This window comes from Euphorbia lathyris, chromosome 4 (genome assembly GCF_963576675.1).
Source record: "Euphorbia lathyris chromosome 4, ddEupLath1.1, whole genome shotgun sequence".
Lineage (NCBI taxonomy): Eukaryota > Viridiplantae > Streptophyta > Magnoliopsida > Malpighiales > Euphorbiaceae > Euphorbia > Euphorbia lathyris.
In genome coordinates, this window is record NC_088913.1 from 29,262,379 (window position 1) to 29,334,467 (window position 72,089).

General features: G+C 39.1%; 1 long non-coding RNA gene across 2 annotated transcripts; it reads left to right on the forward strand.

The window, feature by feature from the left end:
• Nucleotides 1-53,434: 53,434 nt before the first annotated feature.
• On the forward strand, nt 53,435-58,895 carry LOC136226273 (uncharacterized). Of its 2 annotated transcripts, none has more exons than XR_010687666.1 (3): nt 53,435-53,540; nt 53,660-57,078; nt 57,202-58,895. It is a non-coding gene; the product is annotated as an uncharacterized lncRNA (long non-coding RNA). The 2 variants fall into 2 exon arrangements; XR_010687667.1 differs by having other exon boundaries at nt 53,478-53,540; nt 53,682-57,078.
• The last annotated feature ends 13,194 nt before the right edge of the window (nt 58,896-72,089 follow it).

A 72,089-nucleotide genomic window follows, 5' to 3' on the forward strand; every position in this document is an offset into this window, starting at 1 on the left:
CTTTTTTGTTTTCAGACAGCGGTGACAGTTATATATATAGTGTCATATTATGATTATGTGTCTTTTTAGTTAAAATCTAGTTTTTTTTTATGATAAACGTGTGTCATCGTAAAGGCACATGTAATTTAAGGTGATTTGCACTTAAACTTTCAAATGACAGAAATTTAAAATAATGTCGCGAAAAATAATCAGATAATGGAAAAAAATATTTGTTATATATCTTGTGTTGTGTCATCTGAAAAGGAAAATGACATAGAGACTCCCCCACTAACTAAAGACTCTATCCATTTGTCCATAACATTTCGACTACCTATCTCCACTATTAAAAAATAAGGCCACTTCATCACAAAAAAAACAGCTATTTAACCAAATGGAGTTATTCTAATTAAAAGCTCAAATATCTTTACTAAATGATGTTTAATGAGAATAATTGCTCGCATGGTGCCCTTCATTACTGGACCCCTTACTAAAAGTATTAACGAGGGTAAAGTGTTATTCCCGTTATAAACTTATAATGATAATAACTCTATCCCTATTAAAATAATTTTTAATGATATGTAATATATTCTCATGATTTAAAATCTTTTTGTTAAAGTATTTGTAATGATTTAAAATCTTCTTATTAAAATATTTATAATAATAAAAAATTATCTCATTAAAATGTTTAAAATGATTAAAAATCTTCTCATTAAATTTAGAATGAAGAATTTGTTTAATGTTTTGTTAAAAAGGATGGAGGGAAGCAGAAAATTTAAAGGGAATAGATGGGCGGCAAATGGAAATATTTGGAAAAAATTACATAGAGTGATTAATGAGAATAAAAATTCTTATTAATATTAAAAAGTAAAATAATATAACGAGAATAATAAAGGGTGGAATTTAGTAAATTAGTAAAATAGAGGTATTAATGAGAATAAAATATAATAAATAAATAAATAAATTATTTTGCTATTAATATTAAAACATATAATTTATTTTCGTAGAAATTGTTGAGATTATGTTTTTAATGAGAATATTCTCGTTATTTTTTTTATTACTCAATTATCTTGTAGTGCTTAGACCCCGCCTAAGCGACGATGAGCATAAACGTTATTATTATTATTATTTCTTTATTCTAATTCACTTTTAAGCTATGAAGCACGGACTCTTCCCGGGGTCGCCGTGGCCGAGTTGGACTCGCCGGACTCAGGGACACGGCCGGACACGGCGGGGACACGGTCGGAAAATGGGGACACGGGGGGACACGAATGGGGACACAACGGGACACGGGGGGACACGACTGGGGTAAAAAAAATTTAAAAATTAGGATTATTTTTAAATTTTTTTATAAAATTTAAGGATCAATTATGCAATTTGTCAAAAATCCTAAATTATAATCTCTATCGCACGAATTAGAATTAGGTATTCTCTCCTTCCTGCGCAAATCACGATTTCAACCCCTGTGCTGCGTATATCGCAGTTCTCCTAACATCACGATTTCGTTTTTGTTTGGGAATAATCAGAAATAATTTATTCTCTCCTGGGTTCTTCCTTCTCATGCGCTGCGATTCTTCTCCTGGGTTCTTCTCCTAGCATCACGATTCCGATTTGTGATTTAGCATGTTTTTTTATATATTTTTATATCTAATATATATATATAATTAATTATATAAAATTTACCGTGTCTCCGCCGCACCCGTGTCTCATATTTTCTAAAAATGCCGTTTGCCGTGTCCGCACCCGTGTCTGTGCTTCATAGCTTTTAAGCATTGCATTATTATTCGTGAATTACGTTTTCTATTTTCAGATATTTTGGTTTAGTCATGTTCTCTACTTTTTTTCATAATATGGTTTAAGACATTAAGAACATTGTTTCATAGGTTTTAGTAAATTATATTAATTGTGAATATTATATGTAATTTGTTTCAGTATCGTAAAAATTAGACATCACAGCTATGCTAGCATCTCTGAAAATCACATCAAACCTGAACTAGTATTATTAAAAGAGCAAAGAAAAGTTACAAAGAATCAAATACAAAAGCTCAAAACAAAACCATATCAAGAGAAGCGGTAAAAACTGTTAGAGTTGAAGAACTAAAAACTGAAAATTGTCGAGGACTAAATATATATAATTTTGAGGGACTAATTAGTTTATAGAATACAAAATAAAGAGTCAAGGTACAAAATACATGGTATAAAAAACAAGTAAGGACTTGAACTATATTTTTCGGATACACTCACATCTCAAAAAATAAGACCTCTTTATATAAGAAATCTAATACATTATTTCTTGACAAATCCATACATAACCCATACCAAACCCATACATAGACTTTGACACCCATATTTCACATCCATATTTTGACTTTGAAAAACAACTATTTAATTCTTTCTTTTCACATGCTTTTGTTTTCTTTTTATTTTTTTTATTGTTATTATTTTTTAAATCAAAAATTAAGTTTATTACTTATTATTACTATTATTTTAACATGCTCCCTTAAACTTAATTTTTCGTGACTCCCAGTAGAGTTCTCAAATGACTGAACACATCGTATTTCAGCGGCTTCATGAAAATATCTGCAATCTGATCTTGCGTCTTTACGTACTTCAGTGTCACCTCATTTTGCTCGATACACTCCCGAATAAAATGATACCTCGTGTCAATGTGTTTACTCCGATCATGAACAACTGGATTTTTAGCTAATGCCAGTGCAGATTTATTATCGATAAAAATCTCTGTCGGATCACTTTGAGTCATCTGAAATTCTTCTAGCAATTTTCGGAGCCAAATCGAATGACACACACATGAGGTTGCAGCAACATATTCAGCTTCGCAGGATGACAAAGTCACAATCGCCTGCTTCTTCGAACTCCACGTAAATGCAGTATCACCCAGAAAAAATACAAAACCAGTTGTACTTTTTTGGTCATCCTTATCAACGGTCCAATCACTATCACAATATCCAACTAATTTGAAATTGTCAGTTTTTGAATAAAGTAATCCCAAATTAGTTGTACCTTTCACGTAACGGAGAATTCTTTTTGCTGCATTCCAATGTGACACCGTTGGGGCTTCCATGTATCGACTTACTAAGCCGACTGCATAGAGAATATCCGGTCTCGTACATGTCAAGTATCTAAGACTTCCGACCAAGCTTCGGAACAATGTCGGGTTGACTCTGTCTCCACCTTCATCTTTTGTCAACTTGATTCCACATTCGACTGGCGTGCTGACTGAATTACAATTTTCCATCTTGAACTTCTTTAATATCTCCTTTGCAAAACCACTTTGAGAAATAAAAATTCCGTCGTCATTCTGCTTCACTTCAATGCCAAGATAATATGACATTAGACCAATGTCAGTCATCTCGAACTCATGAGCCATTGTCTTCTTGAACTCCTCAAACATCTTAGGATTGTTCCCTGTAAAAATGAGATCATCCACATACAAACAAACAAGTAACATATCTCCGTTTTTCACCTTTGCATACAAGGCATATTCATGTGGGCATTTGACAAAACCATTTTCTTGAAAATATTTGTCAATGCGACTGTTCCAGGCTCGTGGTGCTTGCTTAAGACCATAAAGTGCCTTTTTCAATTTTAGCACTTTATTTTCTTGACGTTTCACAACGTACCCAAGTGGTTGCTGGATATAAATTTCCTCTTCCAAATATCCGTTGAGAAATGCGGATTTCACGTCCATTTGATGGATTCTCCATCCGTGTTGAGCAGCTACAGAAATTACCAGTCTGATACTCTCCATTCTGGCAACAGGAGCAAAAACTTCATTATAGTCAATTCCGGGTCGTTGACTGAACCCTTTCGCCACCAATCTTGCTTTATGTCGGACAATTTCACCGTTTGCATCTTTCTTTGCTTTGAACACCCATTTAACTCCAATGGGTTTTTGACCGGCCGGAAGTGATGTCAGCTCCCGTGTTTTATTTTTCTCGATCGAATGAATCTCCTCTTCCATGGCTTGTCTCCATTTTTCATCCTTCATTGCTTCTTCTGGATCTGTTGGTTCATCATTAACAAAATGACAATAAAGAGTTAATTCATCATCGAGATTTCTTGTTACATCATAGAGATCTTTAATAGGTATGAATTTTTTTGGCTTTCCGGGCGGATGTTCATCTGAACTGTCTCCATCACTCGAGGACGAACTCGAACTGGATGAGCTTGCTGATGTCGAACTGGTTGCTGGTGTTGTGGCTGCAACTGTGGCTGGTTCTTCCTGATCATTGTCTTCATCCATGAAAGGATAAAACTGTAGTTGTTTTCTTTTTCACCGGTCCAGTCCCAAACTGCTTCTTCATCAATGGTCACATCTCTACTGATTACAATTTTCTGAGTCTGCGGATCGAACATTTTGTACCCTTTGGAATGTTCTGAATAGCCCACAAACAAATATTTCTTGCTTTTATCATCTAGCTTCTTGCGTTCTTCATCCGGTACATGGACATGAGCAACACTGCCAAAAACACGCAAATGAGAAATACCGGGTTTTATTCCACTCCATGCTTCTTGTGGAGTTTGATCCCAAACACTGACAGTTGGCGATCTGTTCAACAGGTAGACAGCACAGTCTACTGCTTCGGCCCATAACTCCTTCGGTAAATTTTTGCTTTTTAACATGCTCCTCACCATGTTGAGCACAGTTCTGTTCTTTCTTTCTACTACTCCATTTTGTTGAGGTGATCTCGGGACTGAAAGGAAATGACGGATTCCATGATCTTCACAAAATTGCTTGAAAGAGATGGACATGTATTCACCGCCTCTGTCTGATCTGAGTGCTTTAATAAAATGACCACTTTCTTTCTCCACTTGGACTTTGAATTTTTTAAATGTCTCAAAAACTTCTGTTTTTTCCTTCAAAAAATACACCCAAGTTTTTCTACTATAATCATCAATGAAAAGTAGAAAATATTTATTTTTACCCAGAGACTGTGGAGTGATCGGTCCACACACGTCTGTGTGAACTAGCTCAAGTGGCGCCTTTGCTCTTGACATGGACTCCTTTGGAAAACTGGTTCTGAATTGTTTTCCAACAAGACATCCTTGACACAGTTGATGAGGCTGGTCAATATGAGGCAATCCGTTTACCATCTGCTTCTGTCCCAACTGCTTCAATCCTTCAAAATTGAGATGTCCGTACCGTAAATGCCAAAGCTAGGGGGGACTTTGCACACAAGCTTTCAAACATTTGGCCACATCCGTCTGAATGTTAATTGTGAACATTCTGTTTCTCGCCATGGGTACTCGTGCAATCAGCTCCTTTTTCTCATTCAATAGGAGTAGTTTTCGGTCCACCATATGAACTTCATAATTTTTCTCCAGTAACTGTCCCAAGCTCAAAATATTGCTTTTCATGCTAGGAACATAATAAACATTATCAATAAACTAGTGAGTGCCATTTTTGAGCCGAATAAGAATGGTTCCTTTGCCTGTAATAGGAACCTTAGAGGAATCTCCAAATACAACATTACCGCGAACGGATTCATAGAGCTCCACGAACATCTTCTTGTCACCACACATATGGTTGCTTGCCGCATTGTCAAGATACCATATATTACTTTCGCGATTTTCTTCACCTTCGTAGGTAACACAGTGCCAATTACTTCCCCATCTTGAATATTATTGGCAGTCTCTTCTACCTCCTTAGGCGGACTCTAACATTCTACCGCGTAGTGACCATACTTGGAGCAATTATAACACTGAATATTGGACTTGTCACGTCCTTCATTCGGCCTCCAATTTCCTCTTCCTTGACCGCGTCCTCGGCCTCTTCCTCTGCCTCTGGTGAATTGAGTGCTTCTGTCATTGTTGTTGTTGCCGTTTTCATTTCTGCCTTGACTTCTGCCACGTCCTCGTCCTCTACCATTTCCTCCTCGACCTCTTCCGCGTCCTCTGCCGGACTGACTACTTTCGCCATTTTTAAACACAGCCTTTGTTGCTAAGACTTGTTCTGCGGAATCTTCTCTTCGTTTCTCAAACCGCTCCTCTCGTGCTTGTAGTGACCCTACAACTTCATCAACGGACATTTCGCTGATGTCCCTAGACTCCTCCATAGCCACCACTACGTAATCAAATTTTGGTAGTAGTGATCGCAGAATTTTTTCAACAATTCTGGACTCTTCAATTTTTTCTCCATACTGCCGCATCTGATTTACGACAGATTTTACTCGGGATGAGTAATCACTAATGGCTTCCGTCTCTTTCATCCTCATCATCTCAAATTCTCCTCTCAGCATCTGCAAACGAACTTTTTTAACTTTCTCCTCCCCTTGAAGAGAAACTCGTAGGATTTCCCACGCTTGTTTGGCGGTCGTAGCTTCGGCTACTTTCTCGAACATTAATTCATCCAAACCTTGATGGATGAGAGTAAGCGCCTTTTGATCGCTTTTGCGAATTTTTTGCAGAGTATCTTTTTCTGCCTGTGTCAACGCTGCCTCGTTGCCTGGGACTACGTAGCCTTTTTCGACAATATCCCAGACATCTTGACATCCGAGTAACGCCTTCATTCGAATACACCAACTTGAATAATTGGTTTTGGTGAGCTGAGGGTATTGATAAGGAAGTTTGAGACCGTCTGACATTTTTTATAGGGTCTATTTGGCGGAAGACTGACTCTCGTAATATGGCTTTGGTACCACTTTGTTAGAGTTGAAGAACTAAAAACTGAAAATTATCGAGGACTAAATATATATAATTTTGAGGGACTAATTAGTTTATAGAATACAAAATAAAGAGTCAAGGTACAAAATACATGGTATAAAAAACAACTAAGGACTTGAACTATATTTTTCGGATACACTCACATCTCAAAAAATGAGACCTCTTTATATAAGAAATCTAATACATTATTTCGTGACAAATCCATACATAACCCATACCAAACCCATACATAGACTTTGACATCCATATTTCACATCCATATTTTGACTTTGAAAAACAACTATATAATTCTTTCTTTTCACATGCTTTTGTTTTCTTTTTATTTTTTATTGTTATTATTTTTTAAATCAAAAATTAAGTTTATTACTTATTATTACTATTATTTTAACAAAAACCACGCCCCTCAAGATTAAAATTAGGTTTACATAATAGAGTATTTATAGTACTCAATCTAACCTAATTCGACTTGGAACCCATGATGTCTCCACAATGTCGCTTCCATGTAAAAAATCTAAAGCCAATATTAATCCGAATGGGAGAGCCCGTTACTTCCTGTCGTAGTGTGTTATACTTTTATTCAAGCATTACCACATATATATTATTTGTAACACCTTCTTTCTTCCTCACTAAACCTTAAATGGTCGACTCTCTCCCCTTTTCTTCTTTTCTTTTCGGTAATAGTGACAAAATCGTTTCTCATCACTCTTGTGCTCTCTCTATGTTCATTTTTCGGGGGTTGATTGTAGGGAACGGGGATTTTTGTGGATTTCATCGGTTCCTATTCTTTCTCTGACGGAAAAACAGAGTAATTTTACTCTGATCTACACTCTTCCCTCACCTTTTCGATAGTTTTGCGTGGTTCAAACGACCGGATGGTTACAAATAGTGTCTCTAAAGCCCTTTCAAGGTCCCCAATGACATGATCAATAGATGCAAACATGTTTTTAGGTTCGATTCTAACTCTATTTGCTTGTTGTACATCTTGTGCCACTATTGATTCCACTTTTGATGTTTTGGGAGTCGTTTGGACTCCAAACAGGCCGCATGGACCCTCTTTTTGGCAAATTCTCAAATAATTGTGGTTACCTATGTATCTGATGGATTTTTTGGCATTTTGGGTTTCTTCTGAAGTTAAAAAAACTTGATCTTTTTTTTTTGTTTATCTCAAATAGTGTTGGTTGCCTTTTTTTGTTATGGATTAGATTTGGGATGCTTCTACAACAACAACAAAGCCTTAGTCCCAAAATGATTCGGGATCGGCTAATATGAACCATCATATAAAACCGTGAAATCAAGTCGTGTCAGCGACACAAATTCGCTCCATCCACTCCGTCCTATCCACTACCATATTTTCCTCAATTCCCAGTAAACTCATATCACTCTCGATCACCCTCCTCCAAGTTTGCTTATGTCTTCCCCTACCCCTCACCACTACATCCCTTTGCCACTCTTCGGTTTTCCTAACCGGCGCATCAAACGCTCTATGTCTCACATGGCCAAACCACCTTAGTCTGTTTTCTCTCATTTTATTCTCAATAGATGTGACCCCTACTTTTGTCCTAATTATTTCATTACTCACCCGATCCTTTCTCGTATGACCATACATCCATCTCAACATACGCATCTCTGCCACCGATATCTTATGGATGTGACAGTGTTTCACTGCCCAACACTCCGTACCATATAACAATGTTGGTCTAATTGCCGCCCGGTAGAATTTTCCCTTCAATCTATTAGGCATGCCGGGGTCACAAAGGAAACCCGTAGCACTCTTCCACTTCGACCAACCAGCTTTAATCCTATGAGCAACATCTCCATCTACTTCTCCATCCGTTTGGATAATAGATCCTAAATACCGAAAGTAATCCGAGGCCTGAACAACTCTCCCATCTAGGGTGATTGTCTCTGCCTCCCTACTCCTATGGCCGCTAAACTTACACTCCAAATATTCTGTCTTACTTCGGCTCAACTTAAAGCCTCTAGATTCTAGAGTTTGTCTCCATAGTTCCAACTTCCTCCCCACTCCTTCTTTCATCTCATCAACCAACACAATATCATCTGCAAACAACATGCACCATGGTATACCATCTTGAAGTGAACTTGTTAGTTCATCCATAACGATGGCAAAAAGAAATGGGCTTAGTGCGGAACCTTGATGCACTCCAATCGTAATAGGAAACTCTTCAGTCTTTCCAACACTAGTACGTACACTCGTGCATGCTCCCTCATACATATCCTTTATGATGTCAATATATTTCCGCGAAATGCCTTTCCTTATCAAGGCCCACCAAAGTACTTCCTTTGGTACCTTATCATATGCTTTCTCCAAGTCAATGAAAATCATATGCAAGTCTTTCTTCTTATTTCGATAGTGCTCCATTAATTGTCTCATTAGATGGATGTCTTCCATAGTTGAACTTCCCGGCATAAAGCCAAACTGGCTTTCCGAGATCTTCACCGTCCTCTTTAGCCTTTGTTCGATCACTCGCTCCCAAAGTTTCATAGTGTGACTCATTAATTTGATTCCCCGATAGTTGGCACAATCTTGAACATCGCCTTTGTTCTTATACAAAGGGATTAAGATACTTTTCCTCCATTCTGATGGCATCTTATTGTTTCTTCAAATTTTGTTGAAGAACGTCGTCAACCATTCGATTCCTCTTTCTCCCAAACATCTCCAAATCTCAATAGGGATGCCATCAGGTCCTACTGCTTTCTTCAACTTCATCTTACTTAATGCCATTTTGACTTCAGTCTTTTGAATTCTCCGCATACATTCATGATTTATCATATCATGATGGATACTTATATCTCCAACATCTTGTCTGCGATCTCCATTAAATAAGTCATCCAATAGGACCTCCATCGTTCCTTGATATCCTTATCTCCAACTAGGACTTTTTGGTCCACATCCTTCACACATTTAACTTTTTCGAGATCTCGCGTCTTCCTATCTCTCATCCGAGCAATTCTATATATGTCTCTTTCCCCTTCTTTCGTATCCAATCTTGTATACAGATCCTGATTCACCTTTCCTCTAGCATCTCGTATGACCTTCTTTACTTCCCTTTTAGCCTCTTTGTATTTTTCGTAGTTCTCGTCACTCCTACATTTCCCTTTTAGCCATTTTTGTAGGATTCTCGCTTACTCTTCACTGCTTGTCGTACTTCTCTGTCCACCAAGATCTGTCCTTACCCGGTGGCATACTACTTTTAGATTCCCCTAGAACTTCCTTCGCTACTTCCCTTATACTATGCTCCATCTTAGTCCATATCGAATCTATATCTAAATCCATATTACAAGTCCAAATATTTTTTTTGGTCATCTCATCCACAAATTTTTGTTGATTCTCCCCTTGCAATTTCCACCACTTAATCTTAGTCTCTACTTGTGGTGTTTGTTTTCTTATACATTTCCTACTTCGAAAATCAAGCACCACTACTCTATGTTGGGTTGTTGTACTCTCACCAGGGATTACCTTACAATCAATATAACTCTTTCTCCAAGCACTCCTTACTAAAAAGAAGTCAATTTGGCTCGCATTACCGCCACTCCGATAAGTCACTAAGTGGGATGTTCTCTTCATAAACTATGTGTTCATGATACTCAAGTCATAGGCTGATGCGAATTCCAAAATATCATTTCCTGCTTCATTCTTATCTCCAAAACCATACCCTCCATGAACACTCTCAAACCCATCTCGCCTAGAACCCACGTGTCCATTAAGATCACCCCTAGTACCATTTTTTCATCCCTAGGAACCTGTTGCACCACTTCCTCTAAGTCCTCCCAAAAAGCTTGTCTTATAGAGACATATAATCCTATTTGTGGCGCATATGCACTAATGACATTCGCAACCTCATCCCCTATCACTAGCTTAACACTCATAATTCTATCGCTCTTCCTAGACACCGCTACTACATCATCAATATACTCCCTATCAATAAGAATACCTACTCCATTTCTACCCTTATCCTTTCCTGAGTACCAAAGCTTATAACCCCAAGGAGCTATCTCTCTAGCCTTGGCTCCAACCCACTTGGTTTCTTGTAGGCACATTATATTTATTCTCCTCCTCTTCATAACATCTACAATTTCAGCTAATCTTCCTGTCAAAGAACCTATGTTCCATGTCCCAAAGCGTAACCTACTACCCCTACCCCTACCATTACCGTGGACTAGCTTATTTACCCGCAATCCTTGCATATTTGACACCACCCCCGGGTCCTGGGGTGGCGCGCCGCTTCGGGGCAACGACCTAGCAACCCTTGCACATTTATCACTACACCCGGGTCTAAGAAGTGCAGCGCGTCGCTGAGTAGGGAACGCCCCAACGATATTTATATTATGGTTCATGTCATAAGATGTGGCTAAGTTTTACGCTGGCCGCCACAAACCTACCGCAACCCTCCTCCTTTGTCCGGGCTTGGGACCGGCTGTAAAGGCCACCAAGTGACCCTCACAGACGGAGTTATTTGGGATGCTTCTAAAGTATATAAAAAAAAAAAACTTAATTTGTTTTTTTGTCTATGTTGTTTTAGGGTTTTCGGTTTCACCCTTTCTAGTCCCAAATAGGTACTTCAATCATTTCAAACCCTAAACACGGCATCAATGAGGTAGTGCTGAAAGGTGACCTCCTTTTAAAAATGAAAACTCTAATCTATGTATTCCTGGTGTTACAACTTTCCTTCTTCTCTAATTACTTGAAAGGCACAAATCCTATTTTTCTCACTTTCTGTGTGTCTATCTGTTTTTTTGTTATCTATTTGCCTTTTTTTTACACGTGGGATCTCTGTTCTAATTATAGTAAAAAATAAAGAGAATTCTTCAAGTGTGAACTTTTCTTTTATTATACTTTTTAAACTAATGTTTCATGTGTTACTGTTTAGATTTGTTAATTTTATGCTTAAGTCAGTAGTTTTTAAGAACCATCTTTAAAGAAATTATCACTTTCTGGAACTTTAAGAAACTCATAATTATGTGTTATGCCCCTCAAATCTTTGGAGAGATATTGATATTTATGGGTTTATTACTTTTGCGATTATTGCATTTTGACCCATGATAGTTATTGTAGTCAAGCGAATGTTAATATTGAACCATGTTGAAGAAGGGAAATGACACCAAGTATTATAGATCTAGACAATGGGTCTAGTTCAAGGTGGAAAATGCAACATGACTATTGGCAGTGTGAGTCAAGAGAATATAATAAGTCACGATGGTATTAAAAAGTGTTGAATAATTCTTGAAAGTCATATAGACCTTTATTACATTAGATGGATCAAAATTGTTGGAGAGCTTTAAGTTATGCGATAATGTAGTATTCCATTCCATTTGGATGATATGTGGATGTGGTGCACATTATAGTATAACCTAGATTCTTTATATTTGGGCCACAAGAATACATACAAGTTATTGTAAGGATGAGTTAATTACATTTTAACTCAAGTGGGAGAAAACTCAAGCAAGAATGGTAAATTATCTCAATTGTGTGCTCAAAACAAAAATATTTCTTAGAGGAATGTCATAAAGATCAACTTATATTCTATTAGGCTCACACTCGTACATGGCCTACAAAAATAGTCTTTAAAGACTAATTATTTCCTAAGGGGAAAAAGAAGAAAAAGAAGATAAAAATTCCGACCATTTTGCAACGATTATTTATGCTAAGGTAGTATCGTGCAACTACCACAATATGGTCTAAACTCACTACACTCCAAACTTTCCTATAATAAATAAACCTACTTTGTCATCAGACCTTGTGTTCCGCTGTTTCCTACTCTGTAAGATCCTTGGCTAATAGGTCTAATTGGCATGGCATGGTTCACCATTCGGTTTGACCCCATGTTCATTGCTTGTTGTTGAGTAGGATTTTCAGACAATCTAATTGGCATTGGATTCCCACCCATTGGTCTTTGTTGAGCCATTCCAGGGTTCACCATTTGATTAGATGCTTGATTCATTGGTTGTTGTTGTTGTTGGGTAGCTGCATTTCTCATTGGCATTCCGGGGTTCACCATTTGATTAGATGCTTGGTTCATTGGTTGTTGTTGTTGTTGTTGAATAGCTGGATTTCTCATTGGCATTCCGGGGTTTCCTGCTCTATTAGGTGCAACTTGATTTCCCAATGGAGGTTGTTGTTGTGGATTAGAATAGGGATTTCGGTTTGGCATCCCGGGGTTTCCAGCTCCATTAGGTTGTTGATTCGGGATTGGAGATGTTTGTCGTTGAGCAGGTAAGGTAGAGGGATTTGCAGTTTGCATTCCATTGGATGGCTTGTTAGAAGGAACTTGCATTGGTTGGTTCATTGCTGGAGGAGAAGCTTTCGGTTGAGTTGATGGAGAAGACTTGGGAGATGGAGATGGAGATGGAGATGATTTTGGAAAATGAAAGATGTTACGGAAGTGAGGAAAATGGAATTCTGGCAACTGGGGGAAATTTAGAAGGTTGCGTGGATGAGGTTGTGGAATTGATGACACTTTAGAAGACGTCTTCTTTGGTGATTCAGAAAGAGATCTACCAGAAGAAGCAGATAAAGCAGAAGCAGAACCTGATGGAGTAGATTGTGAAGAACCTTCAGTAAGTTGTTCAAAGGGATTTGGAAGATCAAAGGGGTTGAGGAAGTCTGATAGTGGAGGCAACCCGAATTTAGAGAGGTCAGGCTTAGGCAACTCAGGGAACTCTCCTCCTGGAAATGGGAATGGGAATGGGAGATCTGGCATTGGTGGAAGCCCTTGAGCGAATGGAAGAGCACCAAGATTGCGTGCATTCGCTGTTGATCCTGCTGCTGATTGTCCTGATGAAGCAGCACCAGAACTAGAACCTGATGGAGAAGATTGTGAAGAATGTTGTGCAAATTGTTCAAAGGGATTTGGGAGATCAAGAGGGTTGAGGATGTCTGATAGCGGAGGCAACCCGAATTTAGAGAGGTCAGGCTTAGGCAACTCAGGAAACTCTCCCCCTAGAAATGGGAATGGGAATGGGAGATCTGGCATTGGTGGAAGCCCTTGAGCGAATGGAAGAGCACCAAGATTGCGTGCATTCGTTGTTGATCCTGCTGCTGATTGTCCTGATGAAGCAGCACCAGAACTAGAACCTGATGGAGTAGATTGTGAAGAACCTTCTGTAAGTTGTTCAAAGGGATTTGGAAGATCAAAGGGGTTGAGGATGTCTGATAGCGGAGGCAACCCGAATTTAGAGAGGTCAGGCTTAGGCAACTCAGGAAACTCTCCTCCTGGAAATGGGAATGGGAGATCTGGCAATGGTGGAAGACCTGCACCTAATGGAAGAGCACCAAGATTGCGTGCATTCGCTGTTGATCCTGTTGCTGCTGATTGTCCTGATGAAGCAGCACCAGAACTAGAACCTGATGGCGAAGACTGTGAAGAAAGCTGTGCAAATTGTTCAAAGGGATTTGGGAGATCAAGAGGGTTGAGAATGTCTGATAACGGAGGCAACCCGAATTTAGAGAGGTCAGGTTTAGGCAACTCAGGAAACTCTCCTCCTGGAAATGGGAATGGGAATGGGAGATCCGGCAATGGTGGAAGACCTGCACCTAATGGAAGGGCACCAAGATTGCGTGCATTCGCGGTTGATCCTGATCCAGGACTAGTCCCTTGACTTGTTGCAGATTGTTGTGATGAAGCAGCACCAGAACTAGAACCTGATGGAGAAGATTGTGAAGAAAGTTGTGCAAATTGTTCAAAGGGATTTGGGAGATCAAGGGGGTTGAGGATGTCCGATAGTGGAGGTAACCCCAATTTAGAGAAGTCAGGCTTAGGGAGATCAAATGGAAGATCAGGCAATGGTGGTAGTCCTTCACCAAAAGCGAAACCAGTCATTGGGAGAGCACCAAGATTACGCGAATTAGGTGTTGATCCCGAACCTGCCGAAGGAGCAGGGCGACCCAACGCTGGACCAGGGCGACCCACGGCTGGACCAGTACTATAATCACCACCAGAAGCTTTCTGGGGCATTGCTGCACTAGAGGTTAAGCTGATAGGCTGCTGCACCGATGATTCTGGAAGAGCAGCAAGATTTCTTGCTGCTATTGCAACATTTAATGTTAAAGCCATAGAAAGGAATAGGCAAAAACAAGTAAAGCTAGCCATCTTTGAAAAGATGAGCATGTGCTAAGAAGAAAAGGAAATAGAGAATGAAATATGTTTTGATTTGGAAAATAAAGGAAAAATGAGATGCATTTATAGGTGGAAAATTATGAAGCAAGTGGTGTAAGAATAGCGAAAAAGCAGCAAAATTATCAACCTGAAGTGTTCCTTGAACTCCTCCCACACCATAAAACTGAGAAGAACACTCCTGCAAATAATAAGGCTTTTATATGTGGAATTGTACTTGGCTCTTGGGTAAATAAAAGCTTCAAAAATTAAAATGAAAAATAAAATAACTGTCTTTTTTTTTTTTTTTTTTTTAGAGAAACTTTCAGCTATTTTTAGTTCCTCCTATTTGATAGTTTTTTAAGAATATATGTAATCTTAATAACATAAATCAAACACTTGAATTATCTAATGTATTTTGAATGCAGAATGGTTTATTACAAGTCAAATAATTAAAACTTAAGGTCATATATGTTGAAATCCAATCGTTAATTTGTGTATGAAAAATAAAGTTTATTGAGTCATTGGTCTTTAAATTCAATCGTATCTAACCATCAATTAATTATAATTACATACATGAAAGTGTATGATCACTAGTTAGTTATGAAAATCAAATTCAATTAAAAGGTATTTCATTTGTTTCTCACTTAATAGTATTTTTTGCATTAATTCAAGATCATGTATTTATAATTTCTTTATAAACAACATGTATATATAATATTTGTTTTTGAATTGTTAAAAACTTAAAAATGCTATTTTTTTTTTTGTGAGACAGAATAATGCTATATTGATCTAGTTTTGTATTCAAATATGATTTTTTTTTAATAATTATACATTATAAGACAAAACGCTATCACCGACGAAATGGGCCAACGAATAATACTATATTGATTTAGTTTTGTATTCGTTTGTTGATTGTTGAGACTCAATTTTGTCTTTAATTTCTTCAATAGCCTATTTATATGCTTGTCAGGTGCCTCCAGATGGTGAATTTATTGCCATGAACTATCTTATGAATGTAATTTTAGACTATTGAAAAATTGGGAGTCTTTTGTTTAATATCTGACCATATTTGTTATGATGGTGATTCATGTCTCTCAAATGAATATAAACAAATTTGATTTGAAACTTAAATTGATATTGATATCATATTGTGTTGTGGTTTGCTGCTTGTGGGCAAATGTTGAAATGGGTGGCGAAAACAAAACCAAGAGTGCACTAAAGCCAGTTGGAATGAAACTAAAAGAGAAGTTGAAGCTGGGAAAAAATAATAATGGTGGCAAGGGGAAGTTCAATAGAAGGCATATATAACTCCATAATCAACAAGCTTAGGAAGGAAGTTTAAGAAAAATGTTATCATTGGCCTTTATTCGGTGCATTGAGTAGTTCTGCAGTTGAGCGCTTATAGTTTTTATTGGTGCATTGAGCAATTCTACAGTTGAGCTCTTATAGTTTTTATTGGTTCAATAAGCTCTTATTGTTCTTGATATGTTATTGTAAGACAAGTCTAAATAACCTCAAAATGTTAAAGAAAACAAACTTTCAGAAACATTTCCAACATGTTTCTAGCAACCTATTATTTAAACTATAAGTGTATGGACATTTAGATAGGTTACTATTGATGGCGTTTCTTACGTCGATTTGAAGCCGTCAGCCAATAGACATTCATATGTCTCATTCACCACTAGCCACTTATCAGGCCCGGTCCTCCTTGCCGCTTGCCTCAACTCTCGCCGATGCCTTGGCCCGACACTTGGGATGATCTTGCCCATGCCTGGGTGAGATTTGCCTACGGCCAAACGACTTTGCCTACAGCCAAATTCTCCCCAGTGACATTCTCCCCCACTTAGATGATCAACGTCCTCATTGATCAAGCTGACTTCCTATTCACATTCACTCGAACGACAACCGAGGTTCTGCACAAGTTGATCGCTCACTTTGATTCGCAAACTAATCTCCGCTCTCTCTGAACTCTGCTCAGTATCATTGAAATATTGATTCGTTTACTGATGCTCGTAAAATATATAGCAGTTAACAGGACAAGTGTATCCTATCGCAGCAAGTAATACAGTGCTAAGCACAGGATCGAACCACAAGGACTATTTATCACAACTAGTCGGCCCAAGGTAGGAACACAATTGTTCGGAAGGGTAAATATGTGGTAGAGTGATTAAAGAGGCTAATTTCTAAAATAAAAGATAAAAACGTTTGACAGGGAAGAATTCGAATTAATTGATGACACAATCTAAGATGGGGATTCCCTTAATTGGATCCCATGTATGATTTACTGGGATTTAGTTTCATATCATAATGATAATTGACGGTAACCACCTAATTAACCACGTGGAGATTGTCAGTCTCCTGTAGTCTATTCACATACATTTGGTTGACGGCTTGATTAGGCATATAACCTAGGGCATGCAAAGCATTAGGGTCTGTGGTGATTAAGGCTAAAGTCGTAGCCCAGCCACTAGCCCGCACTCCTAGTGGTCTCTAGCGAGGTCAGATTATGCTAATTCGGATTAGGTAATTCCTTGGTCAGGTATCTACCTATCTGCAATCCTAAATTTGTCAGACTCAAGGCATTAGGTTCTGCTATGTTAGGCTAGTTGATCATCATCGAATCTCATTCTAGCAATCATCCTATCTCTGACAAATCTAGACATTAAGCTCACATAATCTAATCAATTGGAAACAATCTAGTAAACTAAATCCCTAATCATACATGGTTACGCAATCAATTCATCCCCATCCCAGATTGGATGGGGATTAGTTCATAGTTAAATTAAACAAGCAACGATAACACGCATTATAAGCCTGAATCATCATTAATTCAAATAAGCAAAAAGCAAGAGACAGAGTAAGGAATTAGGAATATAAAACCCGATTTCGTCTGATTCTGATTACAAATCGGGAGAGCCACTATCCTATATCAATCTTCACCCCAAGCTAAGAGCTGTTACAATGGAAGTAAAACAGTAAAATTCAATACTAGGAAAGAGAGAGAGAGAAGAACAAAAAGGAAAAAAGGAAGAACCCTAACAAAGATGACATCCTTTTCTATTTATAGTGCAGGCTTAGTTAGGGGTAGTTTGGGCAATTAGCAGGTTGAAATTCCCTCCTAAGGAGTGAGGAAACGCTGGGAAATTGCTTCCAGCGTTTCGTCTCGTCGAGACAAGAAGTATCTCGACGAGACAAGAGCGTGTCTCGACGAGACACTAGGCGTCTCGTCGAGACACCACGTGATAGTTCCTTTTGGGGAACCATCGGCCCGCCTCGTCTCGTCGAGACGGGCAGTGTCTCGACGAGACGAGGGCCTATCTCGACGAGACATGCACTGTCTCGGCGAGACATGCACTAAATTGGGGCTGAGTCCGGGTTTTTTTTCCTTTGTTTTGGTCCCTTGACTTCCGAAATATGCTCCGACGGTCCCTGAATTGTCCGGAGTGTTGAAACACCTTTCCACAGGATTTTGATTTGACAAAATCATCCATGATTAAGAGACAATTAAATTTAAATGCTTTGATTTAGTTGTACTAATATGTTTGTTGAAATTTGAGTACAAAATTATATAAAGTGAAAGACAGGACAAAAGACAGCAAAAGCGAAGCCAAGAAGAAAAGAACTCAGCATGACAGTATGGAAGCTGAGTGAAGTTAAAATTCAGAAACAAAGCAAAGCTGACTAAAGCTAAAGACCTCGTCAGGAGCGTTTAAACAAAACAAAGCTGACCTTGGAGGAACTCAGCAAGAACCATGAACAAACATCAGGACAGCATAAAGGATTCGTCCTACTAAAAGACAAAGTCTGCCAATCTTCTGCACTAATAATTGGAACCTCGAAGATACCTAAGAAGACTGATTCCGAGAGTCATGGGACGTTGGATTATTGGAAACAGACAACTGTCACAAACAAATAAAACAGACGCTAAAAGACAACCTGACGCCTAAAGAAAAACAGAAGCAGGAAATGGTGGGGAGTCTGAAAATTTCCAAAAAATGTTCCCCAAAAGAGCCGTTTTGGTAGCAACGGTCAAGACATTTTAAACGATCAAATCCACAGGATTTAGCCTATATAAGGACAATCGAAGAACCTAAACAGACGGTGAACTGATCCATCAAAAAGAAAAGTACAAGAGAGAAAGTCTCAAAAGCACTCAGATACAAAAAGAATCTTACACCCACGTTTTTATTCTTGTGTAAATGCTAGATTGAGTTGTAATCATCTAAAGTGTTCTTTAGTTCAAAAAGGAACAAGTCTGTGATCAATAGTGATATTGAGAGAGTAAAGCTGAGTGCTAGGTTGTTGGCATTTCAGTAGTAGAGAAATCTAGGTGCTGGGCTGTAGCACTTAGTAGGAGTTGAGTAGACGAATAGAGGAAGGTACTCTTGCATATTCAACTGCCTTGTAATCGGTTTGTGCTCTACCGTTAAAGAGCTCAGTATTGGATTCAAAAAGCCCGGAGGATTCTGGGGACTGGACGTAGGCAGAGAGGCCGAACCAGGATAAGTGATACTGAGTAATTTCTGAACTCTCTCTTATATTGCATGTGTTGTTTGCTAAATTTACTCAGCATATAAATTCACTAAGCTGACCTTGAGTAAATAAGTGGTGCTGAGTTAGAAGCTGACCTTTAAGAGTGTCAATTCTCAACTCACGTGAAAACAACCTTAGTCAACTCCTGACTAAAGCTGTCTTCAAATATATCTCACAAAGCTGACCAAAATCAGAGTTAATAAACTCCCAATATAAATTCTGGTCAGCTCAATTAAAACGCGAAAAACTTATATTAGTTCCTAACCCCCCCTTGGAACTAATTATCAGGGACCAACAAGTGGTATCAGAGCCTAAAAGCTCACTACTCAGATATTTAACAATCTTGAGCTGATCCCTAAAAATGGGTGAGAATAGAACTCGTTTCCTTCCTGGAAACCAAACAACACAGATACTCCCTGAGGGATTATCAATCACCAGACCACCCCTATTCTTTGGATCAAATTACACATTCTGGAAGAATAGGATGAAGAACTTTATTCAAGCCACAAACATGAGTGCATGGCTTGCAATTGTTCAAGGTCCACATGTGCCATACAAAACTATTAACAATGAGAAAATTGTTAAGAGTGAGGCTGAGTGGACAGAGGATGACCTCAGAAAACTACAAAATAATGCTTCGGCTATAAATATGCTTCACTGTGCGTTAGATGCTGCAGAATACAATAAGATTTCAGGCTGTGAGTCAGCACAGGAAATTTGGAAGAAGCTTGAAGTAACCTATGAAGGCAAAAGCAAAGTTAAGGAGTCTAAAGTCAATCAACACATGAGACTCTACGAGCTGTTTGAGATGAAGGAAAATGAAGACATCTCAGAAATGAACGCAAGGTTCACAAACATCATAAATGAGCTAAAAAGGCTTGGAAAGAACTTCACTGAAGAAGAACAAGTAAAGAAGATTCTGAGAAGTCTGCCCAAAAGCTGGCAAGCAAAGAAGACAGCCGTAGAGGAAGCTCAAGACTTGACTACCTACAAATATGATGAGCTGATAGGATCCTTGCTGACCCATGAAATCTCTATGAAAAACTTTGAAGCCAAAGAGAAGGAAAAATCAGAGGATAAAAAACAAAAATCTCTTGTCATGAAAGCCGACTCAACTAAAGCAGAGTCAGCCGATGATGAGGAATTGGCCATGTTCACCAGAAAGATGAAAAAGCTGTTCAGAAGGAATGATAGAAATGGCAAAAGATCATTTAGAAGAAATGACAAGTACAAAGCTGAGTCAAGCGACAAGTACAAAAAGGACAACTCGAAATCTGTCACATGCTTTGAGTGTCATCAGACCGGGCACATCAAGTCAAGCTGTCCCAATCTCAAGAAAGAGAAGAAGGGAAGCAAAAAGGCTATGGTAGCCACATGGAGTGACAGTGATGAGTCAACATCATCTGAAGCTGAGCAGAATGAAACAGCCAATATATGTTTTATGGCAGATGATGGAGCTGACCAATCGCAGTCTGAGCATGCTGACCTTTCTGATGAAACTGACCAAGAAAATCACAACAATGAGGTAACATCCTTACTTTTGCTTAGAAATGAAATGGTGAATGCCCTAAGTGACTTATATACACTAACTAAGAAGTGTAACAAAAAGATTAAGGCACTCAGCAGGCGCTGTGATGAGATTGAAGAGGTCAAGCTGAGTGATCTCCAATATCTTCTCCAGGACAACTCTGACTTGCATACCAATATGCAAATCTTACATAAGTTTGTCACGGAGGTCCAATCTGAGTCAAAGAAACTTAGAAAGGATATCACACAATTACAAAGTCAAGGGAAAGACTTAAATAGAAATAGAGCTCATGCTAAGTATGCAAATATTAGTCAGCATAAGCAAGTCACACAATGTGAATGTTGTGGGAAACGGGGACACACAACGGATGTGTGTTGGCATAACAAGCGGACTGTCCAATGTGACTTCTGCGGAAGAAAAGGGCATACCACAAAAATATGTTGGCATGCCCAACACAATAATGCTGACTATACTCAGTTTAACCCACAAAGGGTACCTTTTTGTGACTTCTGTGGTAAACCAGGCCACACCATAAAAGTATTCCGTCATAAATTGAAACATGATTTTGCACCTGTCTACACTAACAAGAAAGGACCCAAAAGAAATTGGGTACCTAAAAATGAATAGTTTGAACTGCAGGTCAGCTTGACATGCGTGGAGAAGTCAAAACTATGGTATATAGACAGCGCATGCTCAAGACATATGACAGGTGATGAAACCCAGTTCATCACACTAGAGCTTAAACGAGGTGGAAGTGTAAGCTTTGGAGACAACAAGAAGGGTAAGATAGTCGGCTCAGGAACTATCGGAGGTAACCCAACCATTGAGTTTGTCTCCTTAGTTAAAGGTCTCAAATACAATCTGCTGAGTGTAGCTCAGCTTTGCAAGAGCGGCAGAAGGGTTGTATTTGATGATACTAAGTGTCAAATACTCGAGGGAAATACAAATGAATTGATTTTAACTTCCCCTCGTGTAGAAAATGTATATATGTTGAACTTGGAAAAACAGTTCTCTAAAAATATATGCTTTGTATCTAAAGAGGACAACTCCTGGCTATGGCATAGAAGACTTGGGCATGTCAGCATGGATCTTCTTGCCAAATTAGCTAGAAAGCAATTAGTTGAGGGATTACCCAAATTAAAGTTTGAAAAAGATCAGCTATGTAAAGCCTGTCAGTAAGGAAAACAAACTAAAAAGTCATTTCATAGTAAAAATGTCGTCTCAACCAAAAGGCCATTGGAATTGCTACACTTAGATCTTTTCGGACCTATCCAGCCACTCAGCTTGGGAGGTAAGAAATTTTCTTTGGTTATTGTAGATGATTTCTCTCGGTATACTTGGATCATCTTGCTTAGTAGCAAGGATGAAACCTTTGAGATGTTCACCACATTGATCAGAAAGCTTGAAAATGACAAAGACCTAAAAGTAGCTCATATTAGAAGCGACAATGGTGGAGAATTCAAAAACCAACAGTTTGATGAATTCTGTGAAACCTGTGGTATTGATCACAACTTCTCTGCTCCAAGAACACCTCAACAAAATGGGGTTGTTGAAAGGAAAAATAGAACCATTGTTGAAATAGCTAGGACGATGCTGAGTGAAAATAGGCTTCCAAAGTACTTCTGGGGTGAAGCTGTTCACACAGCCTGTTATATACTGAATAGGGCTCTAGTCAGACCTATACTTAAGAAGACCCCATATGAACTTTGGAAAGGACGAAAGCCCAACATTGGATATTTTCGTGCCTTTGGTTGTAAGTGTTTTATACTCAATACAAAAGACAACCTTGCTAAATTCGATGCTAAAGCTGATGAGGCGATCTTTTTAGGGTACTCAACAAACAGTAAAGCATATAGAGTATTTAATAAAAGAACTCAAATTGTAGAAGAGTCTGTACATGTTGAGTTCGATGAAACTGACCCCACAGGTAAGTCAGCTCAGCCTGAAGAAGAAGAATTAGGCTCAACATCCGCCGATCAACCAGAAGCTACAATGCCTAACATACCGGAGCTGACTCAAGGTAAGCAAGAAACTGAAATATCATTTACTGACCCATCTATTCCTGTAGAGATTGTAGAAACACCTCTTTCAAACGACTCAGCACTGCCAAAGGAAATAAAGATCCTAAGAGGCCATACGGAACAAGCCATTCTTGATGCCGCTAACAACAAGCTGATGACCAGGGATCAACTTAGAAAATACCTCAGCAATGTTGCATTCGTATCAATACATGAGCCAAAGAATTTTGCTGATGCTGAGCAAGATGAGTATTGGATCAATGCTATGCAAGAAGAGCTTGATCAATTCACTAGAAATGAGGTATGGGACTTAGTACCTAAACCTAGGAATCAAAAGCCCATAGGAACTAAGTGGGTCTTTAGAAATAAGCTAGATGAACATGGAAATGTGATTAGAAACAAAGCTCGACTTGTAGCCCAAGGCTATAGTCAGCAAGAGGGTATAGACTATGGAGAAAAATTTGCTCATGTTGCTAGATTAGAGGATATACGTATATTGTGTGCGTATGCCAGTTACATGAACTTTAAATTATACCAAATGGATGTAAAAAGTGCATTTCTTAATGGCTTTATAAATGAAGAGGTATATGTTAATCAACCTCCTGGTTTTGAAGACTCAAAATTTCCAAATCACGTTTATAAACTCAAAAAGGCTCTGTACGGCCTGAAGCAAGCTCCAAGAGCTTGGTATAAGAGGTTGACCAACTTCCTGCTGACCAGGAACTATGTCCGGGGAAAAGCTGACACAACCTTGTTCATTAAGAAAAAGGGTAAACATACCCTACTTGCACAGATATATGTTGATGATATAATCTTTGGTGCTACTGACGAATCTTTGTGCAAGGAATTTAGCCAACAAATGCAAACTGAGTTCGAAATGTCCATGATGGGAGAACTCAACTTCTTCCTTGGACTCCAAATCAAGCAAGGTAAAAATGGCATATTTATAAGTCAGTCTAAGTACACCAAGGAAATGTTAAAGAAGTTCAGCATGGAAGAATGCAAACCAATATCAACTCCCATGGGTACTGACACTGTCCTATGCAAGGATGAAAAGAGTAAGTTAGTTGATAGTAAACTCTATCGAGGTATGATAGGGTCATTACTCTATCTCACTGCTAGTAGACCAGATATTCAATACTCAGTATGCTATTGTGCTAGATATCAAGCTAACCCCAGGGAATCTCATCCAACTGCTGTAAAAAGAATTTTTAGATACTTGCAAAGCTCAGTTGATACAGGTCTATGGTATCCAACCTCAAATGACTTCACACTCATTGGATATACTGATGTTGACTACGGACGTGATAAGCTAGAACGGAAAAGCACGTCAGGAGGATGTCATTTCCTCGGAAGCTGTTTAGTATCCTGGTTTAGCAAGAAACAATCATCCGTAGCTCTATCTACAACTGAAGCTGAGTATGTAGCTGCTGGAAGCTGTGTTGCACAAGTCCTATGGATAAAGCAACAGCTTGAGGATTACGGAGTCAGAACAAAGACAATAGAGATCAAATGCGACAACAAAAGTGCCATTGATCTATCCAAAAATCCAGTCCAACACAACAGGATGAAGCATTTTAGCATAAGGCATCACTTCATCAGAGATCACGTACTAAAGGATGAAATCAAGCTGACCTACGTGTCAACAAACGATCAGCTTGCAGATATCTTCACAAAACCCTTGGCACGAGAGCAATTCAACACACTAAGGGAAGCAATTGGTGTGTCAAATCCACTATAACTAAATTTTGCATTAAATATATATGAGTGGAACCTTGAATGATTGTACGTATGTCATGTTGAGTGAAATACTTATTCTTCACCAAGCTTAGGCTAAAATGGCCATCCTGCGTACACATGGTAAGCAATTACACTAAGTTAAGCATAATGGTTGAATAGACATCCCATGCTGAGTAGATAAGCGAATCACTTCATGCTGAGTAAAGACTAAAACTGAGTGCGTAAACTATGCTGAGTCAATAGGAGATAGAAAGATCACCTTAACAAACGATAGGTACTCAATATCATTGACGTTTCGAATATCGGCAATAAACCATTCTTATAAAGTAAACTTACACGTGTAAAATCTGACACAGTGGGAAGACGCACATTAATGGCAAAAACCCATGCGCCGAAGATTTCATAATTAACAGGGTATCTGACAATTGAACGTCCCTAGGAGAAAAACGGCAAGGTAATAATTTACGATCCTTAGAGATTTATATAAAATAGTTGAACCCTCACTCGCCCTTTCTCATTCTTGCAATCCCTAAAACTCAAACCTCTTCCTTTCCAAAAATCTCAAAATCGCCAAAAATGTCTCCAAGCAAAAAGAAAACCCCTGAAGCACAAAACACGTCTACTGACCACGCTGGTCCTTCAACAGAAAAAGAGAGGATAATGATCAAGGTGCACTCGAAGGTTAACAATATGGAGGTATTAAAATGCCGGTGGTTTTCTACGAGTTTCGTGTCGAGTGAAACACCATTCTGTGAATGGATTGCCAAAAACAACTGGACAGGTCTCTTTTCCCTTCCAGGAACAGCCTACCCAAGATTAGTTCGAATACTCAAATTTACGAGTTGATGCAGACGACTCAGATTACTTGGAGACAAATGTGAAAGGTCAGAAAATTGTTATTACCCCTGCTTATCTAGCAACACTGTTAGAAATACCAAACGAAGGAATCCAATTTCGTACAACAAAGGAAAAGATACCTAAAGCCACGTCTGAGAAGTTAAAAGGATTTTGTAAACCCAAAGATCACAAAGGAGAAGTACCCAGTACGTGTATGGGTAAGAATCAAAAGATGGCTCATTTCATGCTGACTAACTTTATCTTTCCTAAACTTGGCTCTGCCTCCTCCGCGTCTAACTTCGAACAGTGCTTCATATGGCACATGTTGACTTCCACTCCATTCAATCTCCCTGTGTTCCTAGTTGGAGCCCTTCAACGAGGCGGTAGTAAACTACGGTTGGGTTCACTCATTACAAAGATTCTACAGGACAAGCAAATAGAAACTGTGGGTGAGGTAAGTTCGTTGGGAAATGAAATCACTGCTGTCCTCCTGAATGGATTATTGTACAATCAACCCTTGAAAGGGTATGAAGGTACTGGAGATGCAGAGGAGGATGAGGAAGAAGAGCATGTAGAGATGGAACCTGAAGCAGAGCCTGCTCAAGAAGTTGTGGCTCATACTGAGTCACCCAAGTCAGTTCAGCCTGAAAAAGGGAAGAAGAGGAAGGCTATAGAAGTTAGCTCCAAGGACATCCACTCTGTTCCTAAGAAAATAAGGCTTTCATCAAGGTAGAAAGCCAGGGCTGACAAAGTTGATGAGCACGGTGAGAAAAGAAAAAGGCCAGAAGTGCCTGAAGATGAGGACGAAGAGACTCCGGAAACCCCACTAAAGAAAAGGAAAAGAGAACACTCCTTGAGGATAATGGAAGCCGTTCCACAAACTGAAGGTCATGGGATTGACCTAGAAAAGAAAGATGTGGAACAAGCTGAGCAACAAAAAGGTGATACTGAGGAAGAAGCATGCCCTCGTGATGATGCTGAGCAAACAAGAGAAGAAGGTAATATTGAGCAATCAGTAGGTGAAGGAACTGTTGCAGCTGAGTCAAGGGAAGGTCTTGAACTTGACCATTCTCCACCCAAAACTGAGACTCGGCGGAGATTAAAGAAGAAAGAACAAAAACATCTTGATCTCATGACCGACTTTCCACTTGACGAACCAGAAGCTGACCTATCTAAAATTCAGTTCAAGTATTTCTCAACTACAACTGAATCTCCACCAGAAGATCTAGCGGAAAAGCAAGCCAATGTTACTCAACATGAGGAACATGCCAAGAACCCTACAAATCCAAGTCAAGCTGCACCAATTGAGCTAACTCATGCCCCAACTCCACCTCCATCACATAATGATGACAACTCAGCTCAACAACTTCATAAAACTCCAAGTACTCAGTCTGGAAAAGAACCAACACCTCCACCATCAGAGAATCCTACACCAGCCTCTGAGTCCAATGCTGCAAAGTTCGCATACCTGAATGCAACTGAATCTGGCCGTAGGGTCATTGATTCAGCTCAGTCTTTACTTAAAAACTTTCATTCTACTCAAGCTGAAGGTAGCCAGTCCACTCAAGAGCCCTCTCACTTAACCAGTATCACTCAACTTCTATAAGAACTCCGAAGCCTGAAAGACTTGGTCAGTATTGTTACTGCAGTACAAACCCAGCAACCAACCCAAGAGCAAATGGCCAAACTAACTGATGTAGTGCTCACCATGGCCACTCATCTGAACACTCTTGAAGGAAAAATTCAACAATTATCTGAAGTCAATCCAGGGTACGTCACTTCCTCTGAGCTTCAAAATCATTTTGTTAAGCTAGCAGAGGAACTGTCCCTCTCCAAAGCAACTGCCCACACTGGATCTGCAACATCTGCTGAGTTGCATGATTGCTTCACCAAGCTATATGCTGAGCTAACTAAATCCAGTCCACCAAGAAATACAGAATCTGTCACCACCACCGAGCTCCAACAATGTTTTACTAAGATTCAAGCAGAGCTGACAAGTACCCGTGACCTTGTATCCTCTTCCTCTCAATGCACGATTGATCAACTGAGTGAGGCAGTAAGACTCTTGAACATTGATCGGGCACAGATGGACGTTGATCCAGTATCCAACACAGAGCTACTGGGCTTCTCGCAAGCCATCATGAAAGCCATGAGGATCAACAATGCACAACGAATGTTCTATGACTCTGCGTTGTTAAAGCTGTTCCATCAATCCTACAGTCAGGTCACTAGGTCCATCTCTTGTCTGAGTAAGGCACATGAATGTCTCCTGAGCATGATAAGCAGTTCTCTTCGAGTCCCCAAACATGTTCAGGACGATAGCGTTCCTGTCATTGACTGTTTGGGAGAAAGCACCAAAAGGCTTCAACGATATTCCAATTACCTCTCCTCTGCTGCCAGGAATAAAACCTTCCTTTATCAACCCGATGATGGCAAAACGGGGGAGACTAGTAAAAGAGGAACTCAGAGAGGAACTCAACCTCTGACTTTAGAAGGAACTGCGTCTGCATCTGCGCTTGGAAGCAAATGCAAAGGCATTGCTCATGTTGACCCATCAGCTCTAAGGAAGAAGAAGTGAAGTAAATCTAGCCAGTCTGTGTCTAGAGTTTGTGTCTAGAATTTTGGCACCATATCATATCCTGTTTTGTTTTTATTATCCACTGTTTAGGATAGTGTGCTTTTGTTCTGTTGTTCAGAAATTATGGTTGTTGTGTGTTGTTAACAGTTATCTAATATCAGTTTGTCCCTTTCCTGATCTAACCAGTCAAAGAAACAACATCTTTCCACAATTAAGCCAATATAATCAAAAGCAACAAATCTAATCATAGAAGGCCTAAAATAAAATGAATGCAACCCTTACGGGGGAGTCAATTCAGAAATTTCAATCATGGGGCAACTTAAAACTAAGTTCCGTAATTATGTATTTTGCCAACATCAAAATGGGGGAGTTTGTTGAAACACCTTTCCACAGGATTTTGATTTGACAAAATCATCCATGATTAAGAGACAATTAAATTTAAATGCTTTGATTTAGTTGTACTAATATGTTTGTTGAAATTTGAGTACAAAATTATATAAAGTGAAAGACAGGACAAAAGACAGCAAAAGCGAAGCTAAGAAGAAAAGAACTCAGCATGACAGTATGGAAGCTGAGTGAAGTTAAAATTCAGAAACAAAGCAAAGCTGACTAAAGCTAAAGACCTCGTCAGGAGCGTTTAAACAAAACAAAGCTGACCTTGGAGGAACTCAGTAAGAACCATGAACAAACATCATGACATCATAAAGGATTCGTCCTACTAAAAGACAAAGTCTGCCAATCTTCTGCACCAATAATTGGAACCTCGAAGATACCTAAGAAGACTGATTCCGAGAGTCATGGGACGTTGGATTATTGGAAACAGACAACTGTCACAAACAAACAAAACAGACGCTAAAAGACAACCCGACGCCTAAAGAAAAACAGAAGCAGGAAATGGTGGGGAGTCTGAAAATTTCCAAAAAATGTTCCCCAAAAGAGCCGTTTTGGTAGCAACGGTCAAGACATTTTAAACGATCAAATCCACAGGATTTAGCCTATATAAGGACAATCGAAGAACCTAAACAGAGGGTGAACTGATCCATCAAAAAGAAAAGTACAAGAGAGAAAGTCTCAAAAGCACTCAGATACAAAAAGAATCTTACACCCACGTTTTTATTCTTGTGTAAATGCTAGATTGAGTTGTAATTATCTAAAGTGTTCTTTAGTTCAAAAAGGAACAAGTCTGTGATCAATAGTGATATTGAGAGAGTAAAGCTGAGTGCTAGGTTGTTGGCATTTCAGTAGTAGAGAAATCTAGGTGCTGGGCTGTAGCACTTAGTAGGAGTTGAGTAGACGAATAGAGGAATGTACTCTTGCATATTCAACTGCCTTGTAATCGGTTTGTGCTCTACCGTTAAAGAGCTCAGTATTGGATTCAAAAAGCCCGGAGGATTCTGGGGACTGGACGTAGGCAGAGAGGCCGAACCAGGATAAGTGATACTGAGTAATTTCTGAACTCTCTCTTATATTGCATGTGTTGTTTGCTAAATTTACTCAGCATATAAATTCACTAAGCTGACCTTGAGTAAATAAGTGGTGCTGAGTTAGAAGCTGACATTTAAGAGTGTCAATTCTCAACTCACGTGAAAATAACCTTAGTCAACTCCTGACTAAAGCTGTCTTCAAATATATCTCACCAAGCTGACCAAAATCAGAGTTAATAAACTCCCAATATAAATTCTGGTCAGCTCAATTAAAACACGAAAAACTTATATTAGTTCCTAACCCCCCCTTGGAACTAATTATCAGGGACCAACACGGAGGTGCTCCACAAGGCACGGGTCTGGTTCGAAAATGCTCAAACAGTCCCAAAACACCTGAAAATACAGAAAATGCCATACATAATGGAAATTACTGATTTTGACTGAAAGATAGCAAAATGATACTGAAATTGAATGGAAATAAAGCAAAAACGAACTAAAACAATCCTAAAAACCCTATATAAATGGGAGCTATCATTTACTACCATCATGCTGCTGCTTGCCCAACTTCGTCTTACGAAGAATTTTTCCTACTGCACCCGAAAGATTCATCCACCTTGATAATAGCAAAAGAAAAAATTTCCAAGTTTTGAAATGCGAAAAATTTCTTCCTATTATTACGGATCTTCCATTCGAATCTTTCATTGACTACTCAGAGTCTTCATTTATTTTTCTATTATTCGTTACGATACTAGACTGAATCTTCAATATATTTATTGTATAAAGGTCCATACAAGTCCAATCCCCTGGCCTGTGACACCCACCACTGGGCGTTGCCCACGTCACAGGCTCATGGACAAGCCAACGAGCCCGTTTGCAGGCCCGTGGCCAAGCCGACGGGCCTGTTTGCGCATGCCCATGGTCGAGCCGTGTGTGGGGCCCTTATCGATTTTGCTGGGCCTGTTTACGTGGGTCTATGTTAGATTTGACGGGCCCATCTGCATAGGCCCGTATCAGATTCAATGGTAACCATGCCATATTTTTGACAGGTCTGTTAGCTCGGGCCCATTGGCACGGACCTGAGTTATCGGTTCCGCTTGCACGATCTTGTTATTGGTTCGTCTAGTATTTCTTTTAGATTAGATTTTTTTATTTTTTTAATCAGTCATTTTTCCAATCGTTTATCATTTTTGACCATTTATCGTAAGATTTCATCACGAGATTAGATGGATCTTGATAAGCTACCCTCCAAAGCTCAACTCAATTATAATCTTAAGAGAAATAGTAAAGGAATAACAATGCAAGTAGTACTCACCTGAACTCTCATTCACCGATCTAGCTTTATTATAAAGTCATAAGGTGGAGATTCAAAGCATCCTAAAACTTAGATTTAATAAACTCTGATCTAACGATGAATGACCAAATTCATTTTGTCATTCAGGGTCCAAGTGATAACTATTGTAACAATAGGTATCAAAAGTATAACACAAGAGGAATGCATACACGATGTATATTTTTAAGTGAGTGAGACCTTTCAGGTAGGAGAGGAGAGTCTCATTTTTTAATAAGATCAAACTAACTCTAATCTGAATATAGGAAAAAATCTTTAAAGAGGCAGGACTATGATTATTTAGGAGATAATGACACTTGCTAGAGGTTCCTAATTAGAGTATGACTAAGATATGCTAATCACACTATACCATAGATTGCCTATAGCAACCAATTTTTAGAAATCGTTGCCGTAAAATCGTTGCATTATCAAATTTTTTTATTGCTCATGTTTATGTAGGTCGAATGCAAGGATTATGTATGAATTGTCGCCTTTGGTTTATTTTTAATTGTTTAATTTGAACTAAGGCAACGATAATATGACATTTACGACATGTCGTTGCCTTTTAACTTGATAATTAGATAAAGCAACCAGGTTCCATGTAAAACACCATTGCATTTAATAAAAATACAATCTATATACCTAATTAATTTGAAAATTTTAATTTCCATACTTGTTCATTAAGGATTCTATATATAGTTTGTAAATAATTGCATTTATTGACTGAAAATAGTGTAAAATTGTATAATAATATTTTTATTATGTAATAATATTTCCTAGGTAATAATAGAAAAACATTAATAAAAAAACAACTAAAAATTGTATTCCATTTAATTAATATATTATTTTTGAAACAATTAATTAATATTTTAAGAATGAGAAATTTAAATAGAAATTCATTGTTTAAAAATTATCTACAACTATATCAAACTAAATAAATTATTAATTTTAATATATTTTAAGGATTAAGATGTATAAATTATAGGTCAAAGATAGTTTTTAGGGTTAAAATTTGTGAATTAGAATTTAGAATTTTTAAATTATAGTATAAAATCATAATTAATTTATGATATATAGAAAAAATGACATATTTAAAATTAATTTTGTTACTATGATTTAGTTATAATTTTATATCTAATTATGATTATTTTTATGTAAAAATCCCATTAAAAATTTGATTCAATTAATTAAAAATTTAGTAAAAAATAATATTTTCACTTGGTGCCATAAATTTTCACCAAAATATATTTCTATTTTCCCACCATTAATTTTACTCTAAATTTTCAATTCCCACCTTTAACTTTTTCCCAACTTTTCACTTCCCTCCAATAATTTCAATTTGATTACTTTCACTCTCTCTCTCTCCCACTGCTAACCCTTTTGCCTCTTTCTCACAACCTGCAAATTTTCCTTTCTCTTTTTCACTCTCTCATTAACCCTTCTCGGTTTGCTCAGTTTCTCATCTATTAGGAAAACGATTTCTCATCAGTTGATTAGAGAATCTATCTTTAGTGCCCTATTTGCTAGAGTCCTCACCAAAAAACGCTTTTGGGTCTTCTAACCTAACATTGCATCGACAAGTTAATGAAGGCTCATCGGATTCCAGTCAAATAGGTATTGAATCTGTTATTAGTTCTGGCTTCTCTTTCAATTTGTGCTTTATGTCCCTAGATTGCTTATAGATTAAGCCTTTTTCGTTTCTCATCAGAATCTCACATAAAAAGGTTCAACTTCTTTAACACTTTAGAGTTTGCGCCCGCAAGGTATATCGATATGGAATCTCTAGCGAATTTGGGGATGGAGGAGTTGGTCATGGAAAAATTAACTGCACTTGGATTTAAGAATTTCATAAACATCAGAGATCTCGCATACTATGAGTTGTCGATTGAGTTTATCACCACCTTCAGCGTCGTAAAAGACTTAACGGACGGCAAAAAGGACCTCTACATCTATAAACTGATGGGAACAACGAAAGAAGACACATTGGATGAGTTCAATGTTAACTGTGGATTCATAGAGGAGGAGGAATTGACTGACGAATCTTATAGGAGCGCAGTGCACGATACACACCCTAATTTCCATCCGGATGCTTTCTAGGCAGCAATTGCACGAGATCCTAAGCCCTTCTTCCAGTCAGGTGTCTCTAAATCGAGATACATCAGAGTCCCATACCTAAGGTACTTGCAGAGGTATTTTGCGTATTCGATATTGGGGAGAAAAGTGAATCCAAGCTTAGTGTCAAGGAATGAACTGTTTTTGCTATGGTGCGCACATTATGGGGTGAGAGTGAATGTAGGCTTCTGGTTTCGGCTGCATCTGTCTAATAATGTCCATGGAGATGGAGGAATCGTGTTCAGAAGTTTCTACTTAGAAATTATATTGGTTGAATTGGCTAAGGCTATTGGTGTTGATGCTATTTATGCTCACAGAGAGGTTTCTCATTATGAAGTTAAGGCAGAGGACAATATTGAGGCGGCTATGAAGGATGAGGAATTGTGGTTAAGTATTCTTGGGGAAGTAATTTGTATCATGTGGATGATCTTCCTTTCAAGCTGGAAGATATGCCATCCAACTATGGTGGATTCAAGGAAAAAATGCAAGGATTAGATGTTAGGAAGATAATTGTTGCATTGGATCAATTGAAGGGGGTTACATCAAGAGGAGATGGGTAGGCTGGGGAGATCCCAACTTTGTTAGATTTGGGTCTCAATGCTTCCCAGGTTTGAATTTCTCCTCAAATATTGATTGGTTTTCCTGCTTGTAGTTTCGTGTTTTTGTAAATGGTTAGGCAGAGGCTTTTGTTTACTTTTGAATATTGCATTACTATTAGTTCTAGGGAGAATGAGTAGAAATTAGCTCAACGTCTCAAACGGACTATTGAGGTAACTTAAAAAAGATAACATCTTTATAATATGCATAACATATTCTGTTATTTGATTTAGGCTTAGTACACTAGGGGGCTCTATATTTGGCCAACTAATCCAATTGGCTCCCCAAAGTTTGGAGTGCCTCATTAGCCTCTAAACTTGCTCTACCACATAAGAATTAGGGGGTTAATCATGTCACTTTAGGCAACTTCAAAGGCTAATAGTTTGTTTTCAAAATTTGGAGGGAGAATATGCTTTTATGGCTAACTTAGAGGGTCTAGAAATGTATTAGGCATTTGATTTAAGTTGTGTAACAATATCCTAATTAATCAGAGTTACCCTTGTAATGTTTGTAATGATACAATCCTGGATATTTGCTGAACCATTGGGCTTGAGCATTAATTCTTATACTTGAAAACCATATAACCATATCGGGAAGGATCGCGTTAGACGGACGAACTGAGATTTCTATCTTAACGAGAATGATTCAATTAGTAATTGTGTAAGCGGATCTCTATATCTTAATCTGAATCTCAAGTATTTACTTTCGTCATCAATAACTAATTATAATAAAGACAAACAAAGGTATCATCTTTAACTCTCGAATTTCACCTTCAAATAACGCTCGAAACAATATTTTTCCCTTAACCTATTTAAAATGTTGGTGTTTGTCCATGATATTTTATGTGGATTACTATACCCAGCCTCAATTTCACACTTCCAGTCCCGAAAAAAGATATAACCGCCCTTTAACCAAAAATTAAAAATTTCAAACTCTCTCAAACTCTCCCAAATACATTTTGATCCGAAATCAAAGACAACACGTTTGATGGAGAGCAATCCGTTATCAACGGGAAGAGACGAGAGTGACGTTGTCCCTGAAGTCGAGGTATTTTTTCGATTAAACTTCCATTGAATTCTGTAAAATTTTTAAATTAAAAAGCGCTGGTTCGGCCCTCGGGCGTGTGAGCATCACGCCTCACCATGTGGTGGGGCGTTTGAATATTACGCCCCACCACATGGTGAGGCGTGATGCTCACACGCCCCACCACATGGTGAGGCGTGATGTGCATACGCCTCACCACATGGTGGGACGTGATGCTCATACGCCCCACCATGTGGTGGGGCGTGTTGCTCACACGCCCGAGCTTATTTCTGGCGAATTTTTGGGTTTAGACACTGAAACGCTGTAGAAATATCGCGTGTTGGAATGTAATGTTCGTTATTTATCATTTGCAAGAGGTTTCGTTTGAAGATTTTGGCGGAAATGGCATTGATTACAGTTCGTAGTTTTTTCCCAAACAAACGTTTCAAACATATCATGAAGCTGTTAATTGGGCAAAACAGACAGCAATTGGGATCGGCTTCGAGTTAACCACAGCGTCGCACAAGACAGGGGGCAAGTCAAAATAGATATTGGTTAAATGTGCTCGTGGTATTAAGAATTATAGAAAGAAAAGGGATATGGATATGGAGGAAGTAGTACGGAGGGATACAAAAATAAAGTACTGTGGTTGCAAATTCCAGATAAAGGTTCTGGAAATCGCTGAATTAGGCGGTTGGGTGGTGAATGGGATTGCTGGAGATAGAGGACATCACTGTCATCAGTTTGCTATATATCGTCAGGGCTATAGACAGATGAGCAGACTAAGCCAGGGTTCTAAAAAACTTGTTCGTGAAATGAGTTCAGCTCAAGCTAAGCCTTGTGCTATTTTTGCTGCAATCAAAGAAAAACATCCGGAGGATTGCCCGGCACAAAGACATATCTATAACTACAGGGAGAAAATCAGGACTGAGAGCTTTGAGGGTCGGGATGTAATCGGTCAGTTTTATCGGCTTGATATAGATAAGGAATACATACATTGGACGCAAGCGGTGTCGGGCAGCAATGTTGTGACTCACTTATTTATGGCACATCCTACATCGATCACACTGTTCCGATCTTATTACTTGTTTGTTGGTATGGATTCAATATATAAAACAAACAAGTATAAGATGTCATTCTTTGAGATCATTGGAATGACGCCTTGAAACAAAAACTTCTTGATCGCCTATGCAATCATGAAGGATGAAACTGAGGGAAGGTATATGTGGGTGTTACAAAAATTGAAGCTTTTGCTCCAACCTGATGTGCATCCGACAACCATTACTACGGACCGGGAGTTAGGACTGATGAGACCGGTTCGTGAGGTATTTCTTCATAGTCATCATTTATTGTGCACATGGCATATTAATAAAGATGTGGAGGATAGAGTAGGCAAGTTGTGTGGAATGAAGAGTTTTAGTGAAATTTTTAAGAATGCTAAATGGAAACGTATAATTGAAGTCCCAACAGTAGCTGAATATGAGGCGATAGTGGTAGCCATGAAGAATACTATTGCCAACTGGCCTCGTGTGATAGAGTACGTGGAGACCACATGGCTAGTGCATAAAGAGAAGTTTTGTCGAGCATGGACGAACAAGGTGTTGCACTTAGGAAACACCACAACCTGTCGAGTGGAGAGTTCACATGCACAGTTGAAACAGTGGTTGAATTCATCTACTGGTGCACTCGATACAGTGTGGGTGAAGGTGCACAAGGACATTGAGGCTCAGATTGAGGCGATCAAGTAAGACATTTATTCTGTTATTTAATTTAATCTTTTAAATTGTAATACATTAGTTTTGTAATCCTTTACTATATATAATCAGATACTCACTCGAGGACTCGAGAAGAAGATCTGCGGTGGCTCACTATAAAGAACCTTTCCAGTATCTCGACTTACATGTTTCACATTACTACTTGCGTGTACTGAATGATGAGCTCAAGCGTATGCGCAGATTGAGTATGGATGTGGTAAGTGAATGCGGATGCGTGTTGCCCATGACTCATGGCATTCCGTGTGAATGGGAGCTTAAAATGTATATTGACACGGAAACATCGGTCCATGTTGATCGAATCCATCCTTTTTGGAGATCTCTTGCGTTTGAAGGTTTGAGTGACATACCAGTTACTGCTCCCGTATATGCTGACGGGTCTGAGGATCACCGGTTTTTTCACTCTCTTGTGGAAAAGGTTGAAAAATTAGATCCTTCAATGATGCATAGCATATCGATGATGATTCATGATCAGATAAACCCGGAACAAAGTGGCTTCAAAGAACTTGAGGTCAAAGACACTGTTAGGGGTAGACCAAAGGGGAATTCATCAACGAAACGAAATCCGAGTGCATGGGAGTACAGTCAGGCACCACGAGGTCGAGCACGGTCCTCAGGTTCGAGGAGTAGTCGTAATCGAGGCCGATCCTCATCCTCATCTGTGCATAACAACGAGATGTCGGGTATATTTTATTTTAGTAATATATATGTTGAATTTAAAGTAAATATATATTTTTTTGATGAATTTCATATATTAATATTTTCAGCCGGATTTGATGCGGATATCGCCGGTTACCACCATTTACATCGGGTTCAAGGTCTCATCGTACCATTTATTACTGGATACCATGATGTTGTAGCAGATGGTAACTGTGGATTTCGTGTTATAGCCGATGCCATCACCTATAACCAGGAGGAGTGGAAGCTGATGAGAGTGCTAATAGAGAATGAGATGCGAGCAAACCGTGATCTGTATGCGCCAGTGTTCGGGAACGGATTCGATGCTGCCCTCAGACGTATTAAATGGGCAGGAGCAGGGTGTAGTGAGTCCCATTAGATGGCGAGTTCGGATTGTTGAAACACCTTTCCACATGATTTTGATTTGACAAAATTATTTAAGTAAAATTAAATATATTATAAACACACTAAGTTTAAATGCTTTGATTTATTACACTAATGTGTTTGTTCAATGTTGAGTTAAATTGTTTATAAGACATAAAGACTAAAAGGCTTAAAGCCCAATACGGAAGTCAAACCCCATGTCAAACAGATCAAGACCACTCGGCCCACGTGTGCAAAACGCTGTCGTTGTGTATAAAACGCAGCTCAGCGAAAGAAGGATCGAGAAGACCTTCGTTGAACAACTTCGGAACGAAGCTGTTGAGTTGTATCGACAAAGAGTACAAGACAGCAGCTGAGCAAGAACAACTTCCAGACAAAGTATTTCTACTTTGGGTAAAGTTCAGAAGACACAGAAAGCTGTCTAGTTGACCTTACCATAAATGGAGAGACATTCTGCAGGACTGACTAAAAGCTGCTCAATACTGACCGAAAACAGAAGATACTTGAATCTGATTGGCCAAGAGCACTGAGCAGGACTGAGTGACAATGACAGGAAGCCGTTTCCCTCCAACGGTTATTTCAAAATTCGAAATGACTAATACCTCAGACGTCTCTATAAATAGGGCCTTTCAGTTGCTTCATTCGATGCAGATCTTCATCAAGCCATTACGCTGACCAAAATTCTACTCGAAGTTCTGTGAGAAAAAGCAAAGCAAAGCAAATACTTACACCAAATTCTATATCTTTCGTGTAAAAGTCTAGAGTGATTATTCAATCATCTAAGGTGTCTTAGCAATTGTTGTTTAGGACAAATCTTTATCATTTCTAGAGATTAGAAAGGAGAGGCTGAGTACTCGGTTATAGTACTCAGCGAGAGATTAAGAGTGAGTAGAGGTATAGAGGAAGGTACTCTTGTTATACTCAGCTTCTAAGTTGTAAAAGGTTTGATGCTCTACCGTTAAAGAGCTCAGTAGAGAATTCGAAAGCTCGGAACGTGTTCCGAGGATAGGACGTAGGCTTAGAGGCCGAACCTGGATAAATCTGCTGAGTAACATCTTTCTAACCTTAAACTCCTTAATATATATATTGCTTGCTTAAACAAAACTGACCAAGTAAAGAGGTAACGCTGAGTTGTGTGTATTGAGTATCTGAGTTCAGGAATAGACTCAAGTGCTATCTCCTGACTCAAAGAAAGAAGCTGACTTAGTCACCAATTGACTAAGCTAGTGTCTTAATTTACTCAGTGCGCTGTGTAATCCTTTTTCAAAGAAAAAGAAGTCAGCCTTAACGTACTAAAATTTTAAATAGTTCCTATCCCCCCCTTGGAACTAACTTGTTACGTTATAAGGGACCAACAAGTGGTATCAGAGCTTAAAAGCTCACTGTGAAAGGTTTAACTACCTTGAGCTGATCCCCACTATGGCTGAAAACAGTACTCAGTTTCTCCCAGGAAACCAGACAACTCAGATCTTACCTGAGGGGCTGTCCATTACTCGGCCTCCCCTATTCTTCGGGTCTAACTACACCTTCTGGAAGAATAAGATGAAAAACTTTATTCAGGCAACAAATATAAAGTTTCCCTCCAACGGTTATTTCGAAATTCGAAATGACCGAATAACCAGACGTCTCTATAAATAGTGCCATCACAAGCTTCACAATATACAGAACTTGATCAAGCCATTACGCTGACCAAATCTCTACAAGTTCTGCAAGCAAGAAGCAAAACAAATTTCTTACACTACATTTTCATATATGTGTAAAAGTCTAGAGTGATTGTAAATCGTCTAAAGTGTCTTAGCACATCTTTGTATTAGGACAAAAACACTTATCATTTCTAGAAATAGAAAGGAGAGGCTGAGTACTCGGTTTTAAGTACTCAGCGGGGAGATTAGGATTGAGTAGAAGTATAGAGGAAGGTACTCTTGTCATACTCAATTGCTGATATTGTAAAAGGTTTGAGGCTCTACCTTTAAAGAGATCAGTAGAGGATTCGAAATCTCGGAAGTGTTCCGGGGGACAGGACGTAGGCTTAGAAGAAGCCGAACCTGGATAAATATGCTGAGTGAAGTATTTCTAAACCTTAACTCCTAATTTATATTGCTTGCTTTAAATAATCAAAACTGACCAAGTAAAGAGGTCAAGTTGAGTTGTGCGCATTGAACGTCTGAGTTCAGGAATAGACTCCAAGTGCTATCTCCTGACTCAAGCTGAGGAACTAACCTAGTCACATGTTGACTAAGCCAGTATCTTGCTGTTTACTCAGCGCCGCTGTTCAAACCTTTTTCTTTAGAAAAAGAAGTCTGCCTAAATTGCGAAAAAAGTTTAAATAGTTCCTAACCCTCCCTTGGAACTATACTTACAACTAAACAAGGGACCAACAAGTGGTATCAGAGCCTAAAAGCTCACTTTAAAAGGTCTAACAACCTTGAGCTGATCCCTACCATGGGCGAAAACAGCACTCGGTTTCTCCCTGGAAACCAAACAACTCAAATACTGCCTGAGGGGCTGTTATACCTTCTGGAAGAATAGGATGAAAAACTTCATTCAGGCTACAAACATGAGTGTCTGGCTATCTATAGTCCAAGGGCCGTTTGTACATGTTGAGGTTGTGGCTGGCCAAACAGTTATAACAGCTGAGGCCAAATGGACAGAGGATGATCTTAAGAAGCTTCAAAACCATGCTTCGGCTATCAATATGCTTCACTGTGCTCTCGATGCTGCAGAATATAACAAAATCTCAGGTTGTGAGTCGGCACAAGAGATCTGGAAGAAGCTGGAAGTCACCTACGAGGGAACAAACAAAGTAAAAGAATCCAAGGTGAATCAGCAGATGAGACTGTACGAGCTGTTCGAGATGAACAATGATGAGGGCATTTCAGACATGAACGCAAGGTTCACCAACATCATTAATGAGCTCAAGAGACTTGGGAAAATCTTCACTGACGAAGAACAAGTCAAAAAGATACTCAGGAGTCTTCCAAAAGACTGGCAAGCAAAGAAGACAGCAGTTGAGGAAGCTCAGGATTTAACCACCTACAAATATGACGAACTCATCGGTTCATTGCTGACCCATGAGATATCCATGAAAAACTTTGAGGTGAAGGAAAAATCTGATGACAAGAAGCAGAAGTCACTTGTCATGAAGGCTGACTCCACTGACGGGAGTTCAACTGATGATGAGGAGATGGCCATGTTCACAAGAAAGATGAAGAGGCTGTTCAGGAAGAACGACAAATATTCTAAAACGCCTTATAAAAAGTTTGATAAGTATAAGGCTGACTCAAGCGACAGCAAATACAGAAAGGACAGCTCAAAGCCCATTACATGCTTTGAGTGCCATCAAGCTAGCCATATTAAGTCAAACTGCCCCACGCTGAGGAAAGACAAGAAGAGTGGGAAGAAGGCAATGGTGGCTACTTGGAGTGACAGTGATGAATCTTCATCAACAGAAACTGAGGCCACCGAGTCAGCGAAGATATGCTTTATTGCTGATGAACTTGCTGAGCCATGCGTCTCTGAGCATGCTGACCCAACCATCGCATCAGATGATGAAGAGCAATCAAATGAGGTAATTTCTCTTCCCCAGCTCAGAAACGATATGGTTAATGCCCTGAGTGATCTCTATACACTTGTTAAGAAGTGTAATAAAAAGGTTAGAGCACTCAGCAGGCGCTGTGACGAAGTGGAAGAGGTCAAACTGAGTGACCTCAGATACCTTCTTCAGGACAACTTGACTCTGCATGATAACATGAAGATCATGCATGAGTATGTGTCTGAAGTCCAGACAGTTTCAAAGAAACTGAGGAAGGACGTCACAACCATCCAGAACCAACTAAAGGTTCCTAAGAAAAATAACATTCCTCTGAGAACTCAGTACCAAGGTACTCAGCAGAGATGGAATCCCCAGCGAAAAGTCCAGTGTGACTTTTGTGGGAAGTTAGGACACACTACTAAAGTGTACTGGCACGCTCAGCACTGGGGTGCTGACAAGTCAGTAAAAAACCCTAAACAGAAGGTCAGTTGTGACTTCTGTGGAAAGAATGGCCATACTGTCCATGTATGTCGCCATAAAATAAAATATGATGCTATACCTGTTGCACCTAACAAGTCAGGACCCAAAAAGAATTGGGTACCTAAAAGTAACTAGTTACAATGCAGGTAAGCCTGAGATGTGCCGAGAAGTCAAAGATGTGGTATATTGACAGCGCATGCTCAAGGCATATGACGGGTGATGAAACTCAGTTCATCACGTTTGAACGTAAACGAGGAGGGAGTGTAAGTTTTGGAGACAACAAGAAGGGTAAGATAGTAGGCTCAGGAACCATCGGAGGTAATCCTACTATTGAATCTGTCTCCCTAGTCAGCGGACTCAAATATAACTTACTCAGCGTAGCTCAGCTATGTGACAATGGGAGAAAAGTTATATTTGATGCTACTGGATGTAAAATATACGAGGGTAAAACTAATGAGTTAATTTTAACTGCCCCTCGGATAGATAATGTCTTTATGATAGACTTAGAGAAAAAGTTTTCAAAAACCGTGTGCTTAGTAACAAAGGAAGAAAATTCCTGGCTATGGCACAGGAGACTTGGTCATGTAAGCATGGACCTCCTGGCCAAACTAGCAAGAAAGCAATTGGTTGAGGGACTGCCTGAACTTAAATTCCAAAAAGATCAATTATGCCACGCTTGCCAAGCTGGAAAACAAACCAAACAATCTTTTCACAGTAAAAACATTGTCTCAACTAAACGTCCGTTAGAATTACTACACTTGGATCTCTTTGGTCCAGTCCAGCCGCTGAGTCTGGGTGGAAGAAGATTTTCCTTGGTCATTGTAGATGATTTCTCTCGGTATACGTGGGTTATCTTGCTGACCAGCAAGGATGAGACCTTTGAGACATTTTCAAATTTGGTTAGAAAAATTGAAAATGAAAAAGACCTAAAATTAGCTCATATCCGTAGTGATAACGGTGGAGAATTCAAAAACCAAAAGTTTGTTGAATTCTGTGAAGCCAGCGGCATTGACCACAATTTTTCTGCTCCTAGAACACCTCAGCAAAATGGGGTTGTAGAAAGGAAGAACAGAACTCTGGTTGAAATAGCCAGGACAATGCTGGATGAGCATAGGCTTCCAAAGTATTTTTGGGGAGAGGCTGTTAACACAGCATGCTACATTCTTAATAGGGCTCTAGTTAGACCTATACTCAAGAAAACCCCCTATGAACTTTGGAAAGGACGAAAGCCCAATATTGGATACTTTCGTGCCTTTGGCTGTAGATGTTTTATTTTAAATACCAAAGATAGCTTAGCAAAGTTTGATTCAAAAACTGATGAAGCTATCTTTCTGGGCTACTCAACAAACAGCAAAGCATACAGAGTTTTTAATAAGCGAACTCAAGTTTTAGAAGAGTCAATACATGTAGAGTTCGATGAAACTGACCCTGCAGGTAGATACCAGCCGCTGACCGAAGATGATCCAAACTCAGTAACCATCGCTGACTCAGAACCAGCTACTGAGTCATTCACGAAAAGGCTGACCAAGAGTAAGAGTGAACCTAAGATTACTTTTACTGACACATCTACTTCTGCAGAGATTGTTGAAACAGGAACAGCACAAGACATGAATCTACCCAAAGAAATAAGGATTCCTAGAGGGCACTCCGAAAGTGCAATCCTTGATTCTGCTGGGAATACCCTGATGACGAGGAATCAACTCAGGAAGTACCTCAGCAATGTTGCTTTCGTCTCAGTACAAGAACCGAAGAATTTCGCTGAAGCTGAGTACGATGAATTCTGGATGAACGCAATGCAAGAGGAGCTCGATCAATTTCGAAGAAATGATGTATGGGAGTTAGTGCCTCATCCAAAGAGTCAAAAGACCATCGGAACAAGATGGGTCTTCAGGAACAAGATGGACGAACAAGGAAACGTAGTCAGGAACAAAGCAAGGCTTGTAGCTCAGGGCTACAGTCAGCAAGAAGGTATAGACTACGGTGAGACCTTTGCCCCAGTGGCAAGGCTGGAGGCAATTAGAATATTATGTGCATATGCATCTTACATGAATTTTAAATTATTCCAAATGGATGTCAAAAGTGCATTTCTTAATGGAGTTATAAACGAGGAGGTTTATGTAAATCAACCTCCAGGTTTTGAGGACCCTAAGTTCCCAAACCATGTTTACAAACTCAAAAAGGCTCTGTACGGCCTCAAGCAAGCACCACGTGCTTGGTACGAGAGGCTGACCAGTTTCCTGCTGACTAGAAATTACGTCAGGGGCAAAGCTGATACAACCTTATTCATTAAGAAAAAGGGTAAAGATACCCTGCTGGCCCAAATTTATGTTGATGATATAATATTTGGTGCAACTAACGAATCAATGTGCAAGGAGTTTAGCAAACAAATGCAGACTGAGTTTGAAATGTCTATGATGGGAGAACTCAACTTCTTCCTCGGTCTTCAAATTAAACAAGGAAACAATGGCATCTTCATCAGTCAAGCAAAATATGCCAAGGAGATCTTAAAGAAATATGACTTGGAAAATTGCAAGCCAATATCCACTCCTATGGGCACTGACACTGTCCTCTGTGCTGATGAGAATGGTAAGTCAGTAGACAGCACGTTATATCGAGGTATGATAGGCTCTCTACTTTACTTAACAGCCAGTAGACCGGACATTCAGTTTTCAGTATGCTACTGTGCTAGATATCAATCTAACCCTAAGGAATCTCATTACATTGCTGTAAAAAGAATCCTTAAATACTTGCAAAGCTCAGTGAACTCAGGTTTGTGGTATCCAAATACTCATGATTTTACACTTATCGGATACACTGACGCTGACTATGGACGAGATAAGCTGGAACGTAAAAGCACCTCTGGAGGATGCCACTTTTTAGGAAGCTGTCTTGTATCCTGGTTCAGCAAAAAGCAGGCGTCAGTAGCCTTGTCCACCACTGAAGCTGAGTACATTGCTGCTGGTCACTGTGTTGCTCAAGTCCTGTGGATCAAGCAACAACTTGAAGATTATGGTGTTCAAACGAAGACAATTGAGGTCAAATGTGACAACAAAAGTGCAATTGATCTGTCCAAGAACCCAATACAACACAGCAGAATGAAGCATGTCAGCATCCGACATCACTTCATTAGAGACCATGTACTCAAGGGTGAGATTAAGCTGACCTTTGTCCCAACGGACGAACAGCTTGCGGATATCTTCACGAAGCCACTGGCACGTGAGCAGTTCAGCATACTGAGAGAAGCAATTGGTATGTTTAATCCTCTTCAGTAAATTCCTGTGCTAAATGAATATTGAATGCTGAGTGAATTACATGCTGAATGATTTATTATTTGCTGAGTATCTCATTGAAACTGACTGTATATACAATACTGAGTAAACTTGCACACTGAGTAAATTAGTTTAGAACTTGAACTTAAAATCATCCTTAAATAATGCACTAACCACTCAGAATATCAAACGCTTGACATTCTAAATACTGAGTGATTAATCCGTTAGCATAAATGCCAAGCACGCGTATAACCTAGGATGACGTATTCGCCGTAATGTGTCATAAATGCCAGGATCCTTGTCGGTACATGATCCCAAGGCAAAACTGACACATGGATTTGGTTAAGATCCACACCGTTCAACTTGTCTATAAATTATGGGCATTTCCCCATTTTTTACTCTTTACGCTTAACAAATTCTTAAGGCTAAGAAATTACTCAAATTTCTCTCTCTCAAATACCTCTATCCTCTCCATCTTAAAAGAATGACTAAGCTATCCTTCAACGTCTCCGGTGCCGGCCACCAAAAGTCCAGCTCCGATGAACCTTCACGAAACCCCTCTACACCGAGCAAGGGTAAAACTGGCCAAACCTCTGGCCAAGGGAAAGCTGTTAAGATCAGGACCTACTCAAAGGTCTTCGACAATGTACGTGAATGGAAGGTAGAACCCTCCAGATGGGTTTCAGAGCACTTTGTACAGAACGAACAGCCATTTGCTGAGTGGATTTCCAAGAATGAATGGACTGGGCTGTTCTCGGTCAGGGATGAGACATATCCTGACCTAGTGAGGGAATTTTACCACAACCTCAAGGTTGCCAGTGACTCCGCCGACTACCTGAGCACTGAAGTAAAAGGGAAAACCATCTTCATCAACCCTCTGTACATAGAAAATCTCCTCCAGCTCAAAACTGAGGGAGTAAGGCTGAGAAAGTCAGGAGATCAGGACAAGACCGACTACGTCCATACCTTCTGCAAACCTGAGGGTCACTTAGGAGAGATCTCAGCATCTTCGATGGGACAGCATCAGAAGATGGCTCACTACCTGCTGAGCTATTTCATTTACCCAAAGATCAACTGCACTACATCAGCAACCAACTTTGAACAGTGCTTCATATGGCACATGCTGACGTACACCCCCATCAACATGCCAGTTTTCTTAGTTGCTGGGTTCCTACGCAGCACAGGTACAATGAGGTTGGGATCAATCATCACCAGGATCCTCATCGACCACAAGATTGACCTCGAAGGTGAGGAATCTTTCAGAGGAACCGAAATCACAGCTGCCTCGCTGAGGGCACTTAAATTTGGACAGCCTTTGAAGAAAGGAAAAGCTGCTGCTGCTGCTGGCCAAGCTGATCAGACTGAGGAGACTATTGCTGAGCCTAAGAAAGGGCGAAGAACTAAGGCCCCAGTTTCTCGCAAGAGAAAATCTGCTGAGGCACCTAATGTTGTGTCTCCAGCAAAGAGGCAGAGGTCAGCTGGAAAGTCAGCTGAGAAGAGAAGCAGGCAAGATGAGCCTGACACTGAGGAAGCTGTTGAGCTATCTCAAAAGAAGCAGAAGTCTTCAACACTGGCACCTCTCAACGTCATGCCGACAGATTTTATTGTACCGGGTGATTCTCATTTCACTCAATGCCAAGGTACTGATGCTGAGGAACCTGAGGTCCAGTTAGATGACCACTTCATCTCCCAAGTTGAGGAAGAACTTGATGGAGATAATACTGAAGAAGAAGAAGAAGATGATGAAACCAGCGGTCAGGATGACGCTGAGGAGTCTGAAGAGTATGACAGCGAAATTGAAGCTGAGGACGCTAACATTGGGTTAGCTGGTGGAGCTGTGCAGACTAACACTGAGTTAGCTGCTGGAATTGAGCAAGTGGATCAAGCTGACCAGACCCATACTGAGGAAAAAGAACCTACTCACTCAGAAGAACATGCTCATCATACCTCTCCACCACGTAGAAGGCGAAAGCTGGTCAAGGCCAGTGAGAAAATGGTCAGTGAACCCCCTTTGCAATCACCATCTATTCCTGAACTTGTCCTCTCCAAGACAACAAAGGATCCTTCTACCGTCCAATTAAAATTTTTCAAACGGCCCTCAACTTCCTCTACTACAACGCCGTTGGAAAAACAAGCCTCTGTTTCTTCTCAACAGGAACATACCGAGCATCATACTTCCACTACTTCAACCAGTCAGGTTGAACCGACCACTGCTCATGTTGTCTCCTCAAGCATGGTGCTGACTCCCCATCCTTCTGCTGTCAGCACAGACAGTGTTCGAGTTAACACCTCTACAACCAATCTCTCTGCCGATCACACAACAATTCCTCCATCTCAAGTGCAGATTGAGCAAACTCATCCTGTCACTGACCAGGGTACTCCTCTCACACCCTTCTCTTCTGGTCATACGGATGTACATAGGGATGCCACTGAGTCCGGCAAGAAGCTCATCGACTCAGTGCAAGCTCTCATCCAAGATCTTCAACAGTCTGCTTCACCTGCTGCTGGATCCTCATTCCCAGAGACAACTCAGCTCTCCGAATTCACTCTACTTCTCAACGAAGTCAAGGGACTCAAGGACCTGCTGAATATCGTCTTATCATTTCAAGCCCAGCAAGCAAAGCAAGACTCACTTGCCAAGTTGGCAGAGATTCAACTGTCCACAATTCAACATCTGAACTCGCTACATCAGCAAGTCCAGAGGTTATCTGCTGTGAACACTAACTACGCCACTTCCTCAGAACTGAAGATGCTTTTTGCTCAGCTGCATACTGAGCAACTCAAGACAAATGAGCAAATGGTGTCCTATAGTCAGTGCTCAGTTGAGCAAATCAGTGAGGCTGTCAGGCTACTTAACCTGAACAAGCAAGAAATGGATACTGACGCGTTGAAGCAGAATGAATTGTTGTCCCTCGCACAACAATCCTTCAACCATATCCGTCATAATAATATTCAACGACATCACTATGACTCAGCACTTCTGAAGACATTCCACCAAGTCTTCGCTGGCCTCTCTGAAGCTCTCATCTGGCAAGCCAAAGCTCAAGCCTTCAGTGTAAATATGCTCAGTGCTGCTGATCTTCATATACCAGTAGAAGTCTCAGCTGATGGGGTTGCCATTTTTGATGGCGTGAACGAAAGTGCTGACAAACTAAAAGAGCTTTCACAAGAACTTTCTCGTGCTGTCTTAACCGATGCATTCAAGCTCCCTGAAGTTGACAAAACGGGGGAGAAAGCGCAAGCTTCCAGAGCTCAGCATGAGCGACGTCAGTACGAGCGAAGTCAGTCACAGGGCAAGAAAAAGAAATAGATAGACTAGCATGCTTAAGCCACATTTGTATAACCCATTTTGTCTAGTTTACTTCTTTTGTCTATGTACTTGCTGACTTCTCTCAATATATATATCATACTTTATTTCCTGATTTCAATACTGAGTTATGATATATGCTTTTATAGTACTGAGTTACTTTGTATCTTCATCAGCCATACTTAACACTTATAATATTTATTGACTAAATGATATGCTGATAACATGTTTGACATCATACTATGATCTTATGAAACATTCTGATAAAGAACTCATTGAACAATAATTTGCTCAGCGCGCTCTGTATATCTAAAACTTCCGCTTAACACTGAGTAAATAGAATATGTAATATAGCTGACCTACACCTAAAAACTGACTTTAGACTCACTCATTTAAATTCTTAAATGATGCAATTAAAACTAAGTCAGTAGTGCAACCCTTACGGGGGAGTTTGCTGAATGATATAAGGTCAACTATCATGGGGGAGCTCATACTGAATGCCTTGCTGAATAGTTTTGCCAACATCAAAATGGGGGAGTTTGTTGAAATACCTTTCCACATAATTTTGATTTGACAAAATTGTTTAAATATAAATTATAACACATATCCTAAACACACTAAGTTTAAATGCTTTGATTTATTCTACTAATGTGTTTGTTCAATGTTGAGTATAAATGTTATAAGTCATAAGGATTGGAAGGCCCAAGCCCAATACGGAAACCAAGGCCCAAGTCAAACAACTCAGTACACTCGGCCCGCGAATGTCAAGACGCTGCCATTTTTGTTCAAAACGCAACTCAGCAATCGGTAGGATCTAGAAGACCTTCGGGAACAACTTCAAGATGAAGCTGCTGAGTAGTCTCGACAAAGCGTACAAGACAGCAGCTGGCAAAGAAAAACTTCCAGACAAAGTGTTTCCTCTTTTGGCAAAGTTCAGATGACACAGTATGCTGTCCAGTTGACTTTACCATAAAAGGAGAGACCATCTGCTGTGCTGACCGAGGACAGAAGATACACGATTATGATTGGCCGAGAGCTCTGTGCAAGTCAGGATGACAACGACATATAGCTGTTTCCCTCCAACGGTTATTTCGAAATTCGAAATGACCGAATGACCAGACGTCTCTATAAATAGTGCCATCACAAGCTTCACAATATACAGAACTTGATCAAGCCATTACGCTGACCAAATCTCTACAAGTTCTGCAAGCAAGAAGCAAAGCAAATTTCTTACACTACATTTTCATATATGTGTAAAAGTCTAGAGTGATTGTAAATCGTCTAAAGTGTCTTAGCACATCTTTGTATTAGGACAAAAACACTTATCATTTCTAGAAATAGAAAGGAGAGGCTGAGTACTCGATTTTAAGTACTCAGCGGAGAGATTAGGATTGAGTAGAAGTATAGAGGAAGGTACTCTTGTCATACTCAATTGCTGATATTGTAAAAGGTTTGAGGCTCTACCTTTAAAGAGCTCAGTAGAGGATTCGAAATCTCGGAAGTGTTCCGGGGACAGGACGTAGGCTTAGAAGAAGCCGAACCTGGATAAATCTGCTGAGTGAAGTATTTCTAAACCTTAACTCCTAATTTATATTGCTTGCTTTAAATAATCAAAACTGACCAAGTAAAGAGGTCAAGTTGAGTTGTGCGCGTTGAACGTCTGAGTTCAGGAATAGACTCCAAGTGCTATCTCCTGACTCAAGCTGAGGAACTGACCTAGTCACCTGTTGACTAAGCCAGTATCTTACTGTTTACTCAGCGCCGCTGTTCAACCCTTTTTCTTTAGAAAAAGAAGTCTGCCTAAATTGCGAAAAAAGTTTAAATAGTTCCTAACCCCCCCTTGGAACTATACTTGCAACTAAACAAGGGACCAACAGTAGTCAGTCTAAGCATAAGAAGAAGAAATAGAAATAGGCTAACTTAGTTTGTTTATTACTTTGTAGTTCTATGTTTCTTTTTGCTTATCTTTTTGCTGTATATGCTGACTACTTTATTTCAATACAATACTTGCATCTTTTATCCAAACTTGAGTTATTTTATATGATGATGAGTATCATGTTATTATGTATCTTCAACTACATCAACTGTGTTTACTTTTTATAATACTTGTTGATTGTATGCTATGCTGATAAAATGTTTGACATTATCTTGTATGTTTATTAAACATTGTCTCATAAGACCCATTGAACAATAAAATACTCAGCGCTCTCTGAATGTTAAATCTTCCGCTTAACACTGAGTAAAATAGAATATGTTCCATGAGCTGACCTATATCTGAAAACTGACCTTAGACTTACTCGATTAAACCTTAAAATGTTTATAATAAAAATAAGTTAGTAGCTCAACCCTGACGGGGGAGTCTGCTAAGTAATATTAGGACAACTATCATGGGGGAGCTCAACACTGAGTTCTTCGCTGAATAGTTTTGCCAACATCAAAATGGGGGAGTTTGTTGAAACACCTTTCCACATGATTTTGATTTGACAAAATTATTTAAGTAAAATTAAATATATTCTAAACACACTAAGTTTAAATGCTTTGATTTATTACACTAATGTGTTTGTTCAATGTTGAGTTAAATTGTTTATAAGACATAAAGACTAAAAGGCTTAAAGCCCAATACGGAAGTCAAAGTCCAAGTCAAACAGATCAAGACCACTCGGCCCGCGTGTGCAAAACGCTGTCGTTGTGTACAAAACGCAGCTCAGCGAAAGAAGGATCGAGAAGACCTTCGTTGAACAACTTCGGAACGAAGCTGCTGAGTTGTATCGACAAAGAGTACAAGACAGCAGCTGAGCAAGAACAACTTCCAAACAAAGTATTTCTACTTTGGGTAAAGTTCAGAAGACACAGAAAGCTGTATAGTTGACCTTACCATAAATGGAGAGACATTCTGCAGGACTGACTAAAAGCTGCTCAGTACTGACCGAAGACAGAAGATACTTGAATCTGATTGGCCAAGAGCACTGAGCAGAACTGAGTGACAACGACAGGAAGCCGTTTCCCTCCAACGGTTATTTCGAAATTCGAAATGACTAATACCTTAGACGTCTCTATAAATAGGGCCTTTCAGTTGCTTCATTCGATGCAGATCTTCATTAAGCCATTACGCTGACCAAAATTCTACTCGAAGTTCTGTGAGAAAAAGCAAAGCAAATACTTACACCAAATTCTATATCTTTCGTGTAAAAGTCTAGAGTGATTATTCAATCATCTAAGGTGTCTTAGCAATTGTTGTTTAGGACAAATCTTTATCATTTCTAGAGATTAGAAAGGAGAGGCTGAGTACTCGGTTATAGTACTCAGTGAGAGATTAGGAGTGAGTAGAGGTATAGAGGAAGGTACTCTTGTTATACTCAGCTTCTAAGTTGTAAAAGGTTTGATGCTCTACCGTTAAAAATCTCAGTAGAGAATTCGAAAGCTCGGAACGTGTTCCGGGGACAAGACGTAGGCTTAGAGGCCGAACCTGGATAAATTTGCTGAGTAACATCTTTCTAACCTCAAACTCCTTAATATATATATTGCTTGCTTAAACAAAACTGACCAAGTAAAGAGGTCACGCTGAGTTGTATGTATTGAGTATCTGAGTTCAGGAATAGACTCAAGTGCTATCTCCTGACTCAAAGAAAGAAGCTCACTTAGTCACCAGTTGACTAAGCTAGTGTCTTAATTTACTCAGCGCGATGTGTAATCCTTTTTCAAAGAAAAAGAAGTCAGCCTTAACGTACTAAAATTTTAAATAGTTCCTATCCCCCCCCCTTGGAACTAACTTGTTACGTTATAAGGGACCAACACAGATGACTTATATGCTACTGCATCTGTTTTGAATGCAGTAATATTCCTTTTTACTACATCACAGTTAGGATGTTGCACTATACTACCGATGTGTTCGGACGATGGAAGACTATCAGAGCGAGAGATTGTGATTTTTCATTTTGGGAGTTATCAACACTACATACGTCTTTATTTAAGACCTGGTTTTTCAGTGCCTCCCATTGCCACCCAATGGCGTATATTTCGTGATCCGAGTGTTCGTCACTTGGACAATCTATACGCTGAAAGGAGAGCGGCTTGGACTAGATTATATTAGTTTTATGTGTTGTAATTAATAATATTTATTCATGAACTTATATTATTGTTACTGATTTTAGTTAAAATTGTATGATATTTTTAGGTTTTAAGTACAATTCTGTAGTTATGGGTTTAACGACCTATTTACGGGTTTAATGGCCTATTTTTTTTGCCTTTCTGTCACGCGGGAATGTGGCTATCACGCCTCACCGTATGGTCGGGCGTGTGGTTATCACGCCTCACCGTGTGGTCGGGCGTGATAGCCAGACGCCCAATGGTCGGGCGTGTGGCTATCACGCCCGACCACACGGTGAGGCGTGTGGCTTTCACACCCGACCACGCGGTGAGGTGTGATAGCCACACGCCCGCGTGACGGAAAGGCAAAAAAAATAGCTTTTTCACCCCATAACCCATGAAAGGGCATTTTCGTCCTTTCACGGAAATAGAGGTGGAAATTTGGGGCTGAGTTTAACAACACCCTATTTTATTTGGTAACATTTGCTTGATGGCCTATCAAATTACTTATTTTTGCCTTATACTATAGTAATACTAACAAGCTACAACAAATTTTGGCAACCCATTCTTTCACGGCTTTACATAAAAATTATAAATAGATATAAAATTAAAACTAAATTATATAACGAAATTTAATTTTAAATATCACTTTTTTCTATATATCACAAATAAATTATGATTTTATATATTAATTTAAAAATTCTAGATCCCAATTAATAAATCCTAAACCCTGTAAAAAAGGTCATTGACCCATAATTTATAAACCCTAATTTTTAAAATATATTAAAAATAATAATGTACTTAATTGGATATATTAAGACTCTGACCTTTTATTTTTGGTCTCATTAAGCAAGAACTTTCCAAATTAGTAAGTTGTAAACATCTAATTTTATTAAAAAGATGCTATTAATTTCATATATATATATATAAATATTTTTTATAGTTTGAATTATATTTTTACATTTACCCTATAACCACATTACAAATCCAAAACTGTTTCCAAATAATGAAAAAAGTACAAATTTCGAACTCATGTATAATAAATAACACTCTGTTAATCAAGGTTTATATTTTAAATTGATTTTTTTTAATCATTAAAGATTTAATATGGTCAAAAATAAAATTAAAGAACAAAAAGAAAATTAAACATAAATTTCTATGTAAATTAATTTTTTTTAAGCCACCATAAAAAGAAACCGTCCAATGGTTGAAGATCTTTTTTTTTTTAAAAAAAATTACATAGAAATTTATATTCTAAAAACTATTTACAAATATGTTAAATAATAACTATGTCAAACTAGTAAAATCAGTACTTTTAAATTTAAATTTTTTAACTTATGATTTAGAATATAATATATGGAACTCATTTAGTTGTAATTTTATATTTAATTGCGATATTGTTTCAAAAAAAATATTTAATTGCGATATTAATGTATTTGACCGCCTGTTTTTTCCTCCACAGAAAGCTATTTCTTCGTATTTGCTTGAGGTATTCTCAGGCTTAACTTTTTCCCATCGATTCACCATTGTCTCTACAAGAGGTATGAACAACCTTCTCTCAACTCTTCTCTTTGAGCTAAACTTCACTTGATTTCTCCTGCTTCTGCTTCTTGTTCTTGTGCATCCATCATCATCTTCTTCTTCATCTCTTAATTTGTAGTCTCCTCATTCATTCCTTGTAGTAGCAGCACATTCCGGGCGAGACTGTGTCAGGTAACTGCAAAATTGCGGCTCTGAACTATTATTTTTGGTTTTCCGTAAATTTTCTAGAGTTGACGGTCAAAGTTTCATTTTGAATCGTTTGATCATCTTTAGGGTTGTTTGGATCAGGGCGTGTTCGAATATTGTGTTCAATTTTGTTGATTTGAGGGAGAAAAAAATCCAAGGTAGATAAATTTGGGAAAATTTATATATTTATGAGTAGTTTGTTGAGTTATGGTAGTAAGGAGAGTCGTCATTTGAGCTCTGATAGGGATAGTCAAAGAAATTTTGTAAATAATATACAAATTTGCTTAAATTTTTGTTTCGAGTCTCTGCTGCTATGTCTATTCAGGTATTTGTTTAATTGCAACTTGGAGTATAAATGCCATATGCATTGGGATTCTTGTCCTTACATTTGAAGCTTCGCTTGGATTTCTTCCCAGGTTTGTGTTTTTGACCGATTGTAACCATGGTTAGTAATGTTTATAAATAAAAGGCTTAATAAATCATCTGCCCTGAATTTGTTTAAAAAGTTTGATTGTGCTCTGAATTTTCAAAGTGTCATGATAACCTCAACTTGCTTAAAATGTTCCAATAGCGTCCTTAAAGTTGTGTTGCACGTTCCTTGGAATACTATTACATAATTCGCACGATAGATTAATTATTAAAAACAAAGTTTTTATTTACTCAACTCTAGAACTTGTTCTCTTTCATGTTAGAACCCCATACCCCGAACTTCGTGTTTTATTTTTTCAAGGCAAGTGCAATACACCTTCCGCATGTAACTTATATTTTTACAACGGAATGATTAATTAACTACATTTAAGCAAGTTGTGGAGGCTACTGAGGACATTTTAAAATTTGAGGGGCCAATCAAGCTTTTTGGACAAGTTGAGAGCCAAATGATGTATTAAACCTAAAAGTTCAGGGCCAAATGCTTTATATGTTGACAACATTTATCTAACACGTGGACACCATGTCAGCCTTTCGGTGCCGACTCAGATCTTAGTGATTTTATTGACACAAAAGTGCTAATTTAGCGATTTTATTGTCTTAAAATCAACTTTAGTGATGACCGATGTAAATACATATAGTCTCTTTAGAGACAATGGGTGCTTTCCATAGATGTGTTTTTTGATTATCACCCTAGTTGTTTGGCGACATGGATCTGTTTAACACATTCTACCTAGTTTATTTCACTACTACTGCACCATTACCAGACTTCTTTCCTCGCTTAATTAATTCTACAAGAAATCACTTTTATTCCAAACAAATGTATGCACACGTCTTCTATTCTATGTTATTATGAGAAAGAGGAATGAGAAAAAAATTTCCATGTTAGCAATGCAATTAGGCCAAAATGTGACTTGTGTTTCTCTGATTAGTTTGTTTCTTATGATATGGTGGCATATTTATATTCTACCAGCCTTCCGAGCTTCACATTGTGTTTCGTTGGTGGAGCTCTTGTGTGGTTTGATTGTTCTAGCTTGTATACCTCAAGATAACGCGGGGAAATAGTTATCAAAGGCGTGCCTCGGGTGCTCCTCAGACTCAAAAGGCTCAAGGCTCCAAGTATGTCGCCTGAGAAGTCAAAAGGTGGACTCTGTTTAAGAGGCACACCTCTGAGTGCGCCTTTCTAAGCCTAGTGCCTTGCTGGAGGCGTGCCTAGGCGTGATTTTACAAGACAAACAATTGTTTTAGTGTTCCAAGTTAAAAAGTCGTTGTTTCAACAAATAGGTAGCAGAACAAAATTCACTGATGGCATTACCACTTGAACACAAAAAATACCAGCGTTGTGGCTGTCTAGGGAATCTTGAAAACATGGGAAACAATCTAAATAAATTTAAATGTCACACATGGAATGATTATTTTAGCCTACTTTACATGCAGAAATTACTTCAAAATGAAATGTTCTATCTCGTTAATTTCGTGTTTAGATTCTACTCAACTAAATAACTGTTTTACTCGAAAATTCCAAACTCACATCAGTAAAATATTTTGGAGAGGATTTAGCAATATCTAAAATCAGGCCATCTGTAACACTGAGTACCGCTGCCAAAATTATTAGAAGACTGATAATATAAGAACTATATTTTAAAGAAAATGCAGAAATATGGCAATTGTATAACAATTTTAGGTATTCAACCCGAATTAGGATCCCCTCAAGTTGAGTTTCAACATTGGTTCAGGAATGAATCCGGCCATGCTTAAAATGAAACTAAAGTCTGGGAATCTCCACGAAAACCACTTCAGTCGTACTTAGAGATCTTAAATCCTTACAAACTCTTAGAAGTTGGAGATACACCTCAATTTTGCTATGTATCTCACTTCTCAATTTGTAAAATTATATATACAACTAATTTTTAGGAAAACAATCAGTAAAATTATTGATTATCTATTAAAAATCAGAAGAATAGTTAATTAAAAAAGGATAACTGATGAGTTACCATTTATTTATATTTATTTCACATACAACAATTACATTTACATGTATTCTTATAATTATTTTACGTACAAAATTGTATTAAATCTCTATTAGGCGCACACTCACATGGCCTAAGCAGCAGACTGCAGTCTTGAAGACTAATTATTTTTGGGAACAAACAAAAAAAATAAGACAAAAATGCCAAATAATTTGGCCACGGATATTATTTTGCTATGGTAGTATAACTATTGTATGGTCCAAATTCTCACTGGACCTCAAAACTTCATATACTGAATAAACCTACAGCGTCCTCCTCCTTGGACCTGGCCTTTCATTGCCCTCTGCTCTGTTAGCTGGCATGTTCATAGGCCCTTGCTGCCCAGGCATGTTAGAGGGTCTATTTGGCATGGCATGGTTCTGCATTGTGTTCGATCCCTGGTTCATTGGTTGTTGTTTACCAGGATTTCTATTTGGCATTGCTTGGTTCATTGGTTGTAGCTGACCAGGCATTGCTTGGTTCATTGGTTGTTGCTGACCAGGCATTGCTTGCTTCATTGGTTGTTGCTGCTGACCTGGCATTGCCTGGTTATTTGGTTGTTGCTGACCTGGCATTGCCTGGTTCATTGGTTGTTGTTGCTGACCTGGCATTGCCTGGTTCCTGGGTTGTTGCTGGCCTGGCATTGCTTGGTTCCTTGGTTGTTGCTGACCTGGCATTGCCTGGTTCATTGGTTGTTGCTGACCTGGCATTCCCTGACCCATTGGTTGTTGACCTGGATTTCTATTTGGCATTCTCTGGTTCATTGGTTGTTGTTGACCAGGGTTCGTCGATGGATTTCTATTTGGCATTGGTTGCTGTTGACCAGGATTCATAGAGGGGTTTCCATTTGGCATTCCAGGGTTTCCTGCTCCGTTAGATTGTTGGTTCGTCATTGGAGATGGGCGTTGTTGACCAGGTAAGTTAGAGGGATTTCCATTAGGCATTCCAGGGTTTCCTGCTCCGTTGGATGGCTGCTTCATCCCTGGATTAGCAGGTTGTTGTTGAGCAGGATTTTTATTTTGTGCTCCGGTGTTTGCAGCTCCACTAGGCGTCGTCATTGGAGAAGGTTGTGGCGAAGCAGATGAGCCAGACTTTGGAGATTTTGGGAAATGAAAGATGTTGGGCAAGTGTGGTAGTGGTGGCATGGGAAAGTGTGGTAATTTAGGGAAGTGAGGTTTCTCTCCATCTGGTGATTGGAAAGGTAGCTTTGGGAGATGCGGCTTTGGGAGATGTGGCAATGGTGGAAGACCTGGAAGATGTGGCAGATGTGGCAATGGTGGAAGACCTGGAAAATTCAAAAGATTTCGGGAAGCTACCATCGGTGTTGTCCCAGAACCAGATGTTCCCATTGATGAACCAGAACTTGATTGAGTTGATGAAGCAGAACTAGAACCTGATGGAGAAGACTGTGAAGAATGTTGTGCAAATTGTTCAAAGGGATTTGGGAGATCAAAGGGGTTGAGGATGTCTGATAGAGGAGGCAACCCAAATTTAGAGAGGTCAGGCTTAGGCAACTCAGGAAACTCCCCTCCTGGAAATGGGAATGGGAATGGGAGATCTGGCAATGGTGGAAGACCTGCACCTAATGGAAGGGCACCAAGATTGCGTGCATTCGCGGTTGATCCTGATCCAGGACTAGTCCCTTGACTTGTTGCAGATTGTTGTGATGAAGCAGCACCAGAACTAGAACCTGATGGAGAAGACTGTGAAGAATGTTGTGTAAATTGTTCAAAAGGATTTGGGAGATCAAGGGGGTTAAGGATGTCTGATAGCGGAGGCAACCCGAATTTAGAGAGGTCAGGTTTAGGCAACTCAGGAAACTCTCCTCCTGGAAATGGGAATGGGAATGGGAGATCCGGCAATGGTGGAAGCCCTTGACCAAATGGAAGAGCACCAAGACTGCGTGCATTCGCTGTTGATCCTGCTCCAGGACTAGTCATTTGACCTATTGCTGCTGATTGTCCTGATGAAGCAGCACCAGAACTAGAACCTAATGGAGAAGCCTGCGCAGAATGTTGTGTAGTTTGTTCAAAGGGGTTTGGGAGATCAAAGGGGTTGAGGAAGTCTGGTAGCGGAGGCAACTTAGGAAGCTCTCCCTCGGGAAATGGGAATGGTAGCTTCGGGAGATCAAATGGAAAATCCGGCAATGGTGGAAGTCCTTGACCAATTGGGAGAGCTCCAAGATTACGTACATTCGCAGGTGATCTTGACCCCTGACTAGTCCTTTGAACTAATTTTGAATCAAATTGTGGTGTTTGATGATTTGGATTACTGGGTTTGAGGATTGAGGGCTTTGGGAGCTCAGACACGATAGGCAAATTCGGTCGTGGTTGATCTTGTTTCGGCAACAACACCGAGAGATCAGGAAGATCTCCAGGCAATGGCCGTAATTCATCAAAAATTGGAAGAGGCCCAAGCTTTCTTGCAGCTATTGCAACGTCTGTTTTGATAGCAATAAAAAGAAATAAGTAGAAAAAATTTAATAATCTAGCCATCTTTTTTTTATATATATAATTACGTAGTACTGATTAATTATGGGGAATGAGATAATCAAGCAAGCTTGATTTGAAAAACATAGAATTATTGTGATGTATTTATATTAGATGGAATGGTATGAATATGGTAAAAAAACATCAGGAAGTTGAATCAGAGAGAAATGTACAAGTGTTCCTTGAACTACTCCCATACCATAAACTCTTTTAAGGAACCAGAATTTCTCGGTGAAATTTTAAGTGGAAGTGATTAATTGTTATGGTCAAAACTCCAAGGACCCGAAATTTTATCTTACACTATTTTTAATTTTAATTTAGAACAGTTGATTTGGGAATAAAATTGTTAAATTGTATACCATAAAATTCATAAATATCCGATTATGGTAAAGGCTATGCTTACTTTGTTTTTGACAACGTAAGCGTTACTTTGTGTGTTTTCACCGTTGGATTAATTTTACACTCCATCATCCAACGGTGAAAGCACACCAAGTAATGGTACTTTGTCAAAAACAAAGTAACCATAGAAGGCACCTCCGATTATATATATATAATCACAATCTTTGATTTTATTTATTTATTATGTTATTCATCTTTTATTTGGGCTCATTTATTCTTTTGCCACATTAAATTATTGCTTGTCAAATTAATTAGTTTTGAACATCAATTAGTTTTGAACATCTAATACAGTTAAAATGTGTTACTAATTTTATTTGTATTTGAAATTATATTTTTTTTATAGTTTGAAATAGGGTGTTTATAGTTTTTTTATAGTCATGTTACACATCAAAATTTGTTATTAACCTGTGAAAAATACAAATTTTGAACGTACATAAAATGAATAATGTTGTGTTAGACGAGTTCTATGTTCAAAGCTAATTTTTTTTTTGTTATGAATGGCTTAATGTGACAAAAAAAAAACATTAATGATAAAGAGCTTAATGTGTCAAAATAAAAGATAAAAGGTGTAATGAACCAAAAACGGATCCGAAATTCAAGACCAATTTATTAACTGCTTCGCAGTATTATGATGACCGGTATCCTAGAAATTCAAGACCATCATCTTCAAGTTTTGCTGGTCCATCTGATTTAGGTGCTACTACTGCAATTCAAGGGATAAGAAACACACATGAGATTGTACAGGAGCGCCTTGATGGCTTTAATACGGTACAAAACTAATTTATTAGCACATATACACCAAGTGAAAGACAAGAGCGGTTGATAGAAGGTATACAGTTGGAGCGATCAACAGAGTTGGAGATCATCTTTAGGCAATTGTAGAGAGGTTCAGGTTAATCTAGCAATTAGATATATTTTGACATAACTTTCTAGAATACCTTTTTTATGATATAGATTTTTTATCTAATATATTAGGTTAATCTAGATTATGATATCTTGTATCATATTTTTGATATATTTAAGCTTTAAATATTTTAATTATTTGTGAACGTTTAAATATGTTTATAATTGTATTTTTAATCCTAATTCTAATTACAATTATCATTAAAAATAATTTATAATTACAATTAAATAAATAAATTGCCCAGTAGATTACTGACGAAATTAGTCTGTCGATCAGATAATTTTAGTAAATTACAGATAGCTTTTCTGTTAGAAATTCGTCGGTAAACCGGTCAGCCATGTGTCGACCTAACCCATTAGCGACTATTTTTAGTCGCAAAATATGGTCGGTATACATTGCGACTAGTCAGCGACTAACTCGAACAGTCGCTACAGTCTGCGACTATCGTCGGAAATAGTCGGCGTTTCTCCAGCGACTAGTGAGTTATTGACTGAATGCGTTTGGTCGGTAAACCACTGAATTCAGTCGGTAAACAGCTTTAGCTACCGCATCAGCTACCAAAATTGCGGTAGCTAACTAGCTGTTTTCTTGTAGTGGGAATGGTTAGGGACCTCATATTTTTTTGGCATATATTAATAAATGTGATCTTTCATTTTTTTCGTTCATTAAGTCTTTTATATTTTATTTGGACATATTAAGTCATTGATCATTTTTTTTTTGTCTCATTAAGCTATTAGTTGCCAAATTAGTTAGTTCTGAAAATTTAACCAGTTTAAAAGGTTTTATTAATTTCATTTGTGTTTGAAGCGTGTATTTTTTACATTTTGAAATATGTTTTTACTGTTCTACTATAATCATATTTCACATATCAAAAATTACTTGTAAATCGTAAAAAATACAATTTCGAATGCAAATGAATTGAATAAAATATCAGAGTTTTACGTTCAAATCTGATTTTTTGGATCATAAGGGGTTTAATGTGATAAAAATAAAGGATCAAGAGTTTAATGTATCAAAATAACTAATCAAAGGTTTAATCAACAAAAAATAAAAGGTAAACTATCGATGTTTTTTGCCATAATAAGTTTATAAGTATTGTTTTTATAAAGGCCAAATGTACAAGTCCGCCCTTAAAACGTTGAGTGTTCGTTTGGTTCATGGAATAGACTAAAAATAGAAAAACTATTTCTAGACAATCCTACGTTTGGTTGGTTCTTTTTTGCCATTGAATAACTATTCCATGGAATAGTTATTCTACAAGTGGAGGAACACATATTCCTTATGAACTTAAGAATACCTATCCCTTAAGTTATATTTTATTACATTCCAAAAATACCTATTTCATCTGCGATAAAAAAAAAACAAGAGATAGAATAGAGAAAAATGTGAAAAACCGAAAAAAAGGAAAAGGCGAAAAATGAAAAAGTGAAGAATATGACAAAAACATAGAACAAAAAGAAAAAAAACGAAAAAACAAAGAAAAAGCAGAAAATGGAAAAGTGTGAAAAGCAGGAAACATGAGAAATATTAGAAAATGTGAAACGTGAAAAATGGAGAATATGAGATGTAACGCCTGTAAAAAAAATATTATACTCATATGACAAAATTATCAGGATTCTAAAATAATTAATTATTAAAGTTTATTAATTTTAATATTATATATTGATATTTGAAAAAAATAAATTCTATATTAAATATTATTTTTGAAAAAAATAATAAATTAGTTAATTTTATGACCCGTAAAAAATAAATGGGCTTGTTGTAATAGTGTTGTGATATGTTTAACAATTAAAAAAAAGATAATTCATTCTTTTAAATCATCAATTATTAGTAGGTAAACTTCTTTTATATATATATATATATATATATATATATATATATATATATATATATATATATATATATATATATATATAGTGAAGTCTTATTTTTTTGGGTGGAGGGTGAAGCCAAACCATTCTAAAGATTCTAGAAAAAAAAAAAGAGTTTATTCTCTTTGGCAACACATGTATTATATGAAAGATAGGTCATTTGTGCTTGCTAATTTAGCGTTACTTTTCGGAATTGAGGTAAGTAGTTAATTATATATTTAGCTCTTTGATTGCTTGTTCGTATGTCTGTTGCAATTGACTGTTATACTTGTAACGAACGTGACTAGTTAATTAAATGTACAATACCTTTAATTGTATGTTTGTTGCTATATTATACTTGGTGTAATAATTGTTTATTGATTTGATTTATATGTTTGACATGTATACTTTATATTTATGATGATTGCGGTGACGTGAATGAATTGAATTTGATATTGATGGTTGATATTTATGATGATTGCGGTGACGTGAATGAATTGAATTTGATATTGATGGTTGTGAGGACATGAATGGTTTCTAGACCGAGACTTATTGAGGATAGAATGGAAATTTATTATGATATATGTGATAAACTTTAGATAATATAAAAGACGAGAAAATTATGAGAATAACAGCTTATCTAGGATAGTATATTCAATGGTTGCGACTGAATTGAGAAAAATGAATATTGTGATCACATGAAATATAAACACCTGGTATTTGTTACGACAGGGTGTTAAGGTACCGGATATTTGTTACGACAGGGTACCTAGAGATAGAAGACGGGATCCTGGGTATTTGTTACGACAGGGTATCACAGGATATAATTTTATTGGTCAAGCAACCATTGAGTATTACTAGACTAGAGTAAGCAGGGCCTTTTGAATAAATTAATAATAATATTTATTTTATTGGATGTTTTGCTTGATAACTAATAATTATTAAATACATGTAAACTGAATTATATGCGTGTGTGGTTGTGCTATGTATTTAATTGGCTATCTTACTAGGCCTCCCAAGCTCACCTCACTCTCCATCAGTTTTTTTTGTCAGGTTAATGTCATGAAATGTTTAGCGATGCTCGTATGGATCGGCTAGTATGTGGAGTCGTCGCACTTAAATCGATTTATGATTGTGGGCGGCTCCCGCAAGTTGACCTAGAGGCCATCTCTTCTCCAAATCGATTTCGATCTGGTGTTTGGCGCCGTCCGCCGCCTCCGTCCTCTACTATCGTTGCCGTGCAATCCGCCTCTGGTCAAGTGGCGTTGCATCGTCTTCCTCGCGATCGACCATTTGTCCCGTCGGTTCTGTTCGCCGCCGTCGTCCTCTGCTATCATCGTCGTGCAATAGTCAAGCGGCGTTTCGCGATCGGCCGTTCCCGTCGGTTCTGTTCGCCGCCTGCTCCGTCGCCGTTCGTCGTTTCCGTGGAGCCTTGGTTTCTGCGGTTGCCTTAACGCGGCTCTGGTTTCACCTCAGATCTGATCGGAGAAGGAGGAAGTCGACGATGACTCTCCTCCAACCTTGTGTCTTCGTGATCTGATGCTTGTATTTTTGGGGGAATCGCCTCCTGAAATCAATACCAAATTGAAGGAATTGAAATTTGATTATTGTTATTGTATTGTTTTAATTTACTGATTCATTTTTAAAATCCATAATTAAAGAAAATTTTGGTGATTCTGAATAAAGTTTAAAATTATACTGGTCCTGCAAATTGCTCTCTCTTTAGAGAAAAATGAGGATGGCGATTTCTTGAGTCCCCGCTTATCGTCGATTTCCTTGTTCTTGGCCGTTGTCTTTTGTTGACCATGGCTTCTCATCAGGAAGATTTCCTTAGTATCGGAGTTCTCTTCAACCCTAAACTCCGTTTCGCTTCGGATCTGCTTCATCAGCCTCAGCCCCTTACTAGCGATAAGCATGTGCCGTCTTTCTCCTCTGTTCTTAAACGTGGTATTCCTGAGGTTCATCAATCATCCACTACGGTTACTGACATCGGAGGTTGAAATCCATTCGGATTTCTCAATCTGCCTATGAGAGGAGAATTGCTCTCTGTTCACACGCTCTTATCGGAAGACTCGTTCTATCTAAAGGGGATTCCCCTTGGAAAGTGGCGGATCTCAAGGCAAGTTTAACCAAGATTTGGGGAATCACTGCTCAGTGGCGGCTAATTGCCATTGGTAAAGGATATTTTCAAGTGATATTGCCTTCCAAAGAAGCACATGATCTGGTTGTTAATAAGGGGATTGTGAATACCCGTCCGGGCACTTTTTGTCTTCAGCCTTGGGTGCCGGATTTTGATCCTTATGCCGAACGCTCCACTAATGCACAGGTTTGGGTTCGTCTCTATTCTCTTCCATGGGAATATTGGGATAGACAAATTCTTTCAGACATTGCAATAGGGATTGGAGGATTGATTCGGTTTGACAAAGCCACCCTTGAAGGTGATTTTGGGCACTTTACTAGAATGTTGTTGGATGTGGACTTAGCAGGAGAACTACCGACGAAGTTAGGAGTTGAGAGGGCTGGGAAAAATATCTGGATTGAGGTGGTTTATGAAAGGCTTCCTCAGTTCTGCAAAGTTTGCTCCTCTATTGGTCATTCGACGTATGACTGCAGGAAAAATAAAAAACCATCTAAGAGTCGATCTTTTAAAAAACCACCGACTAAGAAACCTACTCCTCCGATTGTGAATCATGCAATTGTCCCTGTGGCAGTTGCCACAGCCAGGAATGTAGATGACCTTACAGAGAAAATTGATGTTGAGGAGGTCAGTCCTGCCAAAGAGCTTGTGTTTGCTGGGAGCCCCATGGGACAAATGGAGTCGGTTGATGATGTGGAGAGGCCAGACTCTCCTGGCAACAACAACGTTTCTCCCACTCTTTCCTGGGCAGATCAGGCAGAGCAAGAAGATGAAATATGGCATACTGTGACTTCAATTAAAGCACGCAGAGGCGGAAAGCATGAGGTAGAGAAATCCCGGGCGAAACGGGCCATCAAACCCCCTATTCGTTTTGAATGACAGTTCTGTTCGGGAACTGTAGGGGGCTCCTCAACCCTAACACTCAGAGGTACCTTTCTGATTTATGTAGGCATTATAAACCTGATCTTCTTTGTTTAGAAGAACCAATGGTTGACTTTGAGGAAATTCGCCCTTCGTTTTGGACCAGCATTGGCATGAGACTGATTTCTGTTAATCTACGTGATAAACCAACTCTTTGGATTCTTCAAAGGATTGCTATGACAAATCCAATCTCTGTAATTCTTCAGAATGAACAGTTTATTGTATTGCAACAGGATGTGCAGGGTATTAGGCATTGTTATGGAATTGTGTATGGCAGTATTTGGGCAAACAGACGTGTTGATTTCTTTTTGACTCTAAATGCTCTCAAATTGAATTTACAAGGTAGATGGCTTTTAATTGGGGACTTCAATGCAATCCTTGGGGCTCATGAGAAAACGGGTCGGCCTCTGGCTACGAGACCTTGTCGTGATTTCAGGAATTTTATGGATGATGGGGATTGGATGGATATTCCCTCTACTGGTTGTTTCTTCACTTGGTGTAATGGGAGAACTGGTGAGGCGCGTGTCAATTCTCGGCTTGACAGGGCTTTAGTATCGGCTGATTTTACGGAGGCTTGGAATTCTTACTGTGTGGGGCTGACGCGTCATCACTCGGACCACCACCCCCTTCTATTCAAATTTTCGACTAATTTTGGTAGGATTTCTCGGTTCAGGTTTCAAAAAATGTGGGTCAGTAATCCTGAACTTTATGGGATAATAAAAGATCACTGGGATGGCCCTACCCCTGCTCTTCTGCCAGCTCCCTTGTTATGTCACAAGTTGCGTGGCCTTAGGACTATTTTGAGAAATTGGAATGTTAAGGTATTTGGTAACTTCAATGCTAACATTGATGAGGCGCGTAGCTCCCTTGCAGATATTCAGCAGACTATTCAATCTGATGGCTGGTCGTTGAATCTTCAGGAACGTGAATTGGCCGCTCATGAGAAGTTGGACCTTCACTTGCTTCAACAGGAAACGTATTTAAAAGAAAAAAGCCGGGTGCGGTGGCTTGATGAGGGAGACCGTAATGTTGGTCCCTTGTTTAGTTGCAAGTATAGTTCCAAGGGGGGGTTAGGAACTATTTAAACTTTTTTGCAATTTAGGCAGACTTCTTTTTTTAAAGAAAAAAAAGGTTTGAACAGCGGCGCTGAGTAAACAGTGAGGTACTGGCTTAGTCAACAGGTGACTAGGTCAGTTTCTTAGCTTGAGTCAGGAGATAGCACTTAGAGTCTATTCCTGAGCTCAGACGTTCAACGCGCACAACTCAACTTGACCTCTTTACTTGGTCAGTTTTGATTATTTAAAGCAAGCAATATAAATAAGGAGTTAAGGTAAGAAATACTTCACTCAGCAGATTTATCCAGGTTCGGCTTCTTCTAAGCCTACGTCCTATCCCCGGAACACGTTCCGAGATTTCAAATACTCTACTGAGCTCTTTAAAGGTAGAGCCTCAAACCTTTTACAATATCAGCAATTGAGTATGACAAGAGTACCTTCCTCTATACTTCTACTCAATCCTAATCTCTCCGCTGAGTACTTAAAACCGAGTACTCAGCCTCTCCTTTCTATCTCTAGAAATGATAAGTGTTTTGTCCTAATACAAAGATGTGCTAAGACACTTTAGACGATTTACAATCACTCTAGACTTTTACACAGATATGAGAAATGTAGTGTAAGAATTTTTGCTTTGCTTCTTGCTTGCAGAACTTGTAGAGATTTGGTCAGCGTAATGGCTTGATCAAGTTCTGTATATTGTGAAGCTTGTGATGGCACTATTTATAGAGATGTCTGGGCGTCGGTCATTTTGAATTTTGAAATAACCTTTGGAGGGAAACGGCTATGTGTCGTTGTCATCCTGACTTGCTCAGAGCTATCGGCCAATCACAATCGTGTATCTTCTGTCCTCGGTCAGCTCAGTAGATGGTCTCTCCTTTTATGGTATAGTCAACTGGACAATATACTGTGTCGTCTGAACTTTGCCAAAAGAGGAAACACTTTGTCTGGAAGTTTTCCTTTGCCAGCTGCTGTCTTGTACGCTTTGTCGAGACGACTCAGCAGCTTCATTGTGAAGTTGTTCCCGAAGGTCTTCTAGATCCTTCCGTTTGCTGAGTTGCATTTTTGTTCAAAAACGGCAACGTCTTGACATACGCGGGCCGAGTGTACTGAGTTGTTTGACTTGGGCCTTGGCTTCCGTAATGGGCTTGGGCCTTTCGATTCTTATGTCTTATAATATTTTAACTCATCATTGAACAAACACATTAGTAGAATTAAATCAAAGCATTTAAACTTCGACTGGTACACGAAGATCAGCAGCACTGAGCATATTTACACTGAAAGCTTGAGCTTTTGCTTGCCAGATGAGAGCTTCAGAGAGGCCAGCAAAGACTTGGTGGAAAGTTTTCAAGAGAGCTGAGTCATAATGATGACGTTGGATATTATTATGACGGATGTGATTGAAGGATTGCTGTGCGAGAGACAGCAACTCATTCTGCTTCAAAGCGTCAGTATCCATCTCTTGCTTGTTGAGGTTAAGTAGCCTGATGGCCTCACCGATTTGCTCGACTGAGCACTGACTATAGGACACCATTTGCTCATTTGTCTTAAGTTGCTCAGTATGAAGCTGAGCAAAAAGCATCTTGAGTTCTGAGGAAGTGGCGTAGTCAGTGTTCACAGCAGACAACTTCTGAACTTGCTGATGGAGAGAGTTCAGATGTTGAATTGTTGACAGCTGTATCTCTACCAACTTGGCAAGTGAATCCTGCTTAGCTTGCTGGGCTTGGAATGATAAGATGACATTCAGCAGATCCTTGAGTCCTTTGACTTCATTGAGAAGTAGAGTGACCTGGGAGAGCTGAGTTGTCTCAGGAATTGAAGATTCAGCAGCAGGCGAAGCGGAATGTTGAAGATCGTGGATGAGTGCTTGCACTGAGTCAATGAGCTTTTTGCCGGACTCAGTGGCATTCCGATGTACATCAGTATGACCAGAAGAAAGTGGAGTGAAAGGAGTACCCTGGTCAGTGACTGGATGAGTTGGCTCAATCTGCACTTGAGTTGAAGGAATTGTTGATTGTTCAGCAGAGAGGTTGTTAATGGAAGACATAACCCGAACACTGTCTGTGCTGACAGTAGAAAGATGGGGAATCAGCACCATACTTGAGGAGACAGCATGGATAGTGGTTGGTTCAACGTGACTTGTTGAAGTGGTTGAAGTGGTATGGTCGGCATGTTCCTGTTGAGAAGAAATAGAGGTTTGTTTTTCCAACGACGTTGTAGTAGAGGAAGTTGATGGCCGTTTGAAAAACTTTAGTTGAACAGTAGAAGGGTCCTTTGTTGTCTTAGAGAGGACAAGTTCAGGAATAGATGGTGATTGCACAGGAAGTTCACTGACCATCACTTCACTGGCCTTAACCAGCTTTCGCCTTCTACGTGTTGGAGTGGTATGATGAGCAGGTTCTTCTGAGTGAGTAGGAGTAGGTTCCTTTTCCTCAGTATGGGTCTGGTCAGCTTGATCAACTTGCTCAACTCCAGCAGCTAACTCAGTGTCAGTTTGCACATTTCCACCAGCTAACCCAGTGTTAGCATCCTCAGCTTCAATTTCGCTGGCAGTTTCTTCTGAATCCTCAGCGTCATCCTGACCGCTGGTTTCTTCTTCTTCCTCTTCCTCCTCAGAACTATCTCCGTCAAGTTCTTCCTCAACTTGGGAGATGAAGTGGTCATCTAACTGGACCTCAGTTTCCGTAGCATCAGTACCTTGGCATTGAGTGAAATGAGAATCACCCGGTACAATGAAGTCGGTCAGTATAACGTCTAGAGGTGCCAGTGTTGAAGTCTTTTGCTTCTTCTGAGGTAGTTCAGCAGCTTCCTCAGTTCTAGGCTCATCTTGCCTGGTTCTCTTTTCAGCTGACTTTCCAGCTGACCTCTGCCTCTTTGCAGGAGACTCAACATTTGGTGACTCAGTAGATTTTCTCTTGTGAGAAGCTGGAGCCTTAGTTCTTCTCCCTTTCTTAGGCTCAGCAATAGTTTCCTCAGTTTGGCCAGCTTGGCCAGCAGCAGCAGCAGCAGCTTTTCCTTTCTTCAAGGGTTGCCCAAATTTTAGTGCCCTCAGCGAGGCAGCTGTGATCTCAGTTCCTTTGAAGGATTCCTCGCCTTCGAGATCAATCTTGTGGTCAAGAAGAATTCGAGTTATGAGTGACCCAAGCCTCAGCGTACCCGTGCTGCGTAGGAACCCAGCAACTAAGAAGACCGGTATGTTGATGGGGGTGTACGTCAGCATGTGCCATATGAAGCACTGTTCAAAGTTTGTTGCTGATGTAGTGCAGTTGATCTTTGGGTAGATAAAATAGCTCAGCAGGTAGTGAGCCATTTTCTGATGCTGCCCCATTGAAGAAGCTGAGACTTCTCCTGAGTAACCATCAGGCTTGCAGAAGGTATGGACATAGTTGGTTTTCTCCTGATCACCTGACTTCCTCAGCCTTACTCCCTCAATCTTGAGCTGGAGGAGATTTCCTATGTACAGAGGGTTGATGAAGATGGTTTTTCCTCTTACCTCGGTGCATAGGTAGTCAGCATTGTCATTAGCGACCTTGAGGTTGTGGTAAAACTCCCTCACTAGGTCAGGATAGGTTTCATCCCGAACTGAGAACAACCCAGTCCATTCGTTCTTGGAAATCCATTCGGCAAATGGTTGTTCATGTTGTACGAAATGCTCAGAGACCCATCTAGAGGGCTCAACCTTCCATTCGCGGACATTTTCGAAGACCTTGGAATATGTCCTGATCTTAACAGCTTTCCCTTGGCCAGAAGTTTGGCCAGTTTTACCCTTGCTCGATGTAGAAGGGTTTCGTGAAGGTTCATCGGAGCTGGACTTTTGGTGGCCGGCACCGGAGACGTTGAAAGATAACTTAGTCATTCTTCGAAGATGGAGGAATTAGAGGAATTTGAGAGAAAAGAAGTTCTGAGTGATTTCTTTGCCTTAAGAATTGATTAAGCGTAAAGAGTAAAAGATGGGGAAATACCCATAATTTATAGACGAAATGAACGGTGTGGATCTTAATCGAATCCATATGTCAGTTTTGCCTTGGGATCATGTACTGACAACGATCCTGACATTTATGACACATTATGGCAAATACGTCATCCTAGGCTATACGCGTGCTTTGCATTTATGCTAACGGATTAATCACTCAGTATTTAGAATGTCAAGCGTTTGATATTCTGAGTGGTCAGTGCAGTATTTAAGGATGATTTTAAGTTCAAGTTCTAAACTAAGTTTCTCAGCGTGCAAGTTTACTCAGTATTGTATATTCAGTCAGTTTCGATGAGTTACTCAGCAAACAATAAATCATTCAACATGTAATTCACTCAGCACTCATATTCATTTAGCATAGGAATTTACTGAAGAGGATTAAACATACCAATTGCTTCTCTCAGTATGCTGAACTGCTCACGGGCTAGTGGCTTCGTGAAGATATCCGCAAGCTGTTCGTCTGTTGGGACAAAGGTCAGCTTGATCTCACCCTTGAGTACATGGTCTCTAATGAAGTGATGTCTGATGCTGACATGCTTCATTCTGCTGTGTTGAATTGGGTTCTTGGAAAGATCAATTGCACTTTTGTTGTCACATTTGACTTCAATTGTCTTCGTTTGAACACCATAATCTTCAAGTTGTTGCTTGATCCATAGGACTTGAGCAACACAATGACCAGCAGTGATGTACTCAGCTTCAGTGGTGGACAAGGCTACTGACGCCTGCTTTTTGCTGAACCAGGATACAAGACAGCTTCCTAAGAAGTGGCATCCTCCAGAGGTGCTTTTTCGTTCCAGCTTATCTCGTCCATAGTCAGCATCAGTGTATCCGATGAGTGTAAAATCATGAGTATTTGGATACCACAAACCTGCGTTCACTGAGCTTTACAAATATCTAAGGATTCTTTTTACAGCAATGTAATGAGATTCCTTAGGGTTAGATTGATATCTAGCACAATAGCATACTGAAAACTGAATGTCCGGTCTGCTGGTTGTTAAGTAAAGTAGAGAGCCTATTATACCTCGATATAACTTGCTGTCTACTGACTTACCATTCTCATCAGCGCAGAGGACAGTGTTAGTGCCCATAGGAGTGGATATTGGCTTGCAATTTTCCAAGTCATATTTCTTTAAGATCTCCTTGGCATATTTGGCTTGACTGATGAAGATGCCATTCTTTCGTTGTTTAATTTGAAGACCAAGGAAGAAGTTGAGTTCTCCGATCATAGACATTTCAAACTCAGTCTGCATTTGTTTGCTAAACTCCTTGCACATTGATTCGTTAGTTGCACCAAATATTATATCATCAACATAAATTTGGGATAGCAGGGTATCTTTACCCTTTTTCTTAATGAATAAGGTTGTATCAGCTTTACCCCTGACGTAATTTCTAGTCAGCAGGAAACTGGTCAGCCTCTCATACCAAGCACGTGGTGCTTGCTTGAGGCCGTACAGAGCCTTTTTGAGTTTGTAAACATGGTTTGGGAACTTAGGGTCCTCAAAACCTGGAGGTTGATTTACATAAACCTCCTCGTTTATAACTCCATTAAGAAATGCACTTTTGACATCCATTTGGAATAATTTAAAATTCATGTAAGATGCATATGCACATAATATTCTAATTGCCTCTAGCCTTGCCACTGGGGCAAAGGTCTCACCGTAGTCTATACCTTCTTGCTGATTGTAGCCCTAAGCTACAAGCCTTGCTTTGTTCCTGACTACGTTTCCTTGTTCGTCCATCTTGTTCCTGAAGACCCATCTTGTTCCGATGGTCTTTTGACTCTTTGGATGAGGCACTAACTCCCATACATCATTTCTTCGAAATTGATCGAGCTCCTCTTGCATTGCGTTCATCCAGAATTCATCGTACTCAGCTTCAGCGAAATTCTTCGGTTCTTATACTGAGACGAAAGCAACATTGCTGAGGTACTTCCTGAGTTGATTCCTCATCATCAGGGTATTCCCAGCAGAATCAAGGATTGCACTTTCGGAGTGCCCTCTTGGAATCCTTATTTCTTTGGGTAGATTTATGTCTTGTGCTGTTCCTGTTTCAACAATCTCTGCAGAAGTAGATGGGTCAGTAAAAGTAATCTTAGGTTCACTCTTACTCTTGGTCAGCCTTTTCGTGAATGACTCAGTAGCTGGTTCTGGGTCAGCGATGGTTACTGAGTTTGGATCATCTTCAGTCAGCGGCTGGTATCTA